The following is a 65,980-nucleotide window of genomic DNA, read 5'->3' as shown; positions in this document are numbered from 1 at the left end:
CCTTTGGTATAATTATCTTTAACAAGTAGCATACAAACACTCTGCTCGGCATTGATTGAACATTGACTGGCAGGACTTGCCCTTGTGTTAAATTGCTTCTCAAAAATTCCTCTTCTGCCTCCTCGCATTGATTTGCAAAGGACAATGGGGAAGTCAATAACAAATCTAAGGTTTTACCACCTCCGACTTGAACGGAGGCTGAGGAACATCAAAAAGCGTTTCATTCTAACCTTGCAAATGCTTAAATCTTGCAAGGACAGTCTTTGTTACAGAATGTTAGACTGGAAAACATCTGCTGAGGATCGATTGAGGAGATTAGCTGCAGCAGAATGCTGGACCAATCGGCACAGCGTGCATGACGACAGCAAGAGGCAGAGCTGTGTTTTAAAGTCAATAGCCGAGCTTCAAGGGGTTGAGATAAATACTGCTGTAAAGTTCAAGAGTCGTGCTGTTGAAACATCTTTTATATTGTCCTTTCCAGTCTCCGCATATGCTGTTTATGTGTCATGTGAGAGAGGAGAGCTTTGCTGCATTAGCAACAGTGAGTAAGAAAGCAGCTCTAAAAAATGGTCAATTAGACTCTTCATGCATCAGTTGGCACCAGTCAGTGATTTGCAGCAATTTATAGATCAAGATAAAATTGGGTATTTTGTGAATGAGGTTTTGCATCATCTCACTTTAGAGCCACTGGAGGGTGAAGGGTGGAGAAGGATGTACCTGGCAGAATTCGTCTATGTGCACGTTAAAAAGACCTTCTTTGTGATGTAACCCCCCCTACACACACACACACACACGCACACACACACATACACAATCCCACCCCCACCCCCCTGTTTCTCTTCCCCGTGTACTGGTGTTAAGAGGAGTTCTGTTGCCGGGTAATGAAGAGGAGGGAGGCGGTGAGGCAGGTGCTGCAGTCGGGGAACAGTGAGCCACTTGTGGCTGCTTTGAGTGTCTCGCTACGCTCGTCCATCTCTGTGGTCCCCCACCCCCCTCCCCACCCGCTTTCACTTCATCTCATACAGTTTCACCCCCAACACCATCACAAACAGGTGTGGGTATGATTCCTTGACTCCTGCTTGTCATTCCTCCCTCTCGCTCCTTCATCTATTTAATTTATCAGTGTCTCCCAAAGTCAATTCCTGCTGGACGTGATATTCATAGGTGTTCCTCCTGTGTGTGACTGAACCTAGGTTTGAATACTAGTTACATCATTTATGACGTGGATGTTTCACAAAGGGAGTAACTCAAAAATATCTTTTAGTTTAAAGTTTTAATCCTGGAAGCACACAAATAAAAAAAAAGAAGAAGTCATTCTGCATCATGGTTTTGGTTCTGCTAGAGCATGGTATTGTGCTCTGCGGAGGAGTCTCTCACTAACATGGCAACTCTCAAGAGTAATGGACTCTGAAAGAGGCAATGAACTATTAAGACTGTTTCGCGTGTACTGACGCTGTCATAAAGCCTGTCTTTGGCATTTATTTGAATTTTATGACCTTTTATGTAGTCACACATGCGCCATAACAATGACCTATCCACCAATTATACAATATCTGAAGCACGGATAAGTCAGTGTTAAAAAGATTGTAGCTTACAGTGTTATTGACGGGGAGGGGTGAGAAACAGGTGAACAAGTGGGCGGGAAAGAGGAAATGGTGAGAATGGAGACAGGAAGTTCGAAATTTCTGAAAAGAAAGTGTGGCACAGAGCCAACAATCTTGGCTCACGTGCCCCCCTCATCTCGAGCGACCAGACACAATTGTCTTCTCATTGTTGACACGCCGTCATCGCTGGGGTCTTGCTGCCTAGCAACAAAATCCAGCCAGACGTTTTTCCAATCTCAGTGTCAGGGGGAAGCTCCGCCCGCGTCCATCCCTGGAGGAATGATTGAAAGGTCACTTCATTCCTCGTCGTGTCTGACAGCACACAGATTGTCTTTTGTGAAAGCTCTGAAGAGTGTGTGTGTGTGTGTGTGTGTGTGTGTGTGTGTTGGAGGAAGGGGGACACTCCACTGTGGGTACAAACACTCAGTGATGAGTGGGCAGCGCGGCGGCAGTTTGCTCTTCACAGACCTGGTGATCGAAGCTGTGAGGGGGTGGCTGCTGCCAGATCGATATCGCTACTCGCTCCTCATCACAGGCTGAATGTGGCCCCTATCGGATTGCTCCATTGTTGAGAGGTCAGAGGCCCCGCAGAGTGATATTAAAGAAAAAGTCTGTTTCTTTCTTTCTTTCTTTCTTTCTTTTTTTTTGCTACAAACTGTGTCATAGTATTGTATTTTGGGCCGACTTTCATGTTGGTCAGAGGAACATTTTACTCACCCACTTCATGCTGAGATCAATGTGCTGGCTGCTCTACAGTGAGGCCCACGGAGGTGATCAGACAGCTGTGGAGGGCACGGGCAGCCTCAGCTCTGTTTTCTACTCTTAGAAAAATAGCTTATCATATATTACTGACGTTACGGTTTCATACATCACAGTTGTACCAGTGTCTTGACTATAACCGTGTAGCTCTGCCAGGTTGGTGAACGGACGTGTAGTAAACAACGGGGCTCTAAACAGCACTGTGCCCTGTGGTCCACTCTTAAAAAGCCTCACAGTGAGCATTACAAGGCAATCATGAACTCATTCTCAGATGACTAATGGCAGCCTAATTGCTAGTGGTGGCTTAATTGTGACTGGATGGATAGATTTTAAATTCCAAACACAGATGATATCGCAGAGACCACATGTTTGGAAGTGAACGTAAAAGTAAATGTTAATGTTACGGTCAGAATTAGGGGTCATGGAGGTTGTTCGCGACAAGCCTCGTGGTTTAAGAGGAAATTAGCTGGAAAGCTAAATTGCATTTGAAACTTAGTGGTTGTAATTTAGCAGATGCTTTTTTACTTTTGACTTATTTATTGCAATAATCCAAAAGTGGGATTTCTCCATTGGCTTTCGAGGAGCCAGTGTGATGTTAACTGCAGGTTTAGCCTACAAAAACAGGTCACCTCTTACTATTTCCATATGTGCCGGATAAATGATGTGCAATATCTGAGTCAAATGTAGATATAAAAGTGCCACATGATTTGTTTCTAACCTGACAGGAAAAGAGTTTAAATGGCCAGTTGACAGTTTTCTTGTCTGGAAACTGATGATGTGGAAATTAAAGCAAAATGAGATGCAGATCTCACTCTTCTGCACTGAGTCTTGTTTGACCCACACCATTACCTGCACTCCGTTGTCTCAGGAAACGTGGCGAGGCTGATGGATCTGTGAGGGTCATAAAAGGAGACTGGAGCCGAGTGTGTGGAGAGGAGCAGAGGTGGCAAACTACGTGTTTATTCAATTAAAGTGGATGTGTAGACGTGGAATGTTTTACAGCGTTACCTGAAGTCAGGGGGAAACCTCTGCAAGAAACAATTACTTGAATCCGTCGTCCACTACAGCAGATCACCAGTACTTTGGAAATATCGATGTTACTATAAAGATAAACTGCTGTGGTTCTCAAGTAAAATCCTTCACGGTGGCTGCACTAAGAATAATCCCCCCAAAAGTCCTAAAAACCAGAGCTGAAGACCTGAGATCTGGCCTCAAGGTGCATATGGATTGTGTGGAAAAGAAGATCCTACAAGTTCATTTCACAGTCCCACTGTGTGAGGCGGCTCTAACAAAGTGACTTTTCATCACATCAATTCTGTGGCGTGTCACATGAAACACTAACTAGAAAGAAAATTGTAACGGGTGAGTTGTAGAGCCAGGACATGAGTAGGAACACACAGATGCGAGCAGAGGCATGTTACCAGCCTGTGCCGTGCACGTGCGTTGACTGGATGCAAACAAAAAACCTCAGAGGGAGGGAAGGAGAAACCGGTCACGGCTTCTTACGCCTTGCAGCTGACGTCATTTCATTTTTCATTGGTTGCATCCTAAACGTAGATCCTGCAGTAGCAGTAGCTGAAATGTGGTCCTTGAATAGTATAAAGTATAAAATCAGCTCTCGGTACAGTTACACGTGCAGCATCTGCTGCTATTTCATGTTTTTTAAAATGTCCCTAAAGTGAAAGCACACGATGACGAAAACTAAAAACGAACACTAAAACTTTAGTGATGAAAATATTGAAAGTAAAGAAAATATTCAAATTCATTTCAGACCACTCCGGCGTTAACTGTGCTGACCTGATCGATGAAGTTTCACACTGTAATCATGCAAAGAACCCCGCTTTACTGCGAGGGGGCACAATTCAGTCATGCAGATGTATTTCTCTGTTCTCGTGTCACAATATTTGATCGTGTTACCAAAGTGGCGGTTCGTTTTATGGCAGGAGTAAAACACTGGAACAAGGAGTCCGTCTGCCAGATAATATCAGCATACTGCCTCTGTGATTTCATACAAGCACCAATTCAGACAAGACTCCGAGGCAGCGTGAATGGTGCAGTGATTGTAGACCTTTGGGCCGCTGGCATTGAAATACAAATCGCAGCACAAGCTGCGGATGCATGGAGTGTGTGTGTGTGTGTGTGTGTGGTACAAGTAAAGCACCTTAAATCCCAGGTTCATTTAAACACACCCTGGCTTATCAGGTGTGTATTACTCAGAGCAGCCTGTTTCATCCATTAGATGCACTAATGCTAAATGCAGGATATCATTACAAAAGCCATTTCCCTACAACTCCTAATTTGCATCAGTGCTCACTATGAATGTTATCACCACACTTAAGGGCTGTTATCAGTTTGTCATCATTCCTAAGGCCCCCGCTCAGCCTCCTATGGTCGGCTCAGTGGACCGTTATCACTGGCTTTCAGAATGTGAAACAAACAGCTATCTTGATGTCATTCACCACATCACCTGCTTGTAGATGCCGTTTGTCCCTTCAGCAGCATAAATGTGGCCACTTAATGAGGTGGTAACCGTCCTATCAGCTGGTCTGGACACCCAGACTCACAGACCTGCCCTGAATTAAAAGTCTCTGCACCGCTGCCAGTCTGTTTAGTGACCCTGGGTTTCGGAACCTCTCCATATCTAAATGTGCTTTGAAGCATATTTCTATAAAAAAAAAAAACAACCAACCAACCAACAAACTAACATTTACATAGCGCAGCATGAATGATCTTTAAAAAGACTTACTTGAAGTATTTTCATTATGTGGTGTAGTGTTATACACTGCCCGTCTACACTAATGGTTTGCTGGAAGGCGTTTTAGCTCTGATCACCGCACACATTCGCTGCATCGTTTCAATCTGCTTCTTCAATGCCCCAATATTTATTTCATTTCCGTCCATAGTTGCATTCATTTTTCGCCGAGATCTTGTATTGATGATGAGGGAGTCGGACCAAAGTCTTCTCCAGCATTATTTTAATTTAATCTAATGAAAACCTCCAAGGTCAAAGCCCTCGAAGCCGAGCGGTACAGACAAGGGAGGTTTTCTAAAAGTTTAAGAAGGGTGTCGTGTTATGAAATATGCTTTGTTATGTAACGGCCACTCTCTCTGTGCACGGTAACACTAAGTGTGAGACCATCTCACACTGTGGTTAACAGCCTCCATGAGCAGCTATTCACCCACTAGTTTCTATGAACTGCTGCTGGGGAGGTAATGCTTTACTTGGCTTCCGCTGCTGCTTTTTGCACCTCACTGTCCACAGCCGGTGACTCATTTCCTCTTAAGATCTGAAGTGTTCAGACCCCAGTTCTGTCACAGTTTGCAGAGAAAACAAAGAGGAGGGCCCCCTCCCCCAACCCAACCCAACCAGTGTCACAGCACTAGCTCGAGAGCTTTTGCAGCCTGGCTGTTGGGACAGCTTAAATTGTGTTATCCCTGTTCTGGCTTGTAATTAAGTGTGTGGCATTTCCTGCTCTTGATCACTTGGAAAGCGGAGTCAGCTTACACCCAACCAGACTATCAGTCACCACAAGGCTGAGCTGCTCGCCCTCCAGCCTCGCACCTGTTGTCTGAGATGACGGAGACGTTAACAGGCCTGGCCTTCTGCCGGCCCAATCAGTACCTCGACGGAGACATGCGATCCAGCGGTGGCCAACAGCTGCATTGGCACATTTTAAAGTTTGTCCAGAACACATCATGGACCCTGTGGAATCTGTCTTGTTGCTTATGCATACTTTCTTTTGCATAAGCAACAAGTTTAGGAAAAGTGAAGTAAATGAACGTGGCCGGGGAAGATGAATTCCTAAACAGTGAATAAACAACAAAGCTCGGCGGTCGTTAACCCTCGACACATGATCAGCTCGAAATTATAGCTCAGCAAAAGAAGCTGCAGACTGTGTGCATACAGTCATTTGGGGTAAAAACGTGCAGAGTTTAATGGGAAGAAAAAAAAAAAAAAATTGGTAAAAAAGTAATGTGTGAGCTACAGTTGCATCCATCTTTCCCAGAAGGTGTCAGTGATTTATTTCAGCCACAAAGCTACTGTTGAAACCCGAGAAGTTGATGAGAAAAACAACTGCATTTCAAGTCCGCACCAAAAATCACTCACTATAGTAATGAGAAAGCGTGCTGCAAAGTTAACACCCACCCTGAAGATTGTGGGGTGGTCCAGTTGTCTGACTTGCTGACTGATTTCTCCTCTGCACCATAAATAATCGGTGGGTGAATAGCGCTGGCAGCTCTCCAGCACGGCTAAATTGAAAAACTTGCGAGTAATTTAGCCACTGATGAAAAAAATGATATCTATATGGCCGAGTTGCTACAGGGACTTAATGTTATTTTATTTCTCACTGATGCAGAATTGAAGAACTGCGAGCGGGTGGGGGGCTCCCGAGTTTCCACATGTAGACAGAGACACACCGAGTAGACAGAGACACACTTTTATGGATAAAAGACACCGGAGTCCAAACGGTTCACATTTAATGCCCTGGGCTTTATTGTCTTATTTTAGTGAGAGTTCTGTCACATTTTTTAGTCTTTTCAGCCTCCAGGTGGGACAAGTAAACCAAGGATATATCCTGCCATTGGACTGGGCATTCAGATTCTGACAAAGACAAGAAGCATTACTAGGTAATGCTGCCTTTGTGCCTAACTCTTCACAGAAGAGAGTACATTAAATTCCCCAAAGGAAGGCACCCAATACTTGTGGTTTTTGGCCTTGCAGCCGTCTGGAGATTCTTTTTTTTTTTCCAAAGAAAAAAACAAAATAACAAAAAACAAAAGGAAAAGAGGAAGAGACAGGAGAAAGCTGAAGTTTTCTCTTGACCCCTCTGTCCACTCATTAGCATTTTTTCTTATTAAAAACTGGAATGATGAAACACGTACAGTAACTACTGTCCATTCACCTCCCTTATCACCTATGCAAGTAACTGATCAACAAAAGAATGAAGTCTTTCAATAAACGAAAAGCTTACAATCACGTTTACCACAAGAACAAAAAACAAAAATACAAAAATAACTGAATTCGTTTTACAAATTTAAAAAAATAAAAATAAAAAAACAAATTGTGGGATAAAACAAATATAAAGGGGACTCGTGAAAATGACGGACCACCCCTTTAAAAAACAAACAATATAAAAGCAGCATTGACATTTATAAAAAACATAACAAAAACAAAATGTCACAAAAAAAAAAGAATAGTGCTTTAATCAGAAGCAGCAGAGGCTTCTGGGAAGAGACTTCATCCCTGTTTTGTTACTTGGGTTTGGGACAATGTTGATGGAAGTTCCCTTGAAGACAGGAGCACCTCTCTTCAAGGGAACCACAGTCACTCACCAGCACACCACACAACCACCAGCACACCACCTACTCCTCCTCCTGGCTCTCCTGGCCTCCTGGTCTGTCTGTCTGTCTGTCTGTATGTATGTCACCATTGATTTTCCACATGATCCACAGAGAGAAGCACAGGGACCCAAAGTAAACGTGTGTGTGGGGGAGGGACCTGCTTTGTGTTCACAATATACAAAAATACCCAGGAGTCCGTAGCTACCTAACATTTACTACAGCACAGAAACCAACAAAGGTACAGTGTACAAATAAAAAAAAACAAAAAACAAAAACTGAACAACAAAACAAAACAAACAAACAAAAATAAAACTGTAAACACAGCACAATAAATAGATAAAAACAGCAGGCTCCGCACCATGCACATGATGTGATAAAACTCTTCTCTATACAACTCCCACATCTCTCGCGCGCCACAAGTTACTTGGCTTACTTTTTTTTCCTTTAGTTTGACTCCCAAGTGCAAAACATCACAAATGGACAGTTCTGTGTTCAAGTAATATATACAAGGGGGTATTACAAATATGTAGTTACTGTACAGATACTAACTTTGCCATAGTCATAATTTACAGATGTCAATCTTTTACTTTAAACTGCAACAAAAACAACAACAAAAAAAAAAAAGGGTTTAAAAAGTATGAGAGATGAGAATTGCAAGCGAGCGGCCGCAGCCACTCGTCGCTCTGTCAGTCTGCATCAGAGTCCTGCAGTCCCTTTTGCATTCCCGATGCTACGATGCACAGCACCTAACGAGTGGACTCCTCGGTGCACCACTACTACGTCACCTCCATAGCCACTGTGTTGTCTGCTATACTGTTCAGAGCTGGCTTGTCTTCATCGTGATTATCCCTGTGGATGAGAGGAAAGCAAACATTAGCACAACTCAGCTCTCCTACGTGTGTGAATACTTAAGAACTTTTCTTCAGGCTGATTTAAGTAGATTCTCTATTTTGCGGCAAACTCAGCTGCATTAACTCTGACAGACACTGCACTGGCAATATTTAGGCATTTGCCTGCAGACTAACTAGGAGCGTTGTATTATACAGAAGGTCGTATTGCTAATGCAAACAGTTTATTACATTACGTGAAAACAAAATGTGACGCTACTGCAACCAAGAGAAACTTACAATAAAGTTTGTTCCTTCTAGGTGATCATATTCATATAAATTCTCTTGTTTGTGTCTGGAACATGGAGGCGTTGTCTGAGACGATGCCATAAGGATTCAAACTATAATCTGATCGCCCACACGTGTGAGGAAGCTTAAAGTCTATGCAGCTTTTGGTTCTTATGTAAACTAATTGAAGCCTGGGGCTAAAACGGCTGTTTATTCTGCACCAGGATGAAGTCAATCAAAACAAATGTGTCTGTTCCTTTGTCAGTTTTATGAGAGTTCATATTGAAGCATCTGATACTGAAATGATAGCAGTTCTTAAAAATGACAACCTGAAACTTTTGTCTCAACCAGTTGAATTCATACTCGAGTGTTTATGGAACAATACAAGATTTTGGTCAACATTGATTAAACTTTCTTGCCGAGAAACAGACGAGGAGACAGACACCATTCTGTGTCCAGTCTGTATGCCACATACAAAGCCACAGCCAGTTTGTTGGTTGGTTGTTTAGCTTATCATACAGTAAGAACTGGAAGACTCCCAGATTATTCCTTTACAAGTTCCAATTAATAGCGTGCAACATCTCACCTGGAGCTCATGTCCAAAGAAGACGCTCCAGAGACTTTGGGTATCTGCAGGTTGGTGGCGGCGGACAACTTTAAGGCAGTGGGTGTCACATTGCTGAGGGTCCGGGGGATGTGGCGTCCGGCCAGACTGGCAGCCGACGGCACACTCAGACAAATGTTGTTCCCAATGAGGACCTGAGTGGTGGCGGGGGTGGTGTTGGCAGAGCTGCATCCCAGAAGCCCCAGCTGCGGGGGCGCTGTTGCTGCTGCATGGGCGCTGGGGTTGGAGCTGAGGGAGGTGGGGACGGATTTGGCGGGCGAAGGGGTGGCCGAGTTGGAGGAGGGCTGGAGGAAAGTCGGGGCTGCGGAGGTGGTAGTGTGTGTGGACTGGTTGGTTTGGTGAAGGGCTGCTGTGGTGCTGGAGAGGTGCAAACCTTTGAAAACACCTGTTTGAAAAGAAGAAGAGCTCATTCAGAGGACAAGAATTTTAGAGCCAGTGCCCCTGCACAGTCTAAAGCAATCCAGTACAACAGCGCTGCAGGAAAACCCCGTCTTTGTGAAGCAGGTTTGATTTTTTTGTTGACATCAGTGAGATGTTGATGCAACTGCTGTTATGGACTGTATTACATTGTAAAGTGTTTCCATCTGCTTCAAATATTTAGTCTTTTTAAATTAGGCATTTCCAAACATTGAGGGAGAAACGTGCCGTTTCCCGTTCTCTTGTTTGAGACAACGGCCACTTACGACCTCAATATGACCATGATTTGTAAGCAGGTAAATTTAGAGGAAGGTCTTAGGCAATATTTTCTCATGACTCTGCCGGGAGCAGAGTCAGTCTGTCTTGACAGACTGACAAGTAATCAAATCCATACTGCCCTCAACTTGGGGTGGTTATTAATAAATCAATAAATAAGTAGCACTCACTTGCACTTGCCAGGACCCCGTTGACTCCACTTGCCAGTACGAGCTCCTCTTTGGACTTGAAGGCCAGCAGTTGGTCTGTGGTGACGAGAGCTGAAGCAGCGAACTCTGCACAGGCCTGGTCCAACGTCTTGGACACAAGTGCCTAAGTGAAACCAGGCAAAGCACATGTGAGTCTGTGCCAAAGATGTGACTGCTCTATTAATATTTTATGCAACTGCAGAAACTGCTGAGCTCAGCATTACTCCAGTCAGACAGGAACTGAGCCAGTGTGGTGCTAATATTGCTTGTGGGAATGAGGATGTGTCACGTTTCCCAAGGATGGGCGAACTGACCTTCAGCTGAAAATGAGAGCCATAGTTGGACAACGCTAGTTCGTTTAATTTAACCAAGCTCTTATTGACCTCTGTCTGGTCATAACACCTTATTGGAAAAGACAGAGTAAAAGACAGGCTATAGGGAGTTTAGCAGAAACGGGAAGAGTAGATATACACTGAACAGTGACTTCTCAGTCCTCTTGCTAAAAGCCTACACTCATGTTTACACCCAGGTTGTTTTGTGTTCAACAAATCTAACCGTAAGTATGGGTTTTAGTACAGGCTTTAAGGTAAATGTCTGTTCTTACTGACCTGTGTGTTGGTAGATGGTGCAGGGTTGTTGGCTTGTTGCTGCTGTTGGCTCTGCTCCAGCTGCTGTTTCTGCATGAGGGCCAGCTGCTCCTGGTGCTGCTGGTACTGCTCCGCCGTTAACACTGTGCAGAGGAAAGACAAGATGCACTGGTCAAAACCAGGACTTGGGAATATTTCTGGTCTCCAAGTCAGATTAGCTGTAGCATCTGATACAGCTGCAGATATAGCAAGGACGGTTTCATTTGAATGTTTTTGTTCATATCATCATCATCATCATCATCATCATCATCATCATCATCATCATCGAGTGTTTTTACTTTATGAATCCTAAAGTCCTAAAGTCTAAAGCAACTGATAACACAAATAAACCTCACAATAAACATCAGTAAACAGTTTTTTTTTCCTAACAGAAACAAGCAATTTGTCACCAACTAATTTCGATATGTCTGTACAAAAGCAAGGTCTCAGGGGTTTTTAGACAACACCACAATTGCACAACACCACAAAGGTCTAGCTGGTGGAAGTGTGTTGCTGCAGGGTGCAAAGTAAAGAAAATGAATGACAAGAAAAGCCTCGGCTGAAGGTTTATCAAACAAAGCCACACATGTACAATGATTTGTGCTCCTGAGGCCTGATCGTGGTGCTCACTCAAATCTGCACAAAAGGTACTCGCTACAAAATAGTCGCCCTGTGGTTTCAGTTTTTTTTATTGCACATAACCGAGGGGTTCAAACAGCATGTGGCTAGATAACATTGCACTGTGCCACAGAAAAAGTAAAGCCAAGACACCACAAACAATGCAGCAGCAGCAGCAGCAGCAGCTCATACACAGATAGGCCACATTAAATCAACCTAGTGGTTTTAAAGTTGTGGTGTGGACAAGGCTCAGTATGGGAAAATATGAATTTAATGCTATGCTCGTATGCTCCTCCTATGAGGTAAAAATAGCAAACATCCCTGTATATAACTGTATACAAATATAAGCATCTGCATATTTTTCTATATACTTTCATTTGGTTAATTTGTTGATTAATATGTCAAATCAAAGGACAAACTGAATACAGGGAAGTGTTCATCTCCACACATTCAAATACTTAAAATGTGTGGAGATGAATCTAATCTAGTTTACTACAATGCGAGGACAAGATAAGCAACAAGTTAGCCAAGTAGTGGACCTCAATAGGTCAAATTTGTCAAATTTCCGCTTAAAAATTACTTCAAATGTTCTTTAGCTTAACTGCTGACTAATGGTTGCATCTCTAATTAAGGTTGAGAATTAAATATTAGGTAGTAATATCTTAACCCATCTTATTTGCTTCTTCTCTCAGACATTTTGACGTGTAGCAGCACAAAGCACAGCAATCAATGATTTGGTTTTTCTTTAACTGTCACAGCAAGTCAGGACAGTGTGACATGACAACACTCACAATACCAGGACAGAGCAACTGAAGCAGATATTAAAATTCTGCCATCTTTGTTTTATTGTTTATGGTTGCGCTGTGCAAATGTCTCCTGATAAACACAAACAATATCCAGACATTACTAAGACCTCTACATGTCCAGTAACAAATAGTTCAAATTATGAAATGACAAATATAAGTCCACACTGACCAGGGGAAAAAAAATAAATAAAAAAAAGAAAAAAAGAAGAAGAAGAAAGAAAGAAGATTAGGCCAGAGATAAATGGATCTCTCTAAAAACAGCCAAAGCAAAGCAACACCCACTCATGACTCCATGCTGTGTGCATACTCCACACACCAAATTATATACACACAGCATAATCACGCCATCAGATAACTTAATCTTTATACAGCTGATACCACAAAGTAAAAATGTAGGTCCATCCACGTATTAACAGATCAGGAGGACTAGAGAACAAATTTATAACCCATGTAATTTGCTACATTCTTCAGTTTTCCAAGCGTGTCCAGTGTGGTTTAAATATAACTTCCAGTGTAACTCACTGTAACACATGTCTTTAATGTACTGTATTTATACAAGATCATTTCTAATCAAGTACCCCCAAGCCAGGGGAAACAGGAATTGTAATGTAACGGACAGAGGGGGTCTCAAAGTGGAAAGTTCATGTGGTTCACCAGCAGCATACAGAGCAGAGCACTTGTTACACAAGCCTTGATCGAACAACACGGACCTGGCTTTTAAGACTAAAGGGTTGATTTCTCACAGTGAATATTATAGGAACAAAGTCACAAAAACAACTGCACCTCACATCCCACAGCACAGCACAACATTAAGGCAATTCTCTCCACTTTGTCTTTTAGTACAGAGTAATGAAGAGCTGACGTTTTTAATGGTCAAAACAAAGAGTTTCCTGTCAGATCACATCTGCAATCTCTAAAGAACCTGTCATTATTTAAGGTTAGGTGATAGAACAATAAATTCCATGCAATAACAAATTATGATTAAAAAAAAAAAAATGCTTTTAAAGGTTAAGGGGCTCCAAACTTTCTCGAGCTGGATGCATCAGTCAGTATGACTTTGTTGAACGTGTTCAATTACAAATATTTTTTTCTCCCTCATTGGATAAGTTGAAAACATTATGTTCCAGATATTTTTAACTACACAAAGACTTCATATTCAATTCCTAGTGAATATATTACAGAGTTTAAAAATATTTAAGTTGGCATATTTTTATCCTATGATAATAAACTTAAGACAACAGATGTGAATGTCACATTTGGCTCTGGTAAATTATAATGGCCACTTTTTCACCATTCTGACCTTTAATAGACAGAAACAGTTAGAATACAGTTTATAATAAAAATGTCTCTGGAGCTCATTCTCTAATGGAAATAACTTGCAGCTATAATATTGTTTTTAATGAATTTACTAGGGCTGGACTCAAATATGTGGGTATCGTTTCAATGTTGACATTTGGACATTCTTCTTCTGTGATAACACAAATAGCATGGATGGAAGTTGGAACTGTTTAAGAAACCCAACAAAAGTCTATGGCGGAAGCAAAACGGTTTACCAAAGTTAAAGCAAGTCCAGTTGCCACTGGGTTGAATGACTGAGAATCTTCACAAAATAGTGACCTATACACTAAACACTGCCTCTGCATACTGGTGTTATCCACACACATTTTCAAATGCAGCATCTTTTGAACAAGACGAGAAGAGACAATGTGGACAATCTAAACTTCCTTGGATACAATATGAACAATGTAGGGCTGAGTTTAAAGCTTAGTGAGCTAGCTATGTGATTAGAATTAATATGGTCAGTGACAGTAACTGAATGTTGGTTATGAAAAGTGCACTACGTTATGCCTTGTTAAAGACCTGTATGAACAATCATGAATAGAAACAGCAGTCAAAATATATCTCAGGGTTCATTTCCGGCTTGTTTTAAAACAGACTTGGACAAAATACGAATCCATCTTTTAGGGCTTTGATAAAGTAATTTACCAAAATTACTGACCATTACCAATCATGCAAAATTGACATGAAACACTGAGCAGCACAACAGAGAAAACAAATGACTCACCATTGACAGGGGTAGGTGTTGGGCCGGTGCGGTTCTGGGAATGGCCTCCTCCAGACAGGGTTCGCGTTAGTCCTGACACTGTCCTGCTAAAATCCCTAAATCCTCTGCGAGACAAGTCTCCTCCACCCAAAGGGTGATGGGATAGTGTCCGCGGTCTGAAGTGCCTCCAGCGGCAAGAAGTAATGTTCAAAAGAATCTGGCTGAGGTCCACTGGTGTTTGTGATGATGACATGGGTGATAAAGAGGAGGAAAGGCAGGGGGAGCTGGCTGGGTCCGAGGTATTGGTTTCTGAGGTACTGGCATTGGAGTTGCGGAGCGGAGAGCTTGGAAGTGGTGAGGCGAGTGGTTGGGGCTTTGGGTTAAAGTCCAGGCTCTGACAGATGTCATCTAGATCTGTGTGCGCTCTGTCCAACAAGACCCTGACACACAAACAAAAAATACAATACAATAAATCCTAATCAGTGGGCTGTTGAAAAACTAGCCATTTGAGCTCCGATGAAATGAAAAACATACTGCAGCCAATATCGGTACATTCCAACATCAACATCTTTTGATCGTGGCTTAAGTGTTGCACAAGTGTAGCTATTCCTTGCCAGTCATAATTACTATGTTCAGTGGACCAGTACCAAATATAGCTTGGTACTGCACAAAAACAGGCCAGAAACATGCAGTTCTACCGTAAGTACAGAACAGAACACTTATGTAATGGGACATGACTACGTTTACAGCCGTGCTGCAACCACCTGGCGATGCTTGTTATAGTCTAGGAAGAGAGACAGCACTGTTATTATTGCTATACTTGAGCCTTGCCACAAGTGGGGCACACATTTACAGTTTGGGCCGATGCTGGTCCAGAGGAAAGGCCATGTTGCTAAATTAAAACTGTACAGTGGCATTTGTAGATGTGGTGCTGCTGACAATAGTGCAGCACTGGCTGAAATGTCAGAAAAATCCAAGTCATACTTCTGTGAATGTCCATAATAAACGTCAAAGAAATCATTGTTGACACACTGAACTTTGGTTCCGTAAATAGACTGACCAACACTGCAGTAACAAAACACATGATGCTCCATGTTTTCTGTGAATGTTCAAATACTGCTATCATAAGTACACATCATATTAAAGAAACCACTCCAATTCAGAGATAGAGGGGCTTTTCTTTCTCCCTCAGCGGGATGTGATCAGGTTGATTACAGACGGAAACAAAACATTTCTAATCTCGTGTGCCTGTGAAACAGATTCAGTCTGTCCCAGCTGGTCTCCTCAGCAACATCTGGCACTGAGAAAGGTGCTGACCGTCTCCATTCGCTGTGCTTTTTCCAGCCGTCTGTGTGATTACTGAGGCGGAACCGGACAAAGCTGCAGGACACGTTGCGGTTTAAACTCAACGGTGGCAAAGTTTTCTGTCTACAGGTCGCAGTGGCAGGTGAATCCCCAAAATGGGTTTGTCATGTTCATCATTTTACCAGCCAGCTTGATATTTATAAAAGACGAGCGCCTGCCAAATGATCACTGGTAATCTGCCAGAGAGCTGGTATGGTAAACAACCTGATAAGCTACAGCCAACACTTGGCTGAATTTCCCCTGCTCTGTGTTGGCATTGGCAGCATTCCTACACACTTCATATTTCTACATTCTCTCTCACTTAATTTATTCAACTGAACTTTTTTGATATATCATGAATTTGATCAGTGGAACTAGCACAAGGACAATATGTTTATCATATGAAATTCATTATTCTTTATATCAAATGCTGTATGATCATTAACTGCCTTTTTAAATGTTCACAAAATATCAAGAGTCATACATCAGAGGTCATATCTTAATTTAGCCAGACATTCAAGAACTGGAAACTAATCTCTGCTTGGCCTCTGTACCTGCAGAAGAATTCAGCATCGCCTGATTAAATCTCACCAAGTGTGAGGAAACCGAACAGTCAGACTGAACTCACCTGCCCCCTCTGCCCACGCGGCGCCGAGCCAAACCTAGGCAGCGCCGTGGCACGTTCAGTGAGGTCAGACAATATCGGAAGCGTGGGTCACCAAGCCCGCCCTCTGATGGGCTTACCCAGGGCCAGCTGCCATTCTGGTCTGGACGAGTCTGAAGAAAGATGAATGAGTATGAGAAGAGATTCAGAAAGAGAAAACAGATGAGAGGAAGATGAAGGAAACGGATATTAAAATTCTGAGCAAATAAACAAATTGAAAGAGGCAAGTATTGCATTGTTCTTTCAAGCAGAATGTGGAAGACAAAGAGCCAGGACTGCCAGACTGGTCAGCCTGCTGTTGGCACTATAAATAGAAGCATGGGAGTCACAGGAGGGCACTCACAGCGTAATACTGACAGCCGGCCTTCCTCCTGAACGCATAGCAGCCATCTGGGTCATTCTCCTCTTCTGCCTCTGAGGAACCTGAAAGGATCTATACAATCCAAACAAGTAAAGGATGAGCTTAGGACTGGAAACCATAACCTGCCTCCTCTAATCTGTATGCTACTCGCCTAATATCAAAAATATTAGGAATAGAGGATGAACAGTCAATATTGTGTGGGTGTAAACACCTTTAATCCTTGTTAGTTTTTAATATTAGTGTCCATGTTAAAACTCTACTCAATGTTGCAGAAATCAGACAAAATACATTACCTGTGAGAATGGTTCATCATCTGAGCTGGGGAAATCGTACTGGTTGAGGTCCTTGGGATTGAACACAGAGGGCCCTGAATGCTGAGGCGCTGACAGAGGAGGAATCTTGGGTTTCTTTTCATATTTCCTTTTGGTTCGAACTGCCTCTGTCTTCTCAGGCTGTGAAGAGGGAGAAGGAAACTGTGATAGAATGTTTATGCTACAGTCTGCGTACTTGAAAAAAAATAAGGCTGTAAATCAATGGTATTGGTGGTCTACGCACCGGCACGAAGGGTGTCTGTAGAAACAACAGTGAGTAAAAGGAGGCATTGATATGCAGATGGCAGCACGTGCCAGATGCCACTGAGTAGCCAGATGGCTGCCCCCCCCCCCCCTCGCTCTATCCACCCCATGTCATGTTCACCCCAACTTCCCCAGTGGGATGACCCCTCCCTGTCTGAACAGACTCCAACTCTACTAGGATTAGTCAGATCCTATTCAGGCCTTAGACATCATAGTACAAAGCAAACAGAGGCAGGCACACTATAGTGAAGAACTGCAGTAGAAGAAGAGAGGGTTAGAGTAATGAGGGAGGAGGGGGCAGAGGTGAACTAAAAATGTGCGTAAAAGTCAACCAGCTGGTTGAGGAAAAGGAGCAGAAAGAGGGGGAAATGGCTGCCTCCCTGCAGGGCAGTGGGGATGGGGGCAGGACACTGGAGCTAATGAAGTTATAATGGGAGGAGGTGATACTGAGTTCACTAGTGCTGCGTAATGAAGTGCTGCACTACTGAAGCATATGGCAACTCAGTTTTATATTAAGTGCTTCTGAATTTGAAGGAGTCAGCACACAAAGCTAGTACCCCACCAACTCAATGACATGGAAGAGGGTTACCCAAGAGCCTGGAACTTACCGTCACTTACTGCACTTTGGATTAAAGTATAATTTTTTTTTTTTTTTTTTAATTATGCATTTTGGAACATTCTGTACATTTTTCACGTACATGGTGAGTTTCTTGTCAAACTACAGTATGGCAATGATTTTCAATAATCCATACACATTTTGTAGGATTGTGCGATAGTTACATTCAATTGTTAGAAGTGCATCATGCTCTCTGGAGCAAACAACAGCTGACTAACGCATTTCAAAAGAAGCGTACTACTGCACAGAGTATGAATAATTTGACAAGTCAGTCAAGTCAGCAGTGCGTAACAGGCCTGAATCAGACAAGCTACCACTAAAATACTCTGCAAACTTAGTGGAATCATTCTGTAAAACAAAAAAGACTGTCGTCACCAGTTGCCTTAATAGTTTAGTCCTTTAGTGTTGAGTAAATAAGACCCGTTTTCATTAATACCATCAGTAAACAGTGATATCTCTCCTATTAAAAGGACCAAGCACCAAGATTGAATGAGTGTCCTGTCTACAGTTCAGTTACTCATCAATGTGTGAATCAAAGTAAGAAACACTTTCATATTATATAAATTTGTTTCATACTAGTTGAGACCTCTTCTAACATTGTTCAAGAGCTGAATGGCTGAAAACCCATTTCTGATACTTTACTGACATCATCAGCAGGAAGCATGTGTGAAGGTGACTGGCCTTACCTTCTTGTAGTCCTTCATGTCCAAGTGGTCCTGGTGTCTGTACTGGTTACTGTTGGACAGGGGAATGATGGGGATGGTGTAGATGGGCTTCACCAGGGCCCGCTGGGCCAGTGCCTCTGCCATCACTTCACTGCCAAAGTCTGGCATTGTATTCCTAATGGCAAGACAGAGAGGGGCGAGAGGAGCCGGTGAATATAAATAGGCATATTTAGAATCAGCTGCAGAACAAATGTAATAAGTATTCTTTTACAGTTCAACAGACTCACTTTCTTTATAGAGAAACACTGAATTCATATAAACTGGCTCCACTAATATCAATCACTTAACACAATGAAATACACAAAAACATACACACAATACACACCATGTTGTTAAAACAGATGTACCTGATCTAGTTGAACTAGTAACAAACTGTTAAATGTTAATAAATCAAAGGTTTATTAAAAACATTCACTTGATCCACTGGAACAGTACTAAAACATTTTCCCTCAGTTTCACGTAGACGCAACCCATATAACACAACTAATATAAAAATATTAGTTGTTATCAAAACTGTCCAACTGTCAACGAACCAGTTTTGCATTGATCGCATGAAATATAGGAAACCTGTATATACTGTATTTATAGTTGAACTGCTAATTAATGCTGAGTTGACAACACCTACAACCATGGCCAACATCATTTCAGTGCAGGGAAACGGCCCACTAAACACACCACGCAGTACACCTGGGTCACTCTACACCAGAATAATATCATGAAGTGGACCTGAGAAGCCATCTAGTGAGAATAGAGTGGTCCAATCTGGGAGTGAACACTGACGGTGATGCGCAGACAGAAACCAGGCCGGGATAACAAGAGGAAATTGAAATGTCACAACAAATCAAAAGCACTTCTAGGAGAAGGGTCCAATTTAGGCTCACACTGACAGCTACTTTCAGAGGAAATTCATTCCATTTGGGTGTCATGTTTAGATGGATCGCAAAGGCTCCACCGAGGGGAAAAAGAATGAATCAAAGATTTTTTTTTTGTAAACATGAAATAACAAACATATACCGTAGTGTACAGCTTAACAGACTAGAAAAAAATATGGCAGCCATTCCGAAATTAATGAACTAATCTGCTCCTGACACTAGTGAATAACAGGGTGAACTCCAAACCGATAATACATGCACAACAGTGTACATAACTGTTGAGCCCAATTAACATGAGCAGTGAAGCCCGACTTTACAGAAAACGTGTGGTTCACTCTTTTAAACCATCAACCATGCAGACAAATGTCTTAATAGTTTCTACTCAGGAAACTTAATGAGTAAACAAAAGCTTAATGAAAGGTTAAGCACATCAACCATGCAAAGTCCCCATATGCAGAAAAGGTCCAACACCACAGCAATCTCAACTTGCGGCAACTAAAAATGTAATGTTTTAACAACCAGAATCTATTCCAAACAACTTCTGAAAAGACAGAAGGGCACAGCTGCAACCTCCTAACAAATCTATTTATGAACATCTGTCATTCAATCAGGCAAATGAAGCATGCCTGCCCTTTTACTACTGCACCCTAAATTCCTACCAAAAAAGCCTAACTGCAGCTACTAACAAGACAGTTGATGCAGTGCAGACAACTTTAACAACCAGTGCCAAACACTTTCCAGGCCAATTTTACATGCTGGCCTTTCCTACCTCTTTTCCACAATCTCCAGTGTGAGGTGCAGCAGTTCCCTCTTGCTCTTCTCCCTCCTCTTGATCATCTCCAGGATGGTGACAGCTCGACTCAGGTCCCTGCGCAGCTTCAGCATCTTCTCATATGATGCCTCGTCATTCTTTCGGTTCTGAAAATAGAACAGTGATGAATCAGACAATGCCACAAGTGTTCCTATTTATACCCAAACTACTTCAGAGAACAACCAGCTGAAACTTATAATTGGTTTATAAACATTTTATTTTGGGATAATGACATTACTGCCAGGCAACCAACCTATAAAGGAATGTTAGATTTAGAGCTTTGATACCTAAAGAACAGAGTTATAGCTGTATGCAATCTTGGCCACATGGTACTGTGATGACCCTGTCGATCAGAGAGGCTGTTCTTTTCGGCTAATTTTCCCACAATGGGGACAATAAAGGCCAATTTTCCGCTAATAGATCACAGAGAGGCCATAAATTCTATGCAACAGCACAACTTCTCTGCCTTTTAATTTGCCCAGTCTTTTTAGACAACTACCTTTCTGGTCTGCATCTTTTCCGTTCGCCGGCGGAAGGCCACATAAGGGTCGCTGGTGCTAGAGCCATCCCTTTTCTCCTGCTTGACATTGGGGATGAGGGAGCCACACTTGCTAGTTTTCCTTTTGCGGCTCCAGTAGTCAAACACCTCTTTGATCAGCTCATCGTCCTCTTTCAACAGCAGCTTGGCTTCCTGGAGACTGACAAGCTGGGGAGCAACAAAGAGAGACCAAGTTGGTGCAATGTTCAGAGCTACAGAGTATGCATCACATGTACCAGAAAAAGTTGAGAGTTGTTTGATTTTAGGTATCCTAATCAAAATGAAATGCAGAAAATGCAGCAGCTTTTTGAGACCAAATAATCCAGAACAGGACAGGACAAAATACACACATGCACATTCTCGCTCACACACACACACAAACACTCACACCACACGTTACTCAAATGCAGGGCAACAATCACAATTTTATCAGCTTACAGTGGTCCCTAACCCTGGTCCTGAAAGCCCACTGTCCTGCTCATTTTCCAACTGCCCCTGTCCCACCCAGTGCTGATTACCTGGATCAGGTGTTTCCAGTCAACCAGAAGCTGACTGGAAACAGCTGCTGAGCTACAGAATAAGGCACAATGCGACGCAGTGGGCTTTTATTTATTTTGTGTAATGTAAAGCCAGAGAAGTTCAAAAACTATGCAAACTGGCTCTTTCCCCACACACAATGACAAATACCTGCTGTCCACTGCCTTTCTCCAGTCGGTCTATCATTTCTTCAAACTGCAGGGCACTGATTTCCATTTTCTTCTTCAGCTTATTCACAAACGTCTCATCCTCAGAATCTAGGTCGTAGTCTGGCTGCTCTGTATCCAAACTGAAAGCTGTGAGATGGAAAAGAGCTGGTTATTGAAGAGATAGACCTATTTTAATGGTTGCTGTCTATATATGTCAAAATCTTTTGACTAGATATGACAGATTTACAGATTTTAATTAAGAACATTTTTCCCAGAAGAACGTGATGTACCAAAGTGGAATAATAGAGTCATATTTTGAATTTGGTTGCGGAGTCAATTGTATTTAGTGGCTAGGTTTCAGGCAAAGTCAATAAACACAAAACTTGGTGTATGACATGCTGAAGTCTTTATCTTCAGACCGACACTGCCACAATTTGCTCAAAAAATAAACAACATTTTATTATGACAAAGCAGTGTGTTTGTGTTTAGTCATGTGCCTTTCCCAACCAGTAAAACACTGCCTCAGGACAAACACTGGGATTCAGCCACTTGTTCATAAATGCTGCCTATGGTTTAGGTTTCTGGACAGAATAAAGCCTTGGCTTGGAAAGTCTGTAGACAATAAAACATTTGTCTAGTAAAATGTTGAAAGTAACTGTCGTAATCCAGATGGGTGGATGGCTGCATTCTGACTACCAGAGCCTCATTGTGATCAACACATCAACCTGTCAAAACCTGAAACATTTGGAAAGGTATCTAGCCTTCCTTCTCACCACCCCATATTTTAACTGTTATATAACAGAGGAACAGAGATGCGCAATCATGGTGAAAATATCTGCAACTTTGGTCCCTCGGGTTTCTAAGTTGCCAATTCAAACATAGTTCATGTAATGTTATATTATGTGAATTTAGTCTCATGTTTCTGTTGAAAAACACTTGAAACACTCTACGAATGAAGGAAGTCACTTGCATAATTCACACTTACGCAAACTGCCACTGATATAACAATATTGGTCACATGCTGGCAACAGCATCCTTTGCTGTGTGTAAAACATTTACACAGTGAGATGTGTGAATATTAAGACAATAACAGATGTGACAGAAGGCAGACAGCCTTGTTCAGTTTTGAAAGAAGCATGAAATCATTCCAGTTACATTTTCTTTTTCTGCCAATAAATCACTGACCCCTATTTTGTATCATCCACAGAGATGGCACAACTCTTTCAGACAGCATTTGTGATTTCACACATCTGCTATCAGAACCTCTGGGAGCAACAGTAACAACATTACAGATATCCACATGCCCCTTTCAAATATTTACTTGCAATACTGCAGGCTTCAACAATCCACATAGATCTACTTTTAGCATTTCAACTCTTTCTTAGCATTAAAAGATATACAGAAATCCACTTCTACTCCCACAATTAGTTTAAGTATTAGCCAGTTGTTAAACTAACTTATCAACCTCAACGATCGCCAACTGCTACTTTAAACCACTAACAGACAAATCTCTCAATCAGCAGCCTAAGCCCTCCGAAACCTAGTGCATGCTCACAGCGACATCACCTCGTGCTCAGAGACCACTAACACAGCTAAGAGGATAATCCTGTTGCTAGCATCCTGCTACTCACGCTGTATGTGAATAAGCTGCTTTGGCATCTTGAACTCCCCGGGGTAGAGAGACTCGTAGTGCGTGATGTTGCACTCTGCCTCGGGGACGGGGATAACCATGTTGTCCCGCTTCTCGCCATATACCTGCTGTGCCGAGATGGCCCGCTGGAGATGGTGCTCCTGGAGGAAAGACAGAAAGAAAGAAGCTATTCAAAATAGATGGTCTGCAAGTTATGAGTTATGCATGCATGTTTTCTTGACTTAATTTCGTACTGTGAAAAAAAATGACACTAATACATTTCTATCCAGATATATTGTATGATGGAACAGTTGCTTGTAGAAACCAAGCAGATATTTCACAAAACCAAGATTAAAATACAGAACAACACTGCTTATGGGTTAATTAATATGTTTGTAGAGCAGGATCTAGAAGTCGTTGCACATAATTCTTAGCAAAGTATGTTGCAGAAGCTTTTTAGTGAGTAAGTCTGTATAATACTTAAAAAAACATAAAGCCAAAGAAACTAAACAGATGGAAATAAGTTTTCTTTGATTACATTTTGGTATTAGTTCTGAAGCGTGTACCCATTAAAATGAGTGCAAATCATAATGTCAATTACCCCAAAACAAAAAGAAGAAGCTTTTCACTGCCACATAGCCTTCTAAATCCTTTTTAATTGCTTTTTTTCCCCTGGCATTTCTTATTTTCAACCTTATCTCTTAGTTTGTCCAAGCTTCTCAAAGCAGGCAGAACATTTTATTTATCATGGTATGTCATGCCTAAATATACCATCCCAGTTCTCACTGCTGCATCTTGGAGGAATGAGTCATAGGCAGAAGAGCAGTATAGGATTTGGTTGGGGAACTGGGCCTGTCGAGAAGATGCAGGGAGTGCAAGCAGTGTACTGGTATTAATTCACCGAGTACATGTGAGGGAGACCGTCAGTGTGGTTGTACTTTAGTGAATGTGCTTTCTTACAAAGACCTCATTTTGATTCCTACACAGGTAACCCTTCTGCCATAAGTGACTCAGTAAATCCAACTCTACGCTTGAGCAAGTCGCAATGTCTTCTAAAAGTTTACAAAAATGCTGTTGTACATTCAGAGTCTTGGGATCATAGATGAAATATCTGCAAGTTTCTCCAGCGATTTAATTAACTTGGCACTAAAAAAGGAGGCACACCGGCAAATGAGTCATGCAGTTTGACTCGAACATGGCAAACACAGAATGTTTTCACATTACATAATCTGATAGCCCCTTAAAAAAAACTGTGACGCTAGGAACAATCCCACGCTAACATTCTCCTTTTTCCTATAAAACATATTGCTTAAAATTTGCACAAATATTATATCACCAACAGGCCTTTTAAAACAGATTTTGCTTTGAATGAGTAGAATCCTAACATACACCTCCTTTAAGCCCTTGTAGCGCCATCTGGAAAGACACTGTAGCTTATTACAAATGTATTCTCTCTGTACAACACAATCTCTGTAGTCCTATTCTCAATAGCTGACGCAACAGATGGTCAATCAAGTCACAGTGACTGAGGCCCAGCTCTAACAAGTATTTTAACAGCGCTCCTACTCACTTTACACAATTTTCACAACCACAATTTCCTGGCTAGATTTTGAGATATGGGTCAGTGTTCAATGACACTCTAATTGAGGCTGAAAGAGATGACTATCAAAAGACACAATACATGTGCTTGGCTAATTTTCCACCAGGTGATATTGATTCAATTTTCCACTATAATCCAAAGATATCAGAAGCTCTGTGTGATGTAACAAGAGAACCATATCAGAGCTATGAGCTGGCGTGAAAGGACACAGCGTGTGTCCAGAGCTGAACCATCTGCCCCTGGTAAGCTTATCAACAAACCCAGCATTGTACACTTTCTCTTCAACTAACATAAAATAACAATGTTTACTGTAAAGTTAACTTTGCAGACACTGGAACTAAAGTGAAAGAATTCAACAGGAAAGATTCAGGTACCCACCAAAACCCAAGTAGCTTGTTGGTGACTCTAAATGAGTTTGTCCATGAACATACATTTACCAAACTAGCTGCCATTTATTCGCAAATTGCATGTAATTTGTCACCAACTTGAGATAGTACGTTTCCCTCGGCAGGACTTAATTTGGCATGTTCGCACATGCAAATCACAGGTTTGAGAAAAACAAAGCAGTGCATTTGGCTACAACTCCTGCAGTGTGTGCAGACTGTCCGGCCAAACTTGTCAAAAATTTCACACAGACTTGTTCACTGCCCACAAATGCACCACCGCCTGCGATTAGCCAACAGTTTTGTGTGATCATATATTTAACAACCCCTTGCTTAGCCACTCTAAAACTGCAAAAGCTGTGGTTCTCCATCCCTAGCTCTTAGCTACTACACAGAAAAGAGAAAGCTCTGCACACAGCTGTGTTGCAATAGCACACTTGCAATTCCCCCAGCTCTCTATTTAGTGAGATTCTGTTGCAAACTCTCAACTTAAAATGTAAAAAAATAAAAGCTGCAACAGCATACTTTCAACTCCCTCTGGTCTCTATCTAATAAGCATTTGACAACTAAGAGCACACTGCAAGCATTATTATTTCTGAGCATCCTGCCAGCATTAACCAATGATTAGAAGTGAAAAGACTTCTGCACAGTACATGTACAAAGTGAGTTGTGTCTCAAGTTAAAGACAGATTGAAAAGTAGAGGTTCCCTCATTAGAAAAAGTCGATATGGATGATGAATTAGGTTTATGTTCACACATAACCATTCAGACTTTTTGAAAATCTCCATGGCACCTAACCTATATGGCTGCATGCTGCAAGTGGAAACCCTGTCACCCAGGGGAAGGCCATTTTTAATGTTTAACTTTAAAATGCTTCCTCCATACATAAAGGTTATGTGCACAGATCATTACGTAGTGGTACGTTGCCACTAGTTACAGCAGCCTGACAAACGGAGGCTGGCAAACACAAGAAGACAATACAGCCTCACCAAACAGTTGTCTGCCAATACGACCTATAACATCACAAACTGCTGGTTATTCAGCATGAGACGGGTTTTGTTATCCTGAAAGTGAAAACTCCAAAATCACCCTCTGTGAAGTGACCTGTATAACATTCTAATGAACCTGAGCTTTGGAAGTAAAGGAACCTGCATAAGAAGTGTGTGCAAAAAAACAAACAAACAAAAAAACAATTAAACCAGAGCCTGGCCTAATCCTGCCTTTGCATGTTTCTGTAATGGAAATCATCTTGTCAGATTAAAAACAAACTGTCTGACCTACAGATATTGGGATCTTTTCGAGGAATTAGAGGGAGCGGTCCTTTGTGAATGTCACATGGGACGGAGAAAACTGGGTTATTCTAGCAACCACCTACCACCTGTTTTAATCAAAATTGTTTTGAAAGTGATGTGTCAAACATTTAAGTCTGTTCACACTGAAACACTGCTGTCTTTACTTTAATACTGCCAAAACAGAAAAAGCAAGTATATGCAGTCACTCTGGAAGAAAAATCCAGAGTGACTGCACTCCCCCCCAATATTGAGCCTCCAATTCTCTTGTTCTTTACTCAGAGTATTCTGCGACTGCAGCACCGCTTTCTATCACGGCCACACATGTAGATGGATGAGAAACAAATTAAAATCTTTTTCGTTTCTAAATTATTTCCATTAAATGTTCCCAAGAAAAATAGAATACTGCAATAAAAGTTGCCACGGCAACAAAAACATAGCCTCCAGCAGGTGTTTTCAGTGCATGGGAGGAGGGTGAGGTCCAAGTCCCGAAGATGATGATCTGCTTGGTTGGTCAAGGAATCTATCCAATCTGATATAATATGAATGGCCATAAATACAATCCAAACATTGGAGGTAACTCATGCTATTGACTACATGCTATTTAAGTAACAAAATCAAAGGAGAAGTGCTTTTTCTTGAACAAATGATTGGTTGCTTTGGCCTATTCCTGCTTTATTCTGGCTGCTGGTGCATTTAGTTCATTATCAACAAATAAGATAATTTGATTACCGTTTCTAAACAACTCTGTTATGAATTATAGCAATCTATCATGAAAACAATGGATCTATTTATGAGATATTCCATTCCTACGTTGCACATTCTGAAATCCTTACTGTCCAATTAAGCATTGATTTCTGATAATCTACACCTGCTCCCCTGAACTGGACGTGACAAATATTTACAATAATTAACAATTACAAGCTTACTGATTAGACTTCCCTACTGGCATTGGAACATCGGAAAGTATTTTGATGGTCAGATATTTAGAATCATAGGAAAAGTAATGGCACTTTCCTGGTTTCTGCATTAATTGGTCATAATGTTATCTGATCTCTGATCTCTTGTTTTCATCATATAAATAAGACCACCTGAAGTCGCCCATTCACAGACGTCACCTGACACATTTTACCTCTCAAGGGGATGTTTTACAGTCCTGCTTTTAGTGTCTTGAGCATGTAGAATGCAGCTCAATTAAAATGAGAAACATAGTAGTAGAATACAATACTGGGAAACTGCTCTATGGCACGGCATTGTACAAACACAGATTTACAGCCAATTAAGCACAATGCAACATTTCCAATTCAAATGCAACAACCCAATATTGAGGGGAAATATCTTTTTGACTTTTTGAATCAAATTAACAAAAAGGCCCTACAGAGCCAACAGATTCAACTCATTACCAACACCAACGCTGTTTATCAACAGTGAACTCACTTTCTAGCAGAAATTAAAAGTATGTTAATGTGATCGATCAACACTACCACCTCTGAAAGCGTGCTTACTTTCTTCTTTAATTAAGATCATTCTCAGGCCAGCATGTGGTCGCTGTCAGGCACAGCAGCACTCCATTGTTGCTGGACAGGATGTGGGTCACGGAGCTAAGCCATGTACAGCCTTGTAGTAACTGCACTCTTTATCTCTTCTGTCACTTTGTTATGTAATGCCGCTCTGTGTATGTGTATAGTAGGTAGGTGGGGGAGAGTTGGCATGAGGGCAGGATTTCTGCTGACTTTATGGGCTCCTGTCTGTGCTTTCCTTGTGTACAGTACGTGTCTGCTGAGGCAACTCTGTGGCATTGACTGGCTCTGAGGTGACGGAGGGATTCAGGAGAGTGGGCTAGGTGAGGGTCCAGCTAATGCACCAGCCATGAATAATCCGCCCGCAACTAGCAATAATACCCAGCTCCCAACAGACAGCGACAATATACATGCCACTAACAAGATAATGATTAATAAAGCAGCTCAGATGATAACTGCAAATAATGAGAGTTGATAAGAAAATGAAGAAGTAAAATTAAACAGTGTCACCCTATTTTATTTATGCTGAAATATTGAAGGGTATATATGCGCTACTAACCTGAAGAGTCGTAGTTTTAACTTAATTATAATAGTATAATAATCTGTGTTTAGATGTCCCACCTGTGTGGGAAAATGCAAATCATGTCTATATTTAAATGATCTGTAGGGAAGTCGTTTTAAAACCCATTATACTGTACAGAAGAGTAAAACTACGATGCTCGACATGCTAAAACATTAGATGTCACATTACCCACAAACTAGACCGCTTCACAAATATGTCCAATTCTCACTTGCAAGAGTGAAGCTACTATAGCCTGCATGACACTTACAAACCAACAAGGTTGTAGATCCTTGCATCTCTGCTCACAGAAATACACACACATTGCAAAAGTCGCTGAAGTCACAACAGAACCAAAACACACCATGAGGGCACTCCTTGTTTTTTTTACAACGTGTAACATTTGCAGACTCTATTGCAATTCAGTGTCATACACTAAGAAACAAAAAACAAAACAGACTAATCCACCGTGCATCATGCTGCCATGCCGCTGTGTACGATCTGCTAGGTTTTTCCTGTGCAGCCAGCGTTCAGCACATGTTGGGCTGGAGCTGTCAACACTCGGCAGCTAGCTGTCAAAGCGGGGTGGGGGGCTCAGTGTCTCCCCCTGGCTGTCGGACGGCGAAGTGCACCCCGTCGGAGGCCTACCCCGCTCGCCTCCACCAAAGAGAAAGTCAACAAAATGGTGGAGCAGACACGAGTCACGTGACCCCTTTGTGCTTTCGGGGGCAATTTCGAAGGAAACAAATGGCCACAACACGGCTTACGAACCAAATATCGAGCCGCTACACCTTTAGAAAAGCACCCGTCGTGGAAGACGACCGTAATATTTGGTATTCGTCGAGATCCGTCGCGGGCACGAAGCAGCCGTCATGGCGGCCATTTTGCACAAGCTTGCGCAGGCAACATCGTAGCGCCCATCGATGGGAAAACACTGCTAAAATAATCCAACAACAGTCGGCCACAAATGAAAAACATACCGATTCCTCCTCTTTCTCCATCCCAGTTGGCATCTGCGGCACTGCCCGGTTGATCGAGGCATATTCGTGCAGGTCAGGCAAATCCTCGCAGCGGAAGACGGGTAGAGGCTTACTAGCATCTAGCGCCCGTGCCCGAAACGACAGTTTACTCATTTTTATAATAAAAGATGCAGCATAAATCTAATCGATCTGCTATGAACAACAGCAGGTCTGCCTCGAGTTCTCATGGATGAATCTGTGACGGTCTCTGGGAGTCAGCCGGTCGATTGAGGGAAAGCTCGGGTCCGTAGCAGCGCGAACAGAGCCGGGCAGGCCCGGGTCTCGCTCGCTCTCTATCGGTCTTTTTCTCCCCTAGGCTCCGCTGTTCCTCTCCGGTTCAATACGCCATAGCCAACATGGCGGACATTACAACTCATGCAGCTCACCGCTCGCTCCGAGCGGCCCAACCCCCTCGATCACACCAACAGCCATTCCCACGCAGTTTCGCACGCGTGCGCGCTCGCGAGACCCTTGGGGTACGGGAGACGGGGGGGGAGGAGGAGGAGGAGGAGGGGGGGGGGGGTGTACCGATGGAGGGGGCTCAGAGCTGGATGCTGATGAGGGGATGAGAAGTTCCCAGGCTCGGGATGTTCTCCAGCTGGAGGAGCAGACTGAAGCTGCCACATTTCATCCCCGTGTACTAATGTACCAAAGCAGAGGGTCGACGACCTGTCCGCCGCTGCACAGCATCAACACGGATTATGAGTCGGGGTGAAGCACCATCACCACCCGGTGACAGGCGGGAGGTGTGACGACAATTTAAAACCTGCAGTGATGCACAATACTGCAAATTTAGAATTTATTTAAAACCAATATATGGCTCGTTCTACCGAACAGATTCATTGTTTTGCAAAAAGCGCCACCCTGTGGTGTCAATACTATTACACCACAATAGCAAATGAACATTTTGTGCTTTACCTTTGTGTTCATGCAGAAGTCGTTCAAACAGCATCCAACAATCTAAATTTGGTAGACATCACGGACTCTACTGCTGCATCATCACTGCCATCATTTCTTCCACATGAATAGAAAGCTTACATTTACTTGAACACAATGTACGTACCTGCATAGAGTGGATACATCAGGAACATTACAATAACACGGATGCTCAGGAGATGTCACTTTAGTAATATCTGTATTGTTGCTTTATTATTAGAAATGGAAAGTTTATTTTGGCTGTATTTAGTTAAATTTCTTTTATTACTCTTATTCACCAATTCAAACGTTATGACACTATGAAAATACTGAATCTCAGCTAAATACACCACAAGGTCAGACACAGATGCACATTCAACATTAAATTACTTATGCTCTTTTATAATGCAAGATATCGTGCATCAATCTTTTGTTTGGCAGAGAAAATTATGTGCCTGACCTTTACCAACAAATAATATATTATGGTGTATTATTCATTTCTGATGGCCCTAATACACAAAGTGTTGTATAGCTCCAGTGATTCATGCCTTGCCAAGCAACATATAACAGGGTGCTGTGAACAACAACAACAACACAGTTTGTCAGCTGTCACTTCATTTCAACAGTATCTTCATCCCAGTGTAGCTTTACCTTCTTGATCGTAACTGTCAGCTGTGGAAAACAACAGTCTTCTGGTGATGTAGCCTCAAACTTCAGTAGTGCACAAACAGTGAATCTTGGGATGTCCCTTCACACATTACTGATGCACAGCGATGTTAATCAGAATTGACCACCTGTTATCCGAGACATGTGTTGCCTTTCTCCAAATGATCAGGTGACATTTTAAGTAGATTAGATTAAGGAGCCTGGCAGTTCTTAACATGTGGTCCCATTTTACATAACTTTCCATGTGGACCAGACGCAAAAGAGCCCAAGCAGCTACATGTATACACATAGCACACACTCCTTGTTACAGTTTATCTGTAGCTAATGTTTGGCAGTGCAATCGAAACACTTAATATCACATGAACTTACATGCTATGTTCCCGTTTCCTGTAAAGTTTGCAACACAGCCCTAACTATAGTGATACACACACACACACACACACACACACAATTTAAAAGTGTTATTGGACACGCTTAGCCTAAATAAAGACAATGCAGGTTTTAGCCTGCACTCTCCGATATACTTGGAGTATGGATGTACAACCTATTAAAACTATTTCCCCAAAAACACAACATGACAGTGAATTAATTGCTGGATTGTTTAAAATTGCAAGTGTCAGCTGAGTGGCCATAAAAAAAGTGCCTTAACAGGACCACAACATATGCAAACTGCAGATATTTCATGTTGCAGCTAAATAACACGAGAAAGATAAGAAATGTGAATAACCTGTAACAGTGGGTGACGATTCCCGTGGCCATGAATCAATGATCCAAATGAGGGAGGCTGACAAGATAATCATCATCCATTTGGAAGAAATGGGCTCACATGGGTAGCCCATAATGGAGGCCTGTGAAACAGAGAATGGCAGTAAAGACAGACCAATATAACAGAAAACATCATTAATGGAGTCTATTCTGTTCAAATTACATGGTTAATATGATTTATAAGCCCCAGAGATGCGCCACGTCTCAGCTTTCACTGTCACATATTTTTATTTTCCCCTCTATAGGGCATTAATTACAATCATAACTAAAATGTGCGGGACCACTGGGGAGAGGATTTGGAACACGATTTGGCAATTAACAACACACACACCCACAACAGCATTTTCAATTTAGACCCGGCTGTTTATTAATGTAGAAGTTTTGCTGCTTCACCATCTCAGTGCACATTTAGTTCAACCCCATATGTGGAAGAGTGGAGAAGAAATGGAGCTGAACACGACAGAAAAGTGGAAAGAAATGGTCTTAGCGAATGTGGACGACGAGCATGCCCCGCTACGACGGCGATTACAAAGCAGCTTTTGACGGATTTATAATTCGTTTCTATCCCCAGGATCAGACACAGCTGTGTTTGCACAAGGAACAGCGACACCGAGGCTAGCTGACAAGCTGCTAACGCTAGCTTAGCCCAGTTACCCTGACCCTGCGCCATTTACCAGCCAGCTAATAGTTTGCTGACAGACTGCCAATAGTTTCATTTGAACTCACAACTAACTTGCCCACATTTGAAAGGCGCCACTTTCAATCGCAACAAAGATTACACGGGGAAAAACCAGCTTGAGATGGAGTTGCAACTTACCTGCTGCTAGCAAAACCACAGGGGAGGATAATGGTGATGGCAGCTCTTCGTATGGCTGTCATGTTAGCTCGATGCTAACGCTGGTTAGCTCCCTTTAGGACGCCCCAGAGGAAAACGGTTTTCACTATTTTTATTTCTGCAAGTGCGGTTAACTCACGCAGAGGGCTGGGGAATAGACGCCGGGATCCAGAAAGTGATATGTTGTCGCTCACAGCAAAGTTAGATAGTTCCCTAAAAGGTTACTTCGATTGAAAAAGATCCAAACTGACCACCAAGCCACTTTGTAGGCGCGTTGTGATTGGACGAGGAATGCCACCAATCACCTGTGGAGAGCTCGGGCAGCATGAGCTCACTGGTGTACCCGCCCACCCACTAATAATAATAATAATAATAATAATAATAATAATAATAATAATAATAATAATAATAACATTTAATTGCTATTCATTGCTATCATGTATTTCAATAAGTAGAACAACAAAGGTGTATATAAATATACTTACAAACAAATATATAGATATAGATATACACAGTCACAGCAAAAGCACAGCCATTGAGAAAAGGTTACTGATTTATTTACACCACTCACTGACTTATAAGTAATGAAATGCAACAGCTACACTGTTTTTTTTTTTTTTTCCAGAATCATTGCAGTATTTGTTATATAACAGTCTCCAGGGATGGTCACCTCCCTCCACCGCCCATTTCTGCCCCTTCACACGAATCTTGTCGCAGGGCAGGGCTGCCTCTGCCGCTTCTGCTGCCTCCTCTGGCACTGTGATGGTTTTTTATGACGAGACACCAGATTAAAGAGAATGCTGCATAGTGGAAGCATATGGAGTCATTTTCTCTGATGCTCCACCACCACCACCTCTCCTCACCCACTGGCTTTTAAAGCCGCATGCACGCCTGCCCACCACTCTGAGAGTGCAGGAGCCATCGCTATGATTAATATCGCTTTGCTCAACTCTCCCAGCAAGGTCATCAGTTGCAATCTGTAGGCAGTAGAAAAACCCTAATATCCACTTAGATTTGAACATCCCATTGTTACTCTGCGCTTACACGATTCAGCTCAGTGCACTGGCAAAGTGGATGGCACGTCCACTGGCTGCTCTTTTTAAAGTTGTACAGTATATCGTGCCTGCAGTGTTCTGTTTGATGAATTCACAGGTGTCTCTGGGAATACGAAAGCATGAAGAGACTGGGTTTCGTGTAAGTGTCAAAAATAGTATCTTATATGGCTGTGGTGAACTGTAAATGAAAAGGAAGCAGCCTGATCATTTCCAGCAGGGTGTCACTTTCTTCTACTCTCATCTAGAGGGCAGTGGAGGCCCACGTAAAGACCTATGACTCCACTGGCATTTTAAAAGCATAGCACAGAGTGCTCTCCTCACAATCTCTTGCTCTCTGTTGAGCACACCATCAGCATAGGCATAGGGAGATGTTCCTTGTATATGCCTTACAGAGTGTTACCTTACATGTAGATAATAACGTGAAAGCACTAAGAAGCAGGTTATGTGGGTAGCGCTGTTTGCTGAATTTGTGTGCGTGTTTGCATGCAGGGAAGGCGAAGGTTGGAGACTGGCAGTCCAGAGTTGCCTATTGAGATCAAAGGAGAGCAAGGCAGACATCAACACCCGTTTCCGCCCCTGCCAAAAAAGTTGGACCAACTGCTGACAACAGTCGGATGAAAGATGTTGTTTCACCGTGCTGCACAACGGGGATCCTTATTTAAGAGAAGATCTCCCTCCACGGCTGCTATCACTGTTCTTTATATTTTGGGTTGACAGTTGTTGTGATTGCACTTTTATAGGTGGGGTTGTCATTCTGCACAGTTATTGATCAAGCACGAGTTTTTCATTTTCTCATGATAACGTCATGATAAAAAAGTCATGCATACATGTAAAATTAAGAATCACAATGTTTTGCTGTTGCCTCTCTGCCACATTTAGCTGTCTGCTCTTGCTTTGCTGTGTCGGTTGTCAAAATGTCCCTGCACCAATGCCACCATATTCCAAATCATTTATTGCACCGTCTCTGACTGACAGGCACTGACAGAATGGTTTGTTTGGGAAGGACTCACTCTGCTCCAGCTCCTCTTCTCCAGCTCTCTCTGGAAGCAAGCGGGCAAACTCCCTACGGTCACGAACGCTTGTGAGTAGTTTCCATAGCAGCAACAAAACCACACCCAGCACCAAAACAGAGACTGATAGCACTGCGGTTATCAGGATCACATTCGGACCTGGTGGGCATTCTTTAGAGATGGCAAAAGACATGGCACTCAGAAAAAGATGGAAGCACCATTTACACAACTTTAAGGAAAAACTAGTTTATAGCCCTGCACATGATAAACTGATATGTGAATTTATGGTAAAAAAAATAAGGTGCATTTAAGGAGTCCTGCTCAAGTCTTACTTAGTGATTTATTATTTTCATATACAGAAGATCAATTTTTCAAAACACAAAGTCTCTAATGCTGCCAGATCTGACACATTGATTGAGCCGTGCTAATGTATTGACGCGGTCACAAAAGACAGACTCTCATCTGCCTATCTTGTTCAAGAGCTACATGAACCTGAATAGCATCTTTTTGTCCAGGCCTCAGCAGGAAGTGCACTCTGCAGCCCTTTTCTGTCCACTCCCATGCACCTGTGAAAGTCCGGGGAGGAGGGCATTGTTGCTAAGACACCAGCCTGATCTATCAGAGTGAGGTTCAGGTGAGCACACCTTATCTCACACTTGTTTGGTTTCAAGCCCAGTGAGAAGGCCCTGCACAAGATGCATTCTCTGTGGGAAAGAAACATCAGTGTAATCGGAACTGAAACACGAGGAAGGAAGATGGAAGTACAAGGACCAGTAAATATAGCGTGCTCAATACATCATGAACATGTTAGATTTAAAAGTAATTAGTACGATAACTGCAAAAACTCCCTTCATTTGCTTGTACTACAAAGGTCATAGTACCTGTGCACAGTGCAGACGCTGGGACTGGAAGGGCAAAGCTCACAAGCTGGGCCCTGGAACCGGCTGTCACGGCAAATGCAGGTGCCACACTGACAGTCTCCTCTGCCTGCACAAATCTGTCTATCCTAAGACAGACAAGACTCCGAACACAGAGGGCACTCACACGCACGACCACTGAATGCTGGGAGACATAAGCACACTCCGCAGACACACCTGCCACGACCTGGGATTGTAAAAGAAATGAGATATATAATCACCCTTTGGAATATGTGACACGCATCATTTAACAGTGGATGTCTTTGTGTCCGCCAGACCTCCATATTGTAGTCCTCCGTACTGATCACAGTGGATATCACTGCATTCACAGAACGGCCCGTAGTAAGCGTTGCGGGGCTTTTTTTTTGCTGCTCTTATGACAAACACTCTTCCCGCATTATCATGGCAACAATGACATGAGTCAACCACTTCACCCAGCTGTGCTTGATCGCATTCGCAAAAACGTTCCAACTCTCCCTTCTTTACAACTGCAACAGAAACAAATGTGTGTTGTTTGATTTCTTCCTGAAAAACCTGAAATTAGGCTTGTTATCAAAATTGATGCCATCAAGCCACTTCACCTACCTGCATGCGCCACACTCCGGAGTGCCGTTGCCATGGCTACACGAAGGACTGTGTGGGACCATGTCCTTTGGACATGAGCACTTACATATGGGGCTCAGCAGGACCTCAGCCTCTTCACTATAGCCTTGGGGCTTAATAATAACATGCAATGGTCTTTGTGAAGCAGTCACGCGCCAGAGGTGCTGTAATGCTTACATTAAAGCTCACCTAGAGGGGAGGTGAGAATTCCTTGAACACAATTATAATGCTCCACTAATGAGGTAATCACAATTAGCATTACCGTCGCTTCAACGGCGAATGGCCACATGCTTACAGCAGCACTTACACAATTTACCACACATAGAGCCAGCCACACGGCCACGCGCCTCGTCCCTCGCAGAGATATTGGAGCACCTTCTCCCCTGCTCAGCGTGCCTCGGCTTGTGGTCTTTACAGAGTCAAGTGTAGGAGATCTGATAGCCCGGTGGCAGTTTGCATGTTCTCCATAACAACCTCAGAGGTCAGCGTCTGCAGTCAGCAGAGCAGTTAACCTCTTGAAGATGAGGAGGGTGTCATAAGGCTACATGGTGGGTAATGACCATTGCAGGAAGGGAGTTTGTGCCTCACTTACATCATAAGCTTCTACTATTATCTGCTGGATGCTGTGGGAGTTGCTGGAAAGTGTTCCGACTGCACATTTTGGGAACATGCAACATAAATAAATTAACATATGCTTTTTGACGGTCTTTATGTGGTGTTTCTCACGTGAACTAGGCGATAAAAGCAAAGATGCTTCAAATGATTACGGTCTGAAATCACCTCTTGTGATGGATGAAGGACATGTATGAGAAAGCGTAGTTAATAATGCTTTTGAGCAACAAATGTTAACACTGTTCTCAAATATGCACGTTGAATAATGATCTATGCTGTTAAGTAAATCCATAAAATACCAAAACAATGATTCGAACATGGATTGACTGTGTTGTGATAGCTTAATTTTTCATTAAATAAATACTTATTTAGATTTTCAGAAATGAGTAGGGTGCAGCTGAACCAGTAGATACAGGTTTCATTGAGAGGAGGCTTGTAAGCTTGGTCTAATTTCATGATTTCAAGGTGAAACTGATTCCATACACTGCAGTGCTATTTTACAGGTACAAGGAAAACGACTCCCCATTACACCAAAGTAGGCATTTATGCAAAGTGAACAAATAATTACACAAATAGACATAGCCTCTGCTGTGCCTCACGCAAGTGCGTGAAATTTTCTGTGACGGCGGATGCTGTCCTGCCTCAGTATTTCGCCGACGTGACCCACTGAGGGATAGTCCTGACAGAGAGGAGTGCAGATGAATGCAAAAAGCAATGCATAACACTCAGGCCACAATTTATTTGTGTAATCAGTAGTTAAGCACACTCCTCTCCCTTCTATTGCTGTCTTTCCCCTTTCCCTCCCATCTAACCACTCTTTGGATTGCTCATTTCATTCATTCTCCCTGACAGACTTTCCATTTCCCCTAAATAGATAAATAAGTGCTGTTCAGAAAGGAGCGACACCGACATCTTGCGCATCCATTTTGAGCCTTGGTTGACCATATATTTAAGACAGGAGCGGATTAATAATGTATATGTATATTCGCTCCACCTGTCAACTGTCTGGACTGCAATAGAGTTAAGACACATAACACTCTCATGAACCTAATAAGAGAGCCGAATGGATGTTTAAGACACCGGGACAAAGACAAACACTCCCTAGCACATAAAGAGGCACATGTAGACATGTGCAAGCACCCTCACACACCCACGTAGCCACCTACACACAAACACAATAAGATTAAGAGATGAAAGCTTTGGTTTGGATTACTCCACAAACACCCCAGCTGTTTCTCATCAGGGTGTGCCTGTCAGCATCTTCTTTACCCAGGGAACTGGGCTGTTGATTTTGACCTTTAAATCACTGTCTTTGACTTCTGTCTGCAGCAGCCTGCACCTCTATTTCACTGCGAGGATTGCAGACGGGAATCAATTTAGCACGCGCTGCAATATCTGGTCCATAGGATAAACATTGTATGCTCCTCCAGACCACAGCTACACCAAAGCGTGCTACAGAGTGAACTCACTCACACACACTCACGTTGTGTTGTAACGGTGTGATGTGTTACTCCTCTTTTAGCTTTTTGTGTGATCTCTATTAACGCCTCTGGATCTTTGTCTGGAAGCTGAGCATAAAAAAAGCAATATGCAACCTCAGAGAGCACTAGCAGAAGACTTAAAATGAATCCACTCTGCTATACCTAGCCTTTGCTCTTCCTGCTCTGCTACACCGTGTTCTGCCCAGCACTTTTTGTAGACAGATATTCAAAATACTCTCATTGGTTAGAAAGGCGAGCCTCATTCAGAAACTAGAATAGAAGTAGTGAATATATCTGCACTGCTGCAAGTGGTGTTGAGTGAGTTTGGGTCTTATCCAGCTCCTCACCATGTTAGGTTTTGCAGCATATTGTTGCAACAAAAGTATATTTGACGATGCCTGAAATCTTTTGCATTATCAGTGAACTTCCAGTGAATGTGCCACAGGACACTGAGCAAAACAATTCATATATAAATAGGGCTGGGGTTTCACGTTTCCACTCTTTACACCATGTATCTGTAGTATTGCGTGCAAGAGGCAACAACGTCAGTGGAAAATCAAAGATTCTTCACTGAACAAGTGTTAAGAAACCCTCCCATCTTACGGGGTCTTTAAAAACAATCCAAGCTTAATACCACACCTTTGAGTTTCCTCTGGTGTGAACCATTTTATGCAAGTGGCACTTTCCATCGTTAGGAAGTATGATACCACCCAGTGTGCCGTCTCCGGCAGAGTGGAAGCCACCGATGGTGGCAAACACCAGCAGACGGGTCACATTCCTCCAGCCGATCTGCTCCTGCAAGTCAGCCACATCAAACAGTCAGTGAGCTGTCAGTTGGCTGTAAACAAAGCACAAACGAACGATCCCCTCGGATGAGTAATTATGCCTTTATTCAAATGATGCCTTCATTCTCTTTAGGACCTTAATGAATTTACCCAATTTTAATTTTTAAAAACATCAAGAATTTTGAATTGGCACAACAACTATCCTGATGCAGTTTTCCTACTGAAGCTTCTGAAATATATGTCTCATCTATTGTCTGCAGCCTTTTAACTTCCTGAATCTAACGCCCACCAAAACAAAATACATGTTTGTATTGCAGTCCTGCTCCCCGCTGGGCTTCCTCACATTACCTCACACACGGCAGCCTGTATCAGGGTCTCCAGCCTGCCCTCCGGTTGCCAGACATCCGTTGCCCCCCTACTAGCTTTGCGAAGAGGCTGCCATTGCTTGTGAGGCTCAGGACATGGTGGTGGGAGAAGGGAGGGGTGCAGGGTTACATGGCTTCCTGAGCATGTCCTCTGCAGCTCTAATGTACAGTATCACCGTCTTGTCCACAAATGCACCAAAGCCTATTGGAATGAGAACGAATGGAGGGGAGTAAGATTTAGTGTAAAGTTTTGAGAAGTGATTTTGTGACTGAAAGGTGGAAAGTGAATAACTTATGCTCCCCCTTCTCTCAACAGCTACCAGTTGTCCTTGAGCAAAGCACTTAATCCCCAATCGCTTCAGTGACCAGTAGTAAGATTATGATTGTACCGGGCAGCTCCCAGGTGTGTAACTGTGTGAATGTGACACAGGGGTATTCCATAAAAGGAAATGTGGAGGTATAAAAAGGTAAGAAAAACTATTCTAGCCTAGATTTCAGGTGAGAAGGAAAAGAAAAGTGAGGCAGACAGAACTATTGTGAAGTCACTGGTGGTATTTCTCATCTACTCCCAGGTTCTTGACATGAGGCAGGTCATCCTTCATGGAAAAGGACACATCCATCAGGTGGTACAGGTCTATGGGGTAGTCCTCCACATGTTTGAACTTTACTTTAAAGCTCTGAGATTCACCTGCAAATGGGAAATGCACTTTGTTTTTGTTTTTGGCAGCATAATTCACAGCAACAGCAGTATGGGTATTGTTATATGGGGTATCCTTCACATGCTTTAGGGGAAGGCTCTAAAATTCTATAAAAATCATATACTGGGAGCTGCATGAGTCTGATTCTCATGTGTGTTTGTATTTTTAAATTATATCATTTCAGTCCAAAAACTGAATTAATGAGGATTTACAAAGCTGATTTAGACCCTTGTTGCAACTTTAACTGTTTATCATTGTTTTACAGACCGATTGCTGCACCCACCTGGCCTGAGGTGCACCAGGACAGACTGAGGCTAAAGTAGGGTAGGCTTGTGCATTTAATGCTTTTTGATGTCTTTGCTCTTTATGGCGAGAAGTGATCTCTTGGTTCTTTAGGACATTTAGGTTGAATTCATGCCCTTATATACTGTAAATACTCACCCTAAGAAAATGATTAGAAATAATAATAATAAGGCTTCAAAACCAAAGGAAACTACACATACTCAGCTACAAAACAGTTATTAAAGAAAATGCTTTGCCATCTACACTTCCACCAAAGTCATAAATTCAAATGTAATTTGTGTGGTAAATTAAAGATGGGGCCTTCAAACAAAGAATGCATATACAGATCATTTGTTGTATTTCACAATAGGCATCAGCCTGATAACCAAACTTGTACTACTTCATGGTCCCGAACAATCTGATCTCTTTAGAAAAAAGACGGAGGCGCCTCACCTCCTCAGTACACCAGGCACAATGCGGCCCTGCTGCCAGACACTCTCCACAGCTCCTGACCCCCCCGACTTTGGCATTCGTGATCTGAACGGCCTGTAGGTGGAACAGAAACCGGCAAAAAAACACAAGACCATCAATCATTTGTGTCCATTTTTGTTTTCAGTCACCTAGCAACAGTGCTCTCATACTTTACCACTTGAAAGCCATGTACATCTTGTACTTCACTTTCTATATGACACATACAAGCTCAGAAATTCTTTTTGAAGGCAGCATGGGATCTGAATCACACTGCAGGCAGTCTGGAGGCCAACCAGACATATTGGGCATAATAGCATTTACATTCACATTTAGTAGACACTGAATTTAAACAAATGTAACCACTGGAAATGATTCGAGTCCATTTTGAGGCCACATGTTGGAATAATGTGATTTTTTTCTTTTTTCTTTAAATCCCTCCCATACACATGACGTATTTTACTCCCTTGCTCATAGTCAGCTCTTAGTGGGTGACGGACGAACTGTTTTGGGGATTAAACCTGTGAATGTGACACCCAGCCATCTTTTAAGGAACACTAAAATAAACTAATGCACCACTAAAATCATCATGGTTTGCTTTTACACAAAAAGGTTGTTGACACTTATTGATATGGTGGAGATTAACTTCTATGACTTCTATCTGATCAGAGTATGTGGGAGTTGGTTGATGTCTTTATGTATTATTCTGGTCATACAGTATAGCTTTATAATAACTTATGTTGTTCTACACAGGCTGTCAAATGATGTGCAGGTTGTAAGCCCTTGAGAGTGATTAATTTGTAATTAGGTTAATATTACTACACTAGGAGGCTGTATCCCAGTGTTTCCAGCCTTACCTTAAGATACCTGGCTGTTAGCTGCACCTTTCATAGTTAGTGCATGACAGGAAATTGGCATTGACCTTCTCATCAAACTGTCGGCAAGAAATCAAATAAGCACATTTCCCTAAATGTCAAACTATGGGCTGTAAAGAATGGAGAAACTGTGAGAGTGCGGTATCTTTACTGAACCCACGATCGAGTTTGTGCCTACAGCCTTTTGTGTCCAAAATGTCAACTATTCCTTCCTAATTCCTATTATAACATAATTCCAGCGTATTTCATGTTATCAACATGACACTGAGGCTGGAAAGCGTCACAGAAGTGACTACCACCTGCTGTCCCATCACGTCTGATTCTACATCGCATTTAAAACGGCCTTGAGGACACAACAAGAACAAATTGTGAGTGGCAAACAACTGGTGGGATCCAGGCTACAATCTAAATGAGAATTTCTGAGTAGGAAGAATAGTGAGACAGTTTACTTTTATTGCATCCTCAATGAGAAAAGTATTGACGCACCCATGTTCCCGTGGCGTTGTATCCGCAGCACAATAACAGGACAGCGGCAAATAGCAGGCTCATCTGGAAAAAAAAAAAAAAAAAAAAAGAACGAAAGCAATTTGCTGACTAAAATGTGGACCATTCTTTCCTCTCAAATCATTAAGGTGGAGTGGAGTTGTAATTGCTGTTTAAGGAAAATAATCTCTACACTGAGCAGCTCACAAAAGACTCCAATATTTGATCTACTGGGTGTTTAGAAATAAGAAGCACTTACCTTGAGCGGTTCCTGTGGAGACAAACATAAAGGGGGGGGGGGGGGGGGGGGGGGGGGTCTGCCCTCTGGAGGAAGGACCAGATGTTTCCTCTATACGTACTGTGCAGGACACGGAGCTTGGGGGACTCCACCACCACCAATCTGTCTCGCTGTTATCCTCTTTCTCATAGAAGCCACAGGTGGATCTGGTGGCTTATGTTTCAGGGTCCTGAGCAGCAAAAATGATCTCTTCAAGTAAAGCCAAAGATAAAGAAAATAAGTCCTTGGTTTTCTGCTGAGTAAAGCAGAAGAAAATAAAAAGACACTTTCTGTCATCTTTGTCCTCATATAGTGCGGTTTAGAAAGCAAATGCTATCGCCTCCAATCTTTGCTTTCATAATTGTTTGGCCTTGCTGACCGGCCGTATGAGACTAAAGGCTGTATGGAAAGATACTGACCTGACTGCACACAAGCTAAATGAGTTTTCAGGACGATCCACACCTCACCTCCGCAGAGAGTCAGGAGTTTCCCAGAGCCTTGAAAACTTTGCGGTCAGATCAGGTGTCCTGCTGCACACGGTAGAGGAGTCAAAACAAATAATGTGAAAGCTGATCCGCGGTTAATGGAAGATTTGTTTGCATGCAAGTGGTGGGATTGCAGTTTTATTCTACAGAGAGGCGTGTTCCCAGGGCTGTGTGGGAAATAAAATGCAGAACAATCGCATGGTATCACTGACTAAAATAATAGACAGATTATCTGCAGCGGTCTATGAAAGACTGGAAATAAATATGTGCTGAATATTCCTTGAGATCATGCAGCTTTCACTGCCCACTCTAAAACCACTGTAGCAGCAGAAGACAATGGAATTAGTCTGTGTGCAGAAATGAGATGGACAATACTTCGAAGCGACAGTTGGGTTTGTTATTCCCCTTTGGAAGATAATGACACTGAGAATTGAATCATAGTTAAGGCAGAAAAAGACGTCTTCCCATTACTGCTCGCTTCTGTTTGGTTTAATGCAATTCAGATTTCTTTATCAGCGTGGAAGTGGAATTTTGTTTGCAGACAGAGTTTGAAACAAAAAATGCATAACAATCACCACTTCCTCGCCTGTGCAGTCAGACGTTATTTGATAACAGCAGATATGAAATCAGTTGCATAACGGAGCGCAAACAAATTAATGAAAAGACACAAGAAGCCATATCAGTCTGTGTTTAAATAAAAAAAAAAAGGTAGTGTATTTCAAAGCACTCATCAGAACCATAAAGACAATAAGGCTGCATTGTTTAATCCAGTGATTTAAGGACATTTCCTCATTGCCCACTAACATCCTACATTCAAAGAGGTGCTCTGTCTGTACTGTATTTCTCCTTGCTGATGCATTATTTTCATCTTCTTCCCAAAGGGGCATTCATCTCAGGTCAGTGAGTATTTCGAGCCACTGTGGGGCTCGCAGTGTACCTCTCTCACCATCCATAGTCACAATATAGTAAGGCACTAAGTACAGAGGCGTTGCATTTGCAAGAATGGACTCAAATGTTTGTTCTAAGCAGCAACCTTGCAAACTCTGAGTAACAGCCAACATTAGCTGTTTATCACCAGCAAAAACCAACTGAATATCCACTTAGTGTTATTGTTTAAAGTTAAATGCTCCAAAAAAAGAAGTGGAATTCAGGCATTTTTGTCCAAACATATTGTCAACGAATTGTCATGCCATATATTTCATGCTAGTGTCATAGTATCAGTATCAGTAGCTGGATCGAGAACCTATTTGATTGATTGATCCATTTATTCAAGAATAAAAGAAACAATAGCACAGGAGGAGTCCATCCTGGACATGAGTGACTGTGAAAAAAAAAAAGACAAAATTGTTGAACAGTTTAAAAATGCAATCCTTTATTTCTCCCGTTAGATACTTGACTGTACAAAACATCCACAATGTTTAATGTGTGTCATATTGCTAAATAAGACTGAACTTCTCTTGTAATTACGTTTTGCATCCTACTTGCATTTTGATGCCATCTCCAAAACTTTTCGTGCGTATTACCATTTTCATTTAAAACCTCTCGCTGGTGTTTAACAGCTCATGTAATGTTAGGGAGAGAACAGGGAGCTCTGTAAAACCCCGAGCGTCATTTAAACTTGATAGAGGCCTGTCACCAAATATCTGGATTGTGCTTTCGGTGGTTACACAGGACTGTGGGTGCTGCTACGTAGGAGGAGTGACAACAAAAGGAAAGACCAGGGTATATTTGGTTCCATTTGTCTCAAAATGCAAAAAAAAAGAGCAAAGCTTCTTGCTGTGTGGTGGTATGGAGTTCAAATTCAATTAAAAAAAAAAAAAGGGAAAGCGATCGGGTTTTCTTCTACTCTTACATCTTCCTTGCTAAGATTAGCTGATGGCGTGTTTCTCATATTTTGGAATGAACCTTTTCACAGGCAGGTAATGTGGTGACTCATAATCATCTTGAGACCTTGAACCCATTAGTCTGAACTGCATGAATAACCAGGGGCTAGAGACCTTGTGGAGGTGGACAGCTCTGTCTCAGTATAAGCCAAAGCCTCACAACTGAAGGATATTCACTAACAGCTTAACTCGACCACGAGTAACTAATAGAAGATGGAACTGTGCCTTCAGGGCAACTCGAGTTATTAGAGAAGCCTGAATGAAGCCCTGAGAAAGGAGGAAGCTTTTTTTTTTGTCAGAACACCTCTCCGAGGAGCTGTGACCACGAAAGGTCAAAGCTGCAGTTTGCATCTCTGAGACTGGGCTGGTTCCGTTCCATCATTAGCCTTCCTTAGAAATCAGATGCTTTAGTTGGGTGGCACTGACACTCCTGGAGCCTTCAGGCTTGATGATGTGTGGCTCTCTGAGGCTGAGTCAGTCCAGATCCTGCACCTGATTTTTTTCCAGCGGCATTAGCCTTCCCGGACGCACGCCGTTGGCATCGTAGGAGCTCGCGGTGGTGCTCGGGCACCGGGAGGAGCTGCGCGATGCCCGCTGCCTGAGGTTCTGGGAAATAGATCGATGTAGATTCCTCATGGAGGAGCTGGCTGCCATTGTGACCACCCACGGGTGATGGATGGCTTGGTCGGCTGTCAGGCGTGTGGCCGGGTCCTGCGCCAGCAGGTGCTGGATAAAGTCTTTGGCCAGGTTGGACACAGAGGACCAGGGCTGTGGAATGGAAGAGCAGAGTGACTGCCATCAGTGTGATTACAAAAGTGCACACCCCAGAGGATGTTAATTCAGACTACACACACCAACACTCTCCAAACTCATAGTCCTGTAAAAGCACCAGCTGGGTTTCTACTAGACCCGGCATCTGCACATACATGAAAGTATTCAAAGCGTCTTCAAAGCAGGATGGGAGATTTCCTTCTAACAAAGCAATAAAACTATGATCCCTGCGCTCTGCAGACCTAACAAGCAGAACTAAACTCAAAGGAAAGCTAAATGTCACTGAGCAAAGAGAAGCAGCAGTCTTGGCTGAATGAATATGAAGCCTGGGAGGTAGGATGGCGCCGCTATGAGCGCAGGATTTGGATGCATATTTATTCTTAGCCGGCAATAGCTTCACAATAAAGGCACCATAGATGAGCCTCACTGGGATCTTTGGCTCTTTGTTAACTCAAATAGCAGATTATTCCCCTAGTCATGACCCAAGCTGGCATTCGGGAAATCTGCCATGCCATATTTCCAGTGGGAAAGGACCACATCAGATGTATTATTATAACTGGAGCCGAACACAATCATCTTTATCGGTGTCTGTCTATGTGATGTTGAGATGGGAGTGTTTAAATAAGGCCAGATAATCATGAGCGCGATTCAGAGATGGCTTCCTTATGCTTTAAGACACAGAAATCTCTCCACAGTCACTCAACAATTAGCGCAGATGGTTCTCTACCGTGTCTGGCTGAGGAGAATAAAAGCTTAAATACTGTAGAAATCAGCATGTGCAAAATTCTCTCATTCACTGCTCAACCTCGCAAAGACTAAATCTCACTCTTTAGGGAGGTCTCGCTCTCCATTTTAATCCTGAAAATGCATTTCTCTCTCTCTCTCTCTTTTTCTTTTTCTTTTTTTTTTTTTTTTTTTGTCTCTCGCCGAGTAATGACAATTAATCAAGCATGAAATTGACAATTGCAAGACTGTTGCCGGTGAGAGGAATTCAAAAGAAGCAGGGACTCGCTTATTCTCACTGAGCACTGACTGGAGAGAAGTGTACGGCGCGGGGCGCACAGCCGCCCACCGAACCAGTCATAAAGAAATGCCTCTCACTCAGACTTTCTTCTCATTGTGTTGTTGTTTCACACCTGAGAGGCAGGCAGAGTGACACTAGGTTTCCCTGGGAAAGGGGGAGAAACTGTTTGATTGAACTCCCATGACTAACAAGTCTGACTTTCCTCTTCATCTAGTACTGGTCGTGATTCGGCGAAGGCTCCTTATTAACGTGCCGTGAAATACGCATTTGATAGCAGCTGCAGCCGGCAGCTCCTTTTGTCCTTGATCTGAAATGATGGGAACACATATGTTTAGTGCATGCTGGCTACGTGTGAGAGATGGCGAAGCTTCAACTAGGCGGAAATAAAACAATCTTTGAAGCCACAGCTGAGAGGTAGCACAAGTTTCCCCCCCTCCTAAAGAAGAAGAGACGTAACCGTGTTGTCTACCTGGAGCAGAGCCACCTGCAGGAAGTGGAGCTCTCGTCCTTATTTCCAACATTTTTCACGTCAAAATACACTAAGGCTTTATTGTGTTTGGAGGATGGGAGTGATGCCTTGTGTTATACATCACTGTTGAGCAGAGAGTTAGTTGAAGAGAGGAGCGAGGATGGGGTGGGGGGGGTCGGGGGGAGACTAGTGGAGGAACCAACGGGGCTTGGCTTTCCTGAGCAACATCTTGTTAGAGTGAGTGAGAAGCCCGGCTGACTATGTTTGCGGAGCGCTACATCTTCACCTGACAAAGCCGTAATTGCAACAAATGAAGAAAACACTCCAAGGTGGGATTACGCTAATGTGATCATGAGGATAATGCATTTTTTGAGTAATGAACTACTTGCACAGAAGAGCTGCAGCCTCGCAATTTACTCAAATCTGATTCACCTGGCAGCATTTCCCGAGCCAAGAGAAAGCCAAGTTTAAATATGTCTCATCATAATGAATCCAAATGGAGGAGGTGGCCTGTTGTTAATTCAGGTGAAAGCCGCAGCTAAACCACAGTAATCAAAATATCAATACCAGGATGCAGGAGGGATTGGGCTGTCATGTGCAATGCGCCGGGCGAGCAGAGGCTGGGGATGGTTCGCGCGGTGCTCACTAGGGGGCAGACTGAGCCAAGCCTTACCCAGGTTGCCTTGCTGCTGAGAGATGCAGATGTTAGGGTTGGGTCAGGAAAAGCGCGGCTTCAGTAATAACACAGCAGAAGAAGAAGAAGAAGAAGAAGAAGAAGACTGCAGGGGAGGCGACCGGGCTGCTGTGTGGCTCGACTAATGCGCGAGGATTTGTGCTTTACATACAAAAAGGCTGCCGTGACATGCATGTGGGCACACACACACACACACACACGTACACACACACACGTACACACTCAAGTACACATGGAGGAATCCACTTGCACACATGAGATGAGACTCCCTGATTCCGTGCGAGGGAAGTGCTCTGTCCTACATGCTGCAAACGAATGGTGAGTGATAAGGTGCGAAAAAGCCCCCAAGGCTCCACTCGTTCTTCCTCATCCATGCTTGTCGCCCCCCCCCCCTCCCCTTCTCTCTTTACCTTCCAACCTCCTCCACCCAGCCATCCATCCCCTACTCCCCCACTTTCTCCAACTCCACTCCTCCCTCCTGTTGAGTAAACACATCAGCATGAGTCTGCACCACAGGTCTTTAGGCCGGGGTGGGGGGTGGGGGGGGGGACTGTATGCATGGCGTGTGTGTGCGAGACAGTGGAACCCGGTTCATGGGCAGGTGCCAGGAGCCATTTACATTTCTGAGTGAATCTCACCTCCCATTTACTGCAGAAACCCCCAGCCCACCCACAGTCACACACACACACACACAGCACTCTATCCCTATTCAGCTTCAATAAACACAAAAGGTTACTGATACTTTTGAAGGCTGCTTGTAATTGCAGCCCTTGTGTATTAATTTGCATAGTCGAAGAGTTACTTTCAAAATCTTAACATGTCCATCTGGAAAAATGAAGTTGGTCCTTTTTCATTACTCTGCTTTGTTAAATCCCTTTTATGGGCTCCCAGTGATAACATTGTATGCTCCGCTATTATATAACTGCTGGAATCTAATAAAGGACACGCAGAGCCCTACATACTCTTAGTTAACTGTGTGGAGAAAATGAAGACTAATAAAAGGCTTCAAATGAACAAGTTACGCCGTCAATAATAACCTCTTGATGAATGAATTTGATCTACAGAGAAAAGTGGACTGATTGATACAAATAGTGGAAATTTAAGCAATTTAAAACATTTCAAACTGTAATTACAAGAAGTTTTTGCGTTTTAACTAACTTTTAACTATCTTGATTTGATTTGATATTCTGCTGTAGGTAAGATATAAAAATAAACTCCAAAGTATGTTTACAATATGTTTGACCTTTTCAGTTGTACAATTCTAAATGTAAAAAAATAAGTGGTTGACACTGTTTGCGCACTGCAAATCCAGCGGCTGCTCTAAGGTTTGCTTTCTCCACTTCAAAACTCAGTGGATCTGTGCTTCTGCTGACTGGCTGCATGTATGTACATGTTAAGCTGAACTAAGTTGAATATTTGTGTCAGACGTTTACACCAAAATAAGTTGTGGGCTTCGGTTTGAATAAGCGGGAGACAGAGTGAATGTTTGCGGGATGAAAATGTGTCTTGTATCTTAAGGCCCTTCTGCAAAGAGCTCTATTCTATTTAATTTCACAATCCAAAGATGCAGATCAGAGGCCTGCTCCAAGAAACATGTTTGGCTATCTCTGGAGTTTAACCCAGCAGAGTAAAGCTCCAGATTCAAGGGTTTTTTGAGGTTTATAAGAGATCTATGACTGGGTAATTCCAACTCTTTGACGAAGGCTCAGCTGTAATTTAAAAAGCTACTGTTGACTGTGTGTGAATGTTTATTATTTTTTTTATGTTCATGTCAATAATGTCATTGCAATCTGTCCAGGTTGCAAGTCGCCACAGACCTCATGAGCTGCCACAACACATTTTTCAAAACACTTCTTCATGCTTCTCTTGGCACTCTGACTCTGCTTTTTCTCACGTGATCAGATTCTGGTGTATTTTATTTACGTGTAGTCACATTCCTTCTTCAGTAAAAATGAACAAGTCAGTATTATCATTGCTATGAAAAGCACTGTGCGCCTCTTCATCCGACTTTGTTCAGTTTGTGGACAGCTCGTTTCAAAGAAATCTCCACAAGTCATGTTTAACACGTGGAGGGAATTGCTCAGGCTGTTGAACCTGTTCTCTCCCCAATCATAAGCACCCTTCTGAGTGACATGAAGAACCCTTGTGACGGCAGAGGTCCACATTTTGTGAACCTTCATCACACATTATAACATTATTAATAATGTGTGTGTGTGTGTGTGTGTGTGTGTGTATAACTGCACTGACAGTCTATTGAAGGGGATGGAGATTTGCACATGGCAGAGAATAAGTGTCTTGTCATCATGGAAATGTGACTGATGGCTGATCCATCAAGCCTTTCAGTGTTACTCAGCCATGTGTGATGTCTCCATATTGTCATGATATAAATATACAGATTGATGTCTTCACTGCATCTCTCTCTGTGAGATGCTGCACACTTTAAGCGCATGTGTTCCCTGAGATTTCTCACCACCAGTGTGGGCCACATATGACTTGTGTCGAAAGCCACCATGAAAAATGTGAAATAAGCCCTTTGCATAAACTCTGGGAGAATTTTGCACTATTGTGCAGTTAGTGGTCAGTGCAGCGATAAACACAGGGATAATAGTCGGGGGCCTGTGTAAGGGAGCCTCTTGTATGCCACAGTAAAATGTCAGACTGCATCCCTGAGAATCGGCCCAGGCTTAAAGCCCAGTGAATAATCCAGCCTTGGGTGTAATCAGCGTGAAAAAACAAGCCTGAACTCACCACTGAGCTCAACAGAATAGGCAGTTAAAAATACCCATTTCAGTTGAATTACAGAGGAAGAAGTGAAAAAAAAAAATGCACATGCACAGCCCCCTTTTCCCTATTTCAAAGTATTCTTAGAGGCTGGAACCACACAGGAACTCCACACCACAACTAACTTTCTCATATTCATTCATGTCCTTTTACAGTGTTGGAGAGGAAGGGATGAAAATGACAGAGGGAAAATCCACCTTGTTACCACACCTGCACATGCTCAGTCTGCTTTTTTTCTATTTATACCAGGCGAGGATGGAATAATGTAGCTATTCCTGGTAGGTATAATGCCATAATGATCAAGGTGTGAATCACTCTTGTGCAGCGACTAGATATAACAGCTATATGTGAGCGCATATGCTGCTGAGGCTGGACACTTCCAAAACATGGCCCATCGTATCTAACAAAACCAAACCAGAAAAAAACAAAAGGTCGGATGTCAGAATAAAAATGGCAGATGAGAGATTTATTTAAAACAGTTCCTTAGCTTCTGGTTCACGGCCACAAAATGGAATAAAGTGTCCATTTTGACTGTGCACAGCAGAGCCGTGCGCATTTTGTGGGAGAATGTGAAAAGCTAATACTGCATCGCTTCATCATACAAAGGCATCTGTGAACATTAGCAGCATGACACACAGCTCTTCAACACAAAATGCACTCTGCAATTTCTGTGTGACAGCTGCAACAAAATCAAATGAAATTCCAACAGATTATTGACAGAATGATAAAAACTCCAGAGCATATAATATAAAGAGTTTGACATAATGGGTATAAGCTGACTTTATGTGTGTGTGTATATATATATATATATATATAAATTTAAAGCATGCAAGTCACGCAGCTTTAACCCCAAAATACTACCGTTCCTTAGATCTCTGCATTGAGTGGCAGCATCAGCTGGATCGTCCCCATTGTCCCTGTGCTCTTTGTTTATGTGTTGGTGCATACAGTACTTTACATCTACAATAAACTACAACAATACTGGCATTGGAGGTAAATTGCAGTCTGCAGAATCTATCAACATGCATGATTTCACAATTATTTTTACCTTTTAAACTACCACAAAAGACTTTTTGTATTGGGAAAACCTAATGAACTCACATCTCCATTGAAGCTGTATTTTCCCCTGATGATGGATCTGTAGAGCCGCGTGCGACTGTCGTCCTCAAATGGCATGGATCCACTCAGCACGATGTAAGCGATCACCCCCACGGCCCACATGTCCACTGCACAGGAATAGGTTCTCCTCAGAATGACTTCAGGGGCCAGATACTCAGGTGTTCCACAGGTTGTTCTCAGGCACCACGTGCGGCCTGCACCAGTATAATCTCCTCCATCACTTTTGTGAGTGTTGGGAATCTCACTCCCAATGCCTGTGCTGCAGAAAGTGGCCAGTCCAAAGTCTGTCACCAGCAGCCTGGAGTCAGCTCCTGGGTGGTAGTATAGAAGATTCTCAGGCTTTAAGTCTCTGTGACTGATACCCAAGCTATGCAAGTATCCCACCCCAGCAAGCACCATCCGGAGGGCCTGGGTAGCATCCCTCTCTGTGAAGTGGCCCCTGCTGATAACGCGATCCAAAAGCTCCCCACCGGTTGCCAGTTCCAGCACCATGTAAACCCTCTGCGGCAACTGAAACACCTCGATCAGCTGAATCACATTAGCGTGGCTCACCCGCTGCAGCACCGCCAGCTCAGAGGCGCACACCTCGCGGCCCTCTGGGGCCTCCACCTCCATCATTTTGATGGCAAAGGGCTGGCGAGTTGCCCTGTGCTCCACACGCACCACGCGGCTGAAGCTACCGCGACCGATCAGAGCTTTGATGTCATATCTGACAAGACAGAAGGGCAATGATTACTCATTGCAGCATAAGTATATCACGGCACACTGATGCAAAGAACTCCCATCTCTCTGTGCTGTATGGAAAAGCATATGCATGCTACATAGGCTACTGCAGCATATGCTGTATGTATTTCATGTTCATCTGTGATCTAATACATTTGACTTAGATCACACATGATCACGGGATGTGACTAGCCACTTAAACGACAGCTCCGTTTCCTTGCTTTAATTGTTTCTAAGCTTATATCTGAGAAGAACAAGAAGGCTTGAGGTATTACAAGGCCCAGGCCTCTCATATGAATATCTACTATTACCTCTAATAAATTGTTTTGCATGAAGGTTGGTGGTAGTAGGCTGGGAATAATGAGAAAGCTGGTGACATTAAAAAGCTCCCAGGAGCATTTGGAAGGCTCTTAATAAATCATTTCACCTTGCGTTGCGCTGCAAATGATCTATTTTTGACTGAATATTAAAAACCGGCTTCTCACAGGGTTGAGCAATATCACTTGTTTACAGTTACTCAGCATTTCCTCTGTTTCTTTGCTCTTCAGGACTGTAATTGTTTATAAGTTTCTGCCCAAATTAAAATAAGTGATATTAAAAAAGTTCAACTGCACATTTGCCACTTGCCTTCTTAGTTTTTTGATATCGAATCCTCATTACTAAACATTTACCTTGCTGTCACTCGTGGATCAAACTTGTCCTTATACTTAGCAGCTTTGTCCCGTTGTCGTCCGTCTCTGGGTATTTGCTGTTGACAGTTTGACAGCGGCTGATGATTCTTGACACCCGTGGAAAACCACGGGCCCCTTTGTTTTGCCGAATGCTTCTTTGGCCCACCATCGTCATGATTTGCTTTGCTAAAGGCCACAAGTGATTGCACCACACTTACATAACCCTTCTTGGATGCCTCAGGCAGCATCTTACTGTTTCCGCAGCCCATCACTTAGTGGAATCAACCATATCCATGGAGGGAACAAAAAATATAACTATAAAAAAAATAAATAAAAAAAATAAAACTCTTGCACTTGCTACATAGCCTGGAAATAAGCAACACAAGCCTCCATGGCAGCGGCTGCTTGTTTCTGCTGGAGCGTGCAGGTAAGGAGAGATGGCAGGTGTCGCTTCATGTGTGTAAACATTCCCAGTAAACTCCACCCACCAGCAGGTTGGATGTTGGCAGGTGTGTGAACTCACGCTCCGTCTCACTTGTGATATGTGCCATGTAAACAGCAGTTGTTTTGAAGCTATTGTCTTTCCTAATGACGTAGATAGCACCAGTGATAGCAGACGATGGACATACTGGTGTGGAAGGAAGACCCTCAACAGAGTCAAGGTCCCTTCACACCAACACACACATTATACACTTTAGATTATTTTAAAAATGCTGTTTCACTGGCAGTAACTGTGGCTACCAGCGGTGGAAAATGTTCACGGCTAAGAGAAGTTAGAATTTAAAGTGCAACAAAACTTTCTTGAGAGGCATTCCTTTTATTATGCATCCAGTGTTTCCAGTAATCTTCACTACCCAAGGTAAACTCATAACAGCATAACAAATCTAACAAAAATGAACATGACCAAGGCTGAATAACAGAGCTGGCCCCAGCATACAGGATGGGAGCTCAGTTCGCTCGGTTTTAAAGTGCTTGCACTTGCACTTGTTTGAGAACGTCTTGAGTTGCTTTCACGCACCTCCACATTTCATTGATAAATGTGTAACATTTACTCCACTACAGTCGTTTGACAGCTCTCTGACTTACTGGTTGATTTGCAGGTTAAAGGGGTATTCTAGCAATTTACTGTCGCACTGTCATAAAGGATCACAAGAGACAACTCAACAAAAAGCAACAACAAGAAGGTATAAATCAAAGAAGCTGAGGCTAAGACTACTGATTCATATAATATGGAGCATCTTTTATTAGTTGGCTATTATTGTTTTTTTAAATGCTCCCTCCAGACTATTTTTTACGCAACTTTAGGCACAAGTTGAGCTGATTTAATGAGCAAAATTAGTGGTGTCCGTTTTTATTTTCCTCTTTTTAATAATTTTGACTCTTTACTTAAAGGTATTGCCCACCAATAATTTTGTTTTTTAACCACTGAAATAAAGAAACCACATACAACCGGCATGCCAAAACTACCTCCTACTTATTATACTACTTATTATAGCAAACTCCTAACGTCCAATTACTTTAATAAAAAATGAAATATTGCACAGTACATCGTATAAAAGGCTTATATTCTCACGGCATTTCTTACTGATTGTGTGTCATTGTATCAGGACCTGCTGCTGAAGGGATGCATATTCATGGCGTTGTTTATATTGTATATTGTGCATATTGTGTGGTTCATAATATATGTCATTCAGTGTCACGGTATTTTCTGCATTATGTTGTGCTGCTGTCATGTGTCCCTAATCTTCACAGAATGGTACAGAGGGCGGAAAATAACATACAGCCTCCTCTGCCTGCCTGCCTCCACCCTGTACATTGTGTAAAAGAGGTAAAACTCACAGAAACTGAAGACACATGCATATATTTATTCATAAAGGGCTGTGGAGAGGAAGCAAGGGATCAAAAAGACGCAAGGAGCACCTTTTTACCACAAGTAGTGCGCTATAGACTGAGTTTAAATTATTCTTTTTCACATGAGCAGCACAGAAATACTGTGGCTATATGAGGTTTGTGTAATGAGTTCATGCTTATGAATAAATTGTGCAGCACATTTGTGTATTTAGGAAAATGTGCACAGTTTGCTTCTGAGGCAGGGCAGACTATATAGGTAACAGTTCTACCTATAAAGTTACATTTTGTTATGTAGCTCAAGTTTTCTTGTTTGGATGACATCTTTAATTTGGATTTGTGTTGCTGTTGTGGTCTTGTACCACGTTTGTCAATCAAAACCTGATTTGTTCCTTTTCTCGAGTATTATATAGGCAGAATGGTTGGTAGGGCTGCTCATGCTAACTCCTATTCTTCCATTCATTTGTTTGTGTGTATTTAGATATATTCTGCTGTTGCTGCTAAAATAAAAATATACTGTTTCCTCAATGCCAGGAGGATTATTCCCACACACAGCCTATCTGATGCAAAAGGTAGAGAAGCGGCAAATAGGAAAGCTTTCATAGAATAAGCAGAGGTTTAATCGCTATTGTGTCATGTCCATTGGTGGTTAAAAAAGGACAAATGTTTATCTATATGAAAATGTCAGGCGTTGCTGTGTCTTTTCAAAGGTGTGAATTGTGTTGTCATAGGACAGAGAAGCAAAGCAGGCTGCATCATCAGTTGCTTGTCTGCTGCAGTTTTTTTTTTTTCCTCCCAGAGGAGCTAAAGGTGATGCTGGGCCTATCAGTCTGTTCTACTGTCACATGCTGTCTATCCCTTCTTGAAGAACTGCACACACACACACACATACATTCGCACACAAGAGAGAGAGAGACAGAGAGCCTCCACGCCCCTCCATACACAGACACACACAGTCAACAGAGGATAGACATCACATCAGCACCGAGGTAGTAAATCGCCCTTCAGAAGTCTTCCTCAAGGGAGTCAGCAGTTCAGCGTTTATCGAACCACTATCTGATTACTAAAAGGCTGTCCTCGGTTATAAATGAAGCCGCAACACGTGTGCGGTATTGGTAACACTGGGGCCTTGGGAGTAAAAGCCATTATAGGCTGCTGTGAATCAGTTTAGGCCAGAAGAGTGGTCAGAGCGCAGCTGCCACTTGCCAGTCAGTGCGTTACTGTTGTTATTGTTGTTGGAGGATGTGATACCTGCGTGTGAGAGAAGAGGACCTGAGCTAGAGCAAACTAAAAGCTGGTGATTGAAGTAGTTCACAAGCGCTTGAGAGTGAAAAGCTGAAAGAGCTGTTGATCCAACAAGTTATCCAGCCTAAATACAGAACATCAGGCGAATTGTCCCTAATGTCTCGTATTGCCCAAAAGAACATCTGCTGAAATCGTTTCCTCCACCTGCACCAGGCATATTACACTGCGGGGAGGAGTAGTGGTGGAGTAGTGTGGCCTGCCTTAGGGACCAAAACAACCTGGTTAGGTTTAGGGAAAATCATGGTTTGGGTTCAATTTGAATTGTTTATTAAACAAACTACTTCAAATACTGGTTTCAAAACTTTGAAAAATCCACATGAACTTTATCTCTGTATACAGAAAAGCATCAGACAGTTTAATGTTTAAGTGCCCACATATACTCTAGTCATACACTATTGTTGTCTGTGTTGGGACAGTCTCCTATTTTCATTATTGTTTTACAATGACAATCAGTGTTGTAGACGAATAACTAAATCCATTTGATTTTAGCAACTCTTTAGCTCTCACATTTTCAACTCACATGGGCAATTCTGTTTATATGCATAGATTTCATGTATAGATTTGTGTAATGCACTAGAATTGAATGCAGAAATTAGCACCAACAAATTCCTTTAAAGTATGTCCGTATGCAGATGATGCACTTGAAATTATTGATCATTATCACACCTGTGTATGTAGAAAGTTTACTCCAATAAATAACAGCGGCCTTAGTTTTATGTTTATTATGTTGTTAAAATACTATGCACACCTGTACTTGCACAGAGAACACGTATGCTCTGACGTTGATCAGTCTCTGACTCGCTATCTTATTCACGATGGGCGAACCTCCCCCACGACTTCTTTAATTTGCACTGTGCCACCTACAGCATTATCCAGCGGATTTATTAAAGCCATCCACAATTTATCAATGGAACACCGGCCTATAATTGTTGTTTTGTGGAGAGACACAAATAACTGTGGAGCTGGACACAAGAAGTATGTTTGCTTATTACAAGCTGTTGAGAGCAGCAGAAATCAATGCTTGAGGAGAATACTTTTTTTTTCATGTCAGGGCATTTAAGACCAGCCTGGTCTAATAGAACACTGTGGAATGAGCCCTGACTGCACACAGCTTCCCAGCAATAAAGCAGGGCTGCAGAGCACAATGGTAGCGAAACAAAACTAATTACAGTGACAAGTGAGGCAGGCGCCAGGTCTGTCAACAGAGGGGGAGGATGCTACATCTTCCAAAGGCAGGACCCTTAGGGACAGCTGACGGATACTCTAATTTTCTTTTCTGTGAAGAGCTCAGAGGTGGCCAAGGGATGAGGCACGCTGGACAAATTGACGTCTTGATTGAACAAATCATGGACGTCATGCAAGTTGGCAAAATTGGATTCAGACGACACATACAGTCACCTGCCCAGGCGGCACTATGAAGTCTGGTCATGAACTCAAATGTGTAATTAATGAACAGCTCTGATAATTACTGTTTAGCAGACAGATTGAACATGAAAACAATGAGGGAGGGTTGTGGCGGCCTAATAACGCTGATTTTGAAGGGAACAGCCTCATATCCAGAGTAATCTCTGCAGAGGTGCTTCACTCACCTCCTAAAGTTTAAACATGTATAAATAAAATAAATAATTGTGTGGTCAATTTTGCCTTAAATTCTTGGTTATAGTTTTGCTAAAATTTCAGACGTAAACTCATTTTGACAAGACAGGAAACTCTTCCGTGTGGACACAAACTGTTTGACATTTCAGATGTATCTTTTACATTTACAACCTGGTCTCTGAAAGGTTTACCTCCAAAGGCTCTTAGGTAAACAGACGGTGTTTTTCTCAGAGATGACCATTTCTAACCATCAGACTTGACCTTTAAAGTTTCCTGGTTGCAGGGACAAAACACTCTTCCTCCAAAATCTGTCACATATACACATTGCTAAAGGTTTTTTTAACACTAGTTGTTTGGCTGTTTTTCATATCGCATGATCCTCATCAGCTAATTATGCCGAGTTACCATGGCATTGTAGACGTCAGACTCCTTCAAGATGGTTTAAAAGTTGAGGTTTAAAGTTAATTAATGAGAAAATAATATCATTATCAGGTCCATTTAGCATCTTTTCAGGAGGTTTTGCCCATATGATGCGATACATGTAATTCAACATGAAGAAGAAGTCATTGTGCTGAGATAAAACAAAAAGAAGAAGTTCAATATCTACAGTTGACAACTTGTCAAATTCACCTACTGATGATGATCATGTGATGTGACTGAGTGAACTTTATATTTTACTCTCGAAAAATAAACGCCGGTGCGAAAATGAGTCCTTGCTTACAGAATAGTTATGCTGCCGGGGATAGACTCATCCCCACTTTTGAAATATTGACTGATAAATTTGAGGAAGCAACATTTTTTCTCAGATATATTGCGTTTTTTATGGGAGAAGTCTTCAATTATTTAGTCACCCAGTGGCACAAACTTCAGAGTTTGAAGTGATGGAAATCTAATATCTGTATCGCATCCATCAAGCCTTGAGGGAAGTTATTCAAACGGAGGATTTGCTTCGAAGAGATGAGCACACACACTCCTCTCACCATGAACACTAAAATTTAATTTGAAAATGGGCAGCAGGATTATTCCCATTATCCTGCTCCCAGACACTCATTTTTAAATGACAGACAGGAATATGCGAGTGGCTGTAATTATATTGCAAGCACAGAAAGGTTTAGCTTTTATTCGCCACCCTTTGATTGTACTTGTGGTGGGTTTTAGACTGTGGTGGTGTTGGACACTGTATGCACGGGAGTTTAATCAACTGCATTTTTTTCTTTTTTTTATACTAACACATGAGACTGACAAACAGGATTGTGACTGAAGGTGATCAACGGTGTGATCGTCTCTTTTTGTGACAATTTCTAAGCAACAACATTGTGAAAGCTTGTGTGGGTGTGTGATTGTGTATTTGTGGGCACAGATGTAGGAGTATTGTTACCCAGAAATGCCAGGATTTGTGTTTTTTACATTCTAGTTCAACAAATGAAAGTAGTTTTTTGCACATTCACAACAGCGACTTTCCTCCAATTCGCAGTTTCCTTTAAAGTGTCATATTGATCAAGGATGCATCCTGGCTGGGCTGATAATTCCTGTAAAGAGCACAGAGAGCTGTGTTATATTGTTGCTATGCCAACCCTAACTGGGCTGCAATTCAATAATCATTTTGGTTTTCGCTTGTTTCACTGTGTTTTATTATGTAGAGGAAACCTTCTTAGTCAGTACACAGGCACTTCAAGGCTTGTACAAAAGTCACGATAACCCTCGGGGTGTTCTTTACAGGGAACGTTTCATTTTTATAAACCTCTAGAAAATTTTATATTTCTGCTGCTGTTGCTGCAATTTACTTACCATCCTCATTTTTTGTCATGTGTGGAAGAGCATTGCAAGCAAAACAAGTACCGCGAGGCGAAATTGTTAAACAAATTGAGGTGAAAAAAACATAAAAAGCAAAGATTTTAAGCAAAGTATCTATATAAATATATGCTGGAGTTCAGTTTCAACTTTGACTCACTGCACTTAGCTTTGATCTTTACTGAATGATTGTAATTGACTGTAATTATGATTTAGATCAGTGGTTCCCAACCTGGCATTTAGCTTTAAATATACATCTGAGGCATCATAATGTGATCAACAAGGCAGGAAAGAAATCAGGTAGGTCTGTGGGTTCATCTCTTTGGTCGCTTTTGGTCAGACTAAAATATGTCACCTCTCCACTATAAGACAGATTGCCGTGACATTTTGACCAGACATTCATGTTGAATCCTAATGACTATTCCTCTAGTGCAGCGATGAAAATGCACGACGTCCAGTCCTTTGACATCCTCCTCAGTCAAAGTCCACTCTGCTGCTCATCAAAACTTTTTTCATTGCTTTCAACAAAAACAAGTTCTTTCCTCAGTTATGAAGACACATTTTAAAGTTTAAAGTTAGCAGCCTTAATAAATAATATTCCTCTCAAAGAAGACTGCCATGAGGCAGATTGTTCATTTTTAGCAAAGCCCTGTATGTTAAGTCCACATTCTTCAACTGAGTTGTAACAGTATCACGAATAAAAGTCTAAAGTAACGACGGGTTGAGAATAATTATGTGTCATGGCACTTTATTTGGAGCTCATGGTATTTTTGTCCATATGAGCTTCCATACTCTTCACACGTGTATTTGCCAGATTGTTGTCTCATGCCAAACCTAGTGAAGCTCCAGACTTTGCTCTGTTTTCCTGTGTGTGTCTGCTCATGTCTTATAGAGCCTGCTCTCATCTGACCCCTGAGCTGCTGCTGTACTCCTTCCCTTGATGCTGGTTGTTCTTTTGTTTTGTTTTTTTTTACTTTTGGCCTTTGTTCCTTTGCTGTTGAACTTACCTCCAAGTTAAGATTCAGCTCTCCAAACAAACATTTTTAATAAGGAATTTATTGCTCAATGTTGATTTTGATACCCACTTTGCCGTTACGCGTAAATATCCATCAAGCCATTTTAGGGTTAGGCCATAGGCTCAAGAGGTTAGGGCTAAAGAAAGTGTTTTAGTGACAGCTCGCCACTGTGAGATTGACATTTTGTTTTAAAGTGAATTGTCTTGACAACTATTGCATGAATTGCCATATCACTTACTGTAGTAGCGGACGTGGTGCCCAGAAGAAGGATCCTAATCACACTGATGATCCTTCGACATTCCTGTAACCATCATCAACACATCAATGTTCACAGTCATCCTGCAAAATCTATCAGCATCTCTTAGATGGATTAGCATCCGCTCCTTTATTGCTTTTTTGCTTCTAGTGTGTTATGTGAATCCAGAACATCACATTTTGAAGGTCATAGACCAGAATTTAAAACGCAAGCACCACTGGCATAAAAACAAAGCAGCTGGAGCAGTTTTTGTCTTTGTTTGTTCCTTTGTTTGAATTATTGCAAACACACAGTAATATATACAGTATGTTTGTCAGGAGTTTCTTCTTTTTTTGCCCCTTTTGAAAAAAAAAAAAAAACGCATGATCACGCTTTGTGAACAGATGACGTTCCGTCTTTTATCTAAATAAAAGTTGAACTTGTTAAAGTGGGACTCTGGCACTGCTGACAATACTCGGCTTACCCTCTCACCTCTCAGCATTGCTGTCAAATCCATAATCACAGCAGCGAATGCCCTCTCAGGTGCTATAACATGCAGTACTAAAAGCTGTTATCTTTCCACCGTCTTATCATCACCCAGCAGCTCGACTGTGGAATATGTGCCTCCAGGGGGAAAAAAAATGGACTTGTGCAGTCAGGTGACTTATTATCAAGTGAAATCACGGCTGCCCACTCGGTGAGCACGAGGTGTCAATATGAAGTCTAGAGGAAACATCTATCTTGATGGAATGACACGGCACGTGAGCTCCTGGGTTTCAGAGGTTATGTATGTGTGTGTGTGATGTCAGGATTTATTTATTTTCATTTACATTTAATCAAGTACTGTACTTCAGTGGAAAATGACGATTATTGTACATTACTGCATATGTAATGTCCTATGTTTCTTTTACTTTTACTTCACTACAATTTAATTAGATATATTGTACTTTCTTCTCACTTTTTTGACAGCTCTAGTTACTAATTACTTTTTGCAGCTGTAGATTTTAATAATTTCAAGAAGTAAATGATGACAAATGAAGATGTATAATTATGGAGTAACCATCTGTCGTTAGATAAAGTGGTTTAAATCAGCTCCACCTTTAACAGCTGCTAGGCAACAGAGATTTTCACCTTAGAAAGTTTGTAGAACAAATCTGGCCTTGACTTCAGCATTCTTCAATAGCATCAAATTCAATACGTCCTACTACTTAGAGCATGTCATTACTACATTAACTTGAATGGAGATATCGAAGAGATGCTGCTACTTGTAGTGGATGACTTTTAGGCATGTATCTGTATTTAGGTTATAAGTTTTTCTACCTGTTTTAGCTGTATATATGTATAGAAGTCTATTGTTTAGTCCTGTTCTTGGAAGTTATTTTACAGATTAATCTGGATAAATCCTAATCGCTTTGCTGAATCCATGACTTCACTTTTAGGAAAGCTGCATCAGAGTCAGATTATCTTCCAATTTTGTTAAAATTTCACATATTCGATTTATAAGTACTTTTACTGACTAGTCAATATACTCTAATCACGAGATCAAGGTTACCTTTTTTTTTTTGTTTGAAATTGTTTATAGTTATGAACGTGTGTGAATGATGGCCTGTCGACCCAGTAAAAGACTGACAGCTTGTTTAGGGCGTACCCCAGCTCTCTGCCAGTGACAGCTGGGGTTGGTTCCAGCACCTCTTTGACCTTTAACACAAAAAGGGGTTAGGATATTGGATAGATGGATGTATGGATTGATAATTTAAGACCAAATACCTGCAAAATCAATGACTTTCCCATCAGCCTCAGCCATACTCTGTGCTTAGCAAATGTTACCATGCTAACACACAGACAATTAAGGTTGTTATTGGGTTAACCATTACCTAGGAATAATCAACATGTTAGCGATATCATTATGAGCATGTCAGTTAGATACTAGCATGCTGCTCAAACCTTTACAACATTTCATTATTATAAAGCACTATAAACTTGTAAATTAAAAAGCAGGTGGAAATTGTTCTTTTCTCTTGTTCTCTAACTCATCTTTATTATGTCAATTATTATGCACGACTGTCATTTTAACGACATTAAACACACGTTTAAACAAAGTTTTAATCTAGAGATTTAGTTGTCTGTTAGTTGACATGACCCCCCAGGTCAATAAATCAGTGCTTACTAGGCTGTAATGGCTCATCAACAGACATCTAACCTGTCAAAATGTAGACACTACTAATCACTGGCCTAGCATACAGCTCTCTATTTGTCCAAAACGCAGCTTTCACATCAGTGTTTGTCCCGTGCAAGACAGATTCAATTGTCAGATCTGAGGACAACTTAATCTGGTTTAGTCATTACTGTGGTTCATTGGTTGATCATTGTTTTGATTGATGAGCAGTGAGACACTAATTGGGACCTTGTGTAGTTATCAGATGAATTAGCAGTTGTCTTTGTCCCTGTTTCCTTCATACTTTGACCATTATGATGTATGGCAGCGTGATTGATGGACAGATGAATGGAGTCTGTCAATCTGACTTGAGTGTGAGAAGACAAAATCCCATGTACACACATCGCACTCAGACACCAGAGAAGAAAATAGCAGTCACCCTAAAAATCCTGAAAGCAGCAACAATAATACTGCAGGTTCCTTTCCCCTGATTTTTGCTATAAAATACAGCACCTGGGCTGCACCAGTAATTAAATGTAAATGTTCTTGACACATGTTTCTGAGTTGGTGGCATTAATTACAAGCCAACTTTAATTTATTTACTTGTTCAATCTAATGATTGTGGCATAATGTTGAGGCATATTAGCACTTAGCGCACAGTGCGTCATAATTAAAGAGCAATTTTTAAAAAGTATAAGGTCAGATATGTCAAACATATCACCACTTTGTCTCACATTCAAGCTAATGATGCTTGTGTACTTTTGCTTTACTGCCATTCCTGCCACTTTGTGGTTGTACGACTGTCTAACAACCAGTGTCTACACAAGAACTAGTATGTATACCAAACAAACAGGCAACAAATAATCAGATAAACACATAATCCTATGGGTTTTTTAGAGCGATGTTGTATATAGCCAATTTTATAGAACTGATAATCACGATGACACATTATAAAAACACAAAGAATTAACTTACATCAATTTCCAGTATGTCTACTTCCAGTTGTTGCTCTACACATATAGGACCTAAACTACCTGGCAAAAGTCCAAGCTTAAGCACACCACTCATTCATACTGAAGAAAAGAAACATATGCAGAAGGAGAGTCAGACAAAGACATGACATGAGTAGAAGGGAAAAAACTTCGAGATCCGAAACATCTGAATTGAGGCACAGACAGACAGGAGAAAGACAGAGAGGTCCCATGAGGGCCATTGGTCCAGCACAGAGAGCCTGAGGGAAACAGAGGACAAAGAGAAGTAGAGAGAGAGACACAGCTTGGATGTGCTTGGGTTATTGTAAGTAGCACTGATGCTACCCTCTCCCCTCTTCATGAAGTCTCACAGTCTGGTTTGTTACCTGTTACCATGTGGAAGTGAGTTGTATTAGACCCTGCCCAGCATTAAGATTCTTAGGTGTTTTCTCACTTGCAATTGATCTAACTAAATTGACTTTTGTAAAAATAAAAAAAAATAACCCAAACATCTTAGTCAAATAGATCAGGGATGTTGTTTACAGTACATACTGACACAGCAAAGCTATGACCACTCAGCTGCATCTAAGGCCAAAACCTTTCCCAAAGCCACTGCACAATCACAGTTGATCCATGGTTCCACGAGTCAAAGGCCCAACGCTAACCTTTCACAATGACAGGACCATGTGAGGAAACATGACATAGACAGAGGATTATCTTCTGCATCAGCTCTAGGTTAAAGACACAAAACAATGGCAGAGCAATGCTCACTCTATCTCAGTCTGACCAACAACGCTGTCTTATTTTTCTTTTAAAAGCGTGAACCCCATCCCCTGGTTATACACACAACTGGGATTGTTTTTTCACCACACATTAGCCTCTTTCAGCAACAAGCATCATTTAATGTTGTATTCACTTAAAAATTATGAACCAAGTGACACATAATTAAAGCTAAAAGTGAAGCAATTTCAAACCAAGGGCAGTTTTTTTCCCCATTTGAATTAAAAGAAGAAAACATTTGTATCACTCCTGGTATTTACAGTTGTAATCGTTTCTTATAAAAGGTATCCAGTAGAAGATGGTAATGGAACATTTCAGAGCTTTTATAGCTAATCAGTGGCAAATGCACTGAAAAGATTATTTTCTTAGTGTGTTTATTCTCCATAAACAGTTACATTAACTTGCGTTACCTTCAGTTCATATCATGCACAAATTGATACACTATGAACACACAAGTCATTTCATTGTTGAGGAAAGAAGCTCTGCGAGTGGTATGAGCCTATATTTGTTGAGTGGCTCAATCAGCACTACCCAATACACATTATTGACTAGTAATATATAGAAAATACATTAGAATATGCTGAACAAAAGCCACAGCTCATATGTTGGGAAAATTCTGTCTGGGCAAAGGGCTCATTTTGTTTTTTTTCCTAGACAATGAATTGCAAGTGAGCATAGATGCTGCAGTTAAAGAAATATATTTTTTATATTGCCTGAAGCTAATTAAAGAGTTGTCATTGACCTGTAAAACCCGGCATACCTACTCCAATGTCATCCATACTTTTTTTGTATGGAGGCAATTTTCATGTCACTATTTGTCATTGATGTAGCTTTTTATTTTTTCCCACTCGAAAGCTGTGATTGGATGGATGTTCTCCAGCTGCCGAAAAAGCAATCAATGGTCACATCACCGGATGTATTAGTATTGCTGAGGAGATGCAACGTGAACAATGATTGA

At 42.0% G+C, this 65,980-nt stretch overlaps 2 protein-coding genes and 1 pseudogene across 4 annotated transcripts; all 3 read right to left on the bottom strand.

Annotated features, from left to right (window-relative positions):
• Positions 1-6,834: 6,834 nt before the first annotated feature.
• epc1a (enhancer of polycomb homolog 1 (Drosophila) a) lies at positions 6,835-33,054 on the bottom strand. Of its 3 annotated transcripts, XM_026362047.1 has the most exons (15): positions 32,777-33,054; positions 31,922-32,042; positions 23,245-23,404; positions 21,615-21,760; positions 20,889-21,095; positions 20,348-20,496; positions 18,668-18,821; positions 17,084-17,263; positions 16,773-16,862; positions 16,394-16,542; positions 14,443-14,861; positions 10,936-11,057; positions 10,310-10,451; positions 9,408-9,831; positions 6,835-8,555 (listed from the first exon to the last, which is right to left on the bottom strand). In XM_026362047.1, exons 3-15 carry the CDS (start codon positions 23,342-23,344, stop codon positions 8,483-8,485), a joined length of 2,355 nt encoding a protein of 784 aa, XP_026217832.1. In that variant the 5' UTR covers positions 23,345-23,404; positions 31,922-32,042; positions 32,777-33,054; the 3' UTR covers positions 6,835-8,482. The 3 variants fall into 3 exon arrangements, with proteins under 3 accessions (XP_026217832.1, XP_026217829.1, XP_026217830.1); XM_026362044.1 differs by lacking the exons at positions 31,922-32,042; positions 32,777-33,054 and adding an exon at positions 29,575-30,040; XM_026362045.1 differs by lacking the exons at positions 31,922-32,042; positions 32,777-33,054 and adding an exon at positions 29,575-30,039 and having other exon boundaries at positions 17,084-17,242.
• A 5,079-nt stretch (positions 33,055-38,133) lies between these two features.
• On the bottom strand, positions 38,134-41,268 carry LOC113164520 (annotated as a pseudogene).
• Positions 41,269-45,547: 4,279 nt separating this feature from the next.
• On the bottom strand, positions 45,548-53,594 carry LOC113164515 (serine/threonine-protein kinase H1-like). Its single transcript, XM_026363845.1, has 3 exons — positions 53,326-53,594; positions 51,914-52,640; positions 45,548-45,841 (listed from the first exon to the last, which is right to left on the bottom strand). The coding sequence occupies exons 1-3, from the start codon at positions 53,592-53,594 to the stop codon at positions 45,548-45,550; spliced, it is 1,290 nt and encodes a 429-aa protein (XP_026219630.1).
• Between the last annotated feature and the right edge of the window lie 12,386 nt (positions 53,595-65,980).

The sequence above is a fragment of the Anabas testudineus genome, chromosome 2 (assembly GCF_900324465.2).
Source record: "Anabas testudineus chromosome 2, fAnaTes1.2, whole genome shotgun sequence".
Lineage (NCBI taxonomy): Eukaryota > Metazoa > Chordata > Actinopteri > Anabantiformes > Anabantidae > Anabas > Anabas testudineus.
The sequence above is the reverse complement of the archived record's forward strand: the minus strand, read 5'-3'. Positions and strand labels throughout refer to the sequence as shown.

Bases quoted from the DNA above. Each gene is read 5' to 3' on its own strand.
- epc1a (XM_026362044.1), bottom strand. From the start codon at position 29,727: ATGAGTAAACTGTCGTTTCGGGCACGGGCGCTAGATGCTAGTAAGCCT. The intron at 18,822-20,347 runs GTAGGAAAGGCC...TCTTGCCATTAG, and splicing joins CTGGAGATTGTGGAAAAGAG to GAATACAATGCCAGACTTTG. The intron at 14,862-16,393 runs GTGAGTTCAGTC...TTTGTGTGTCAG, and splicing joins CGCGTGGGCAGAGGGGGCAG to GGTCTTGTTGGACAGAGCGC.
- LOC113164515 (XM_026363845.1), bottom strand. From the start codon at position 53,594: ATGGGCTGCGGAAACAGTAAGATGCTGCCTGAGGCATCCAAGAAGGGT. The intron at 52,641-53,325 runs GTAAATGTTTAG...CTGTCTTGTCAG, and splicing joins GATCCACGAGTGACAGCAAG to ATATGACATCAAAGCTCTGA. The intron at 45,842-51,913 runs GTGAGTTCATTA...TCCATTCCACAG, and splicing joins AATACAGCTTCAATGGAGAT to CCCTGGTCCTCTGTGTCCAA.